Below are 72,089 nucleotides of genomic sequence, written 5' to 3'. Positions count from 1 at the left end.
CTGGCCAGCACTGAATATGGCCGACCAACCATCTATTCCTGCAAAATCCTGTTTTTGTTGCAACAGAGGACAGACAGAGCATGGCAATGCATTTTCAAGGAAATGTTTGCACAACCACCCTCCTTATCATGTTTAAAGCTCAAAGGAGTATGGCCTTCGCCTCTTGGGCCATCAATCACGCATTTCAATGCATGATGGCCCAAAGAGGCCAAGTGTGTAATTAATATCAAATGAAATGCACAAAAACCTACAAGGGCCCTTAACCTCTATTATTGTTGATCAAGAGGCAAAGGATGCACATACAATGCTATGCAACCTAAACATGCAAGCAAGCATACGAGCAAATCAAGCATGATGCGAACCTAATGCAACATAAGCATGTTAATGACAATGCCATACAAGGCTAGTGGTGACAAGCATGCCAAATGCAATGCAACTTAGACAAGCATGCAAAATGCAACATGGACATTCAAGCATGCAAGTTAAACATGTGACAACATGTAAAGGGACAAGATATGCAAACATGCAAAGCTACTTAACAAAAACATGCCAAATGCAATACCACCTGAACATGCGACAACATGTCATGGACTAAGTACGCAGCAAGGCACAATTAAACTAACATGTTATAACATGCAATTTATCAAAGATGCAACGAGCATGCGACAATATGCAAGGCAAGCATGCAACAACATGCGGGGATGGACTTAAACCAAGATGGATAGCCCTCAAATAGGTCCAAATCAGCGGCCGAGATACTAAGAAATGAGGGACAAGAGCATATGCAAACATGCATGCTAATTGGCCTATCACCTAGGCATGAAGACACAACTCTTAAGCACACTTAAAAGAGTGAAAAGCATGCAAGTGTAACAATACTACATGCTCTAAAATGATGTTAGAAATGATGCCAAATCACACATATAACCATAATCATAGCCATAGCATGCATAAGGCTTAAGGCTTAAGACTAGTAAAGGGACTTGAACCAAAGATACACAAAACAAGGAGCATATGGCAAACATAACCCAAAACAATCCTAAATCATGTCAAGATGGTCCTAAAACATGCAAGGAATGAAGCCAAAACATGCTTGAACGAAGGACCAAAAGCATGAAGCAAACAAAGGCCACAAAAGAGGTGTTACACTACACCTACCAAAGCCAAATATGGCATGACTTAAGCAACCAAAAATAGAGTTATTGCATGTCAAAATGAGCCCAAAAACCCATTTAGATGGCATCCCAAATACCTAAGCATAGTGGCATACATGATGACACATTCATGAAGCATAACGTACCGACTCTTTAAAGCATTAAAGAAGTTACAAGTGCAAGCATATGAGCATACTATATGGACTAAAATAGCATAACAAGTGGTGCCAAACCACTGAAATGGTCGAAATAGAGCATGTCAAAGGATTCAAAACTCAAAGCCTACAAGCTAGATTACACGGTGGCTATACAAAGCAAGTCATGGACGACCAAAACAAACAAAATCAGGGCTTTAGCATGTTAAAACAAAGCTAGAAGCTTCATGAAGTTGAGCCAAAATCATGCTAAAAAGACATGTTACAACATGGTGAATGTTAAGGCAAATCATGGGATTACAAGACAAGTATACAAAGCATGCATGGTATGTCACACCCCAAACTTGCCCCTAAAAATTCGGGCATGACCCATTTAGAAACAGACATATAACCTGGTATATATAGCATATGGGGCCCTATCGGAAGCGTAAAATATTAAAAGAATAATAAGCTAAACAAACTCCATTGAGCTATTTCTAATATGCCAGGATCTCATACATCACATGCACCATAATAGACCGATAAAGTCCAAAAATATTCCTTAGCAGTACTTATACACAAACACATATACAGACCCAGCCCTATAATAGGGCATGTAACAAAGAAAACTGTTGAAGTTATATACATTCAACCTTGGAAGGATAGCCAAGAAGTAAGCCAATTATGCTAATAAACTTCACAAAATAAGTGGCCTCGTAAGTGCTTGGATACACGAAGGTTGACAAAAGAAACCGGGCGTCATGGGTTAGGGTTGACCACCTGGTTGGTTGCCTACAGAAACAGACATAACAGAGAGTGAGCCGGGCTCAGTGAATAGTGATACGTAAATGAAACAATGCTCAACTTGAAACATGACATATATCAATACATAGGGAGATGCAGAGGTCACATAGTTAGCTTGATTCTGTGTTCATCCTATAACGGCCTTAGGCCCAATCTTGAACATAACAACTTGACATATCACATCTTAAATCATAATGGCTTGAAGCCCTTGAACATGGTGGCATAATGCCCTTGAACATGGTGGCATGATGCCCTTGAACATGGTGGCACAAGGCCCTTAAACATGGTGGCACAAGGCCCTTAAACAAAGTGGCATTACGCCCTTGGATAATTTGGCACTAAGCCCTTGAATATACTTATACGAACTCAAGAGGTGTCTCACACGGATTCTAGAGGTGGCTCACGTCGTAGCACTTAGTTCCATGTAGTACTTTGTTTCATATCATAACAACTTATATTGAACGGCCGTAGGCCCTAAGTCTTATAGAAGGAAGGAATTTTATCTTTCCCATTTCTTTCTTTACATACTTGGAACATACTTGAACATTAACATACATACTTGAAACATTAACATAGTTGCGTAAATGAAATGCTAATGAAAATCATTAGCCATATGTAAAGTGGATAATGATACTACTACTCACAGTGTTGTGATGATGTGCTTGTTCCTCCCGGAGTGTGCGCTGCACACATTCAACCTTTACGATTTAGTTTCCTTTTCATATCAGATTACTTTCTGTTTCGTTTTACTTCGAAGGAATTTATACATATTAAAAGGCATCAAATACATATTCCGACAACATTAGGGGGTTCTACACGCAAAACGGAGCAATCCACGTTTTTCAGCATAGGTCGCACGTGCGGCTGTAAGCCCCGCACGTGCGGCAAGCTCTCCCGCACTTGCGGCAAAATGTCCCGCACGTGCCTTTTTGACAGTGGCCAAGCCCCTATTTTTCACCATTTCCCGCACGTGCGGCCATGACTTCCGCACGTGCGGCAGCACCTCCCGCACGTGCGGCCATGACCCCCGCACATGCGGTGATTCTGCCCAAAATTGTCCGAAAATTCTTGCAAAATCCCACCTTTTGGAAAACATGAACAAGGCTCAAAATAACTTTCCTAATTGCTAAAACATGACCCAAATTCATATAAATACAATGACAATTACATACATCAAACTAATATACTTTAGTTCAACATACACAAGTCCATAAGAGTTCTTAAATTCTCACCCACAATCCAATTTCCTTTTTGCATCCAAAATCATACAACATCATAACTATATATATATATATATATCTATACTCTTCATGACTTTCATGAGTAAATAAGACATAAAACTAGTTTCTCCACAAACAAACATAAGCAACTCAATTAAACATCAATCAATTGAGGAATTTACTTTCATCTCTGCACACTCTAATTTACTCAATCATTCAAAAAGAGATAATTTGGGAGAGAACTCAACAAGAGAGGGATTCCAGTAACATACATACCTTGAATCTTGAATTTTACAATCCCTCACAAGATTCTAATCTTCTCTTCTTGAGAATTTCCCCTTCCTCTCTAGTTTCTTCTTTCCAACAATATTTGAGATAATCACTAGGGCTAAAACAATTGTCTAAGGAGGAGGCATACATATATAAATATAGGTGAATAAGGACGAAATTCAATCGTTTAAGCATTCCAAATTGAAATTTCACAGAAATACCTAATATTACATAAACATTATGCTGATCACATATATGAAATCATTTTCAGATAATTAAGCCCTTAAGGCCTCCAATTTCTGATTCAAACCTTCTAATGTAACAGATACTTTTCTTGTTGAACAGATAGACATCCTTAAACATATGCTTTAAACATGGAGTTCACTTTCTTATCCCTAATTTCTCATAGAATTTCACAGTAAGCATCCAAAATCACAAAATAGGATCCGAAAATATAACAAAGAACATGTACGAGGGTCGGGTTATTACACTCTCCCCCCCTTAAATAAGTTTGTTCCCTCAAACTTGTTTTACCTTAGGGTAGAAACAAATGCGGATACTGATGTTGCATTTCCTCCTCTCTTTCCCAAGTTGCGTCGGTTCCGTAATGTTCTTGCCATTCCACTTTTACCATTGGAATTTCTCGGTTTCGTAATTGTTTCACTTGCCGATCCAAAATGCAGATTGGTTTTTCCTCATAAGTTAACTTATCATCTAGTTCAATTTGGTGATAATCAATAACATGAGACGGATCCGCAAGATACCCCCGAAGCATAGAGACATGAAACACATTATGTACTTGACTCATATGTGGCGGAAGGGCAACCCGGTAAGCTACCAGACCCACCCTTTCCAAAATTTGAAAGGGACCAACGTAGCGGGGTGTTAGCTTCCCCCTTTTCCCGAATCTTGGATGGCCTTTCATCGGAGTAACTTTTATAAAGACGTGACTGTCCACTTCAAATTCCAAATCTCTCCGTCGGTTATCCGCATAACTTTTTTGTCTTCTTTGAGCCATTTTTAATCTTTCCCGAATAACTTTGACTTTTTCAGTTGTCAACTGAACAATTTCAGGCCCTAGCAAGGATTTGTCTCCAACTTCAGCCCAACATACGGGAGAACGACATGGTCTTCCATACAAAGCTTCATAGGGTGCCATTGCAATACTTGAGTGGTAACTATTGTTGTATGTGAACTCTACCAGCGGTAAATGGGTTTCCCAACTTTCTTGAAACTCTAGCACACACATCCGGAGCATATCTTCCAGAGTTTGTATTGTTCTCTCAGATTGACCGTCAGTTTGAGGATGGAAAACTGTGCTAAACTTTAATTCTGTACCCATGGCTTCTTGTAAACTTTGCCAGAATCTAGAAACAAACTTCGGATCCCTATCCGATATAATCGAGACCGGTACACCATGCAGTCTTACAATTTCATTCACATAAATGACCGCCAGCTTATCTGCATTGTATTGAGTCTTCACTGGTAGAAAGTGGGCGGACTTAGTCAATCGGTCGACAATGACCCATATAGAATTCATACCCCGAGGTGTCCGTGGTAACCCCACAACAAAATCCATGGTTAGATGTTCCCACTTCCATTCCGGGATTGGAAGGGATTGTAATAATCCTGCTGGTCTTTGATGCTCCGCTTTCACTTGCTGACATTGCAAACACTTAGAGACGAATTCTGCAATTTCCTTTTTCATGCTTGGCTACCAAAAATTTTGTTTCAAATCCCGGTACATTTTAGTACTTCCCGGATGCATGGAAAATCTTGAGGCGTGTGCTTCTTCCATCAATTTCCGTTTAAGTTCCAACACGTTGGGGACACATTCGATTTTGAAATTTGAGTACCGAATCCACCAAACTGAATCCCGATTTTGGTTTTGTCTCTAACTCTTCATATACTTTCTTTAGAATGTCATCCTCCATTTGATGTAACTTAATCTCTTCAAGTAAAGTCGGTTGAGCGATTACTGCTGCTAGGACTGTCTCCTGTCCATGTATCTTAAATTCCACACTCATTTTATCCAATTCATTTACCAATTCCCTTTGCTCCGTAAACAGGTTGGCCAAATCTCCCATATTTTTCCGACTAAGAGCATCTACAACCGTGTTGGCCTTACCAGGATGATAATGGATCTGTAAATCGTAGTCTTTAATTAACTCTAACCACCGACGCTGCCGCATGTTCAATTCCTTCTGGGTAAAAAGGTACTTAAGACTTTTGTGGTCGGTGTAAACTTCACAGGTAGTACCATACAAATAGTGCCGCCATATCTTTAAAGCAAAAACTACCGCCGCGAGCTCAAGATCATGCGTGGGATAATTCTTTTCATGGGGTTTAAGCTGTCGTGAAGCATAGGCAATAACCCTTCCACCTTGCATAAGCACATACTCTAATCCTTTATGGGACGCATCATTGTAAATTACAAACCCTTCGGTGTCAGACGGTAAAGCCAGAACTGGAGCTGTGGTTAGCTTCATCTTCAATTCCTGGAAAGCAGACTCCCGCTCTTTTGACCATTCAAATGCAACTCCCTTTCGAGTCAATTGTGTAAGTGGCACAGCAATTTTGGAAAAATCTTGAACAAATCTCCTGTAATAGCCAGCTAACCCCATAAAACTACGTACTTCGGTCACATTGGTAGGAGTCGGCCATTTCACAATCGCCTCAATTTTGTGTGGATCAACAAAAACTCCTTCCTTTGTGATAATATGCCCCAGAAATGCCACCTCGAGTAGCCAGAATTCACATTTCTTTAGCTTTGTATACAATTTCTTTTCCCGGAGGGTTTGAAGAATTAAGCGAAGATGGGTCTCATGAGCTTCCGCATTCTTTGAATAAATGAGGATATCGTCAATAAAGACCACCACAAATTCATCCAATTAGGACTTAAAGACGCGGTTCATTAAATCCATAAAGGCTGCTGGGGCGTTAGTAACTCCAAAGGGCATAACCAAAAATTCATAATGACCGTACCGAGTTCGAAAAGTTGTCTTCTCGACATCATCAGCCTTGACTTTTAATTGATGGTATCCAGACCATAGATCAATCTTAGAAAAGACCTGTGCCCCTTGAAGCTGATCAAATAGATCATCGATTCTTGGTAATGGATACTTATTCTTGATTGTGACTTTGTTAAGTTCTCTATAATCGATACAAAGCCGGAGTGTTCCATCCTTCTTCTTTACAAACAAAACTGGTGCACCCCACGGAGATACACTCGGACGGATAAATCCTTTGTCCAGTAAATCTTGCAACTGCATTTTCAATTCTTTCATCTCGGCTAGCGACATTCTATACGGAGTCTTAGAAATGGGATGAGTTCCCGGTGCTACTTCAATTGTAAACTCAATTTCACGGTCTATTAACTACCCTAGTAATTCTTCTGGAAAGACGTCCGGAAATTCACAGACAACTGGGATCATGTCGGTATTCCCATTCACCACTTGCCCCTCTAGAACACTGCATAAGTACCCCTGACACCGTTTCTAAATTAATTTACAAGCCCTTGCTGCGGAAATTAAATAAGGTGGAGAAGTCACTCCATGTCCCTAAAAGGTAGACCCTGATTGTCCTGGAGGGTGGAAACTGATTTGTTTAGTCAAACAATCTATAGTTGCACCATATTCACCCAACCAGTCCATTCCCAGAATAATATCAAAATAGGCCATATCAAGAGGTAACAGATTGGCATATACCCGGATATCCCCAAGTTGGAGTTCACAAGCAGCATATATAGAAGTACAAATCATAGGGCCTCCCAAAGGTGAATACACACACAACATATAAGACAGTTTTTCTTCAGTTTTATCTAAATTAGGAGCAAATAGTTTCGACACAAAAGAGTGGGTGGAGCCAGAATCAAATAATACATGAGCGAAATGACCGTGAACAATAAATGTACCTGACACCACTGTTGCCGCATTTTGCACATCTCTCGGAACCAATGCGAACACCCTGCCTTGTCTCGCAGTGTCTTTATTATTAGTAGGTTTAGCAGTTGCCTTGGTGTTGGAAGTTGGTGCAGACCCCGCTGAACTTGTAGCGGTCCTATTATTACTCTGTTGATTCCTTTGAGGGCAATCCTTGATCAAATGACCCGTCTTACCACACTGAAAACAGGCTCCAGACTTCCGATAACACGTTCCACGATGCTTCTTCCCACATTCCGGACAAGTCGGCATTGAATGCTGGCTAGGGGTAGTAGTATTTAAACTCCCTAAAGTCTGCTTCTTGTTTGGTGGAGTAGGTGATCCCTTCGACCATTGAGTATTTTGCCTCTTCCCTTTCCATTCCGAAATTCGACTCTGAGTAGCGAGATTCCCTTCCGCTATAACAGCCCTCTCCAACACATCAACGTATGTGGGTAACTTCAACATGTTAACCTTATCCAGGATAGCGCTCCGCAATCCCCCTTCAAATTTACGCGCCTTCTTATAATCCGTGTCCACCATATAAGGTGCAAACCAAGCTAATTCCGCAAATTGGGCTTCGTATTCGGCGACAGTTTTGTTCCCTTGCCTGAAAGTTTCGAATTCTGTTACCTTCTTATCCTGCATGCTTTGAGGGAAGTACTTGTCATAAAACAATTCCAAGAATCTGTCCCATGTCAATCCTTGGTGTACAGTTCTCGTAAGCATCCACCATCTGCGTGCCTCATCCTCAAGAGTAAAGGCAGCTAGTTGCACCTTTTGAGCTTCTGTGCAGGGAAAGACTTCGAATAACTTCTCTATTCCCAACACCCACGCCTCAGCTTTCATTGGTTCTATTCCTCCTTTGAAGGATGGCGGTTTCATCTTTTTAAACTCCTTAGTAAGGGTGATAGTTCGGTCTTCAGCATGGAAATCTTGTACTGCCGGTGGAGGTACCGGTGGTGGTGGTGGTGGTTGTTGTGGCTATTGTTGTTGTTGTCGTAGGGTCTCCGCCATTTCCATAATCATTCTCTCCATTCTATCCAGCCGGGCAGAAGTAGCATCTTCTGTATCTTCTGTCCTTGTTCTCACCATTGCCTACACAATAATCATTTATACACAATAGACATATTTCAAAAGTGTTAGAATTATCAGAGTAGACTTAACGTTGCCATCGCTCTTTCACATATTTTCAGGATGTCATGCAAGATGCCTAAAGCTTTTCTAGACACCCTAAAGCTCAATGGATCCGTGTGTGAGATAGCAACTCGTGCTCTGATACCACTTGTCACACCCCAAACTTGCCCCTAAAAGTTCGGGCATGACCCATTCAGAAACAGACATATAACCTGGTATATATAGCATATTGGGCCCTATTGGAAGCGTAAAACATTAAAAGAATAATAAGCTAAACAAACTCCATTGAGCTATTTCTAATATGCCAGGATCTCATACATCACATGCACCATAATAGACCGATAAAGTCCAAAAATATTCCTTAGCAGTACTTATACACAAACACATATACAGACCCAGCCCTATAATCGGGCATGTAACAAAAAAAACTGTTAAAGTTATATACATTCAACCTTGGAAGGATAGCCAAGAAGTAAGCCAATTATGTTAATAAACTTCACAAAATAAGTGGCCTCGTAAGTGCTTGGATACACGAAGGTTGACAAAAGAAACCGGGCGTCATGGGTTAGGGTTGACCACCTGGTTAGTTGCCTACAGAAACAAACATAACAGAGAGTGAGTCGGGCTCAGTGAATAGTGATACGTAAATGAAACAATGCTCAACTTGAAACATGACATATATCAATACATAGGGAGATGCAGAGGTCACATAGTTAGCTTGATTTCGTGTTCATCCTATAACGGCCTTAGGCCCAATCTTGAACATAACAGCTTGACATATCACATCTTAAATCATAATGGCTTGAAGCCCTTGAACATGGTGGCATAATGCCCTTGAACATGGTGGTATGATGCCCTTAAACATGGTGGCACAAGGCCCTTAAACAGAGTGGCATTACGCCCTTGGATAATTTGGCACTAAGCCCTTGAATATACTTATACGAACTCAAGAGGTGTCTCACACGGATTCTAGAGGTGGCTCACGTCGTAGCACTTAGTTCCGTGTAGCACTTTGTTTCATATCATAACAACTTATATTGAATGGCCGTAGGCCCAGAGTCTTATAGAAGGAAGGTATTTTATCTTTCCCATTTCTTTCTTTAAATACTTGGAACATACTTGAACATTAACATACATACTTGAAACATTAACATAGCTGCGTAAACGAAATGCTAATGAAAATCATTAGCCATATGTAAAGCGGATAATGATACTACTACTCACAGTGTTGTGATGATGTGCTTGTTCCTCCCGGAGTGTGCCCTGCACACATTCAACCTTTACAATTTGGTTTCCTTTTCATATCAGATCACTTTCTGTTTCGTTTTACTTCGAAGGAATTTATACATATTAGAAGGCATCAAATACATATTCCGATAACATTAGGGGGTTCTACACGCAAAACGGAGTGATCCACGTTTTTCAGCATGGGCCGCACGTGCGGCTGTGAGCCCCGCACATGCGGCAAGCTCTCCCGCACGTGCGGCAAAATGTCCCGCACGTGCCTTTTTTACAGTGGCCAAGCCCCTGTTTTTCACCATTTCCCACGCGTGCGGCCATGACCCCCGCACGTGCGGCGATTCTGCCCAAAATTGTCCGAAAATTCTTGCAAAATCCCACCTTTTGGAAAACATGAACAAGGCTCAAAACAACTTTCCTAATTGCTAAAACATGACCCAAATTCATATAAATACAATGACAATTACATACATCAAACTAATATACTTTAGTTCAACATACACAAGTCCATAAGAGTTCTTAAATTCTCACCCACAATCCAATTTCCTTTTTGCATCCAAAATCATACAACATCATAACTATATATATATATATATACTCTTCATGACTTTCATGAGTAAATAAGACATAAAACTAGTTTCTCCACAAACATGCATAAGCAACTCAATTAAACATCAATCAATTGAGGAATTTACTTTCATCTCTACACACTCTAATTTACTCAATCATTCAAAAAGAGATAATTTGGGAGAGAACTCAACAAGAGAGGGATTCCAGCAACATACATACCTTGAATCTTGAATTTTACAATCCCTCACAAGATTCTAATCTTCTCTTCTTGAGGATTTCCCCTTCCTCTCTAGTTTCTTCTTTCCAACAATATTTGAGATGATCACTAGGGCTAAAACAATTGTCTAAGGAGGAGGCATACATATATAAATATAGGTGAATAAGGACGAAATTCAATCGTTTAAGCATTCCAAATTGAAATTTCACAGAAATACCTAATATTACATAAAAATTATGCTGATCACATATATGAAATCATTTTCAGATAATTAAGCCCTTAAGGCCTCCAATTTCTGATTCAAACCTTCTAATGTAATAGATACTTTTCTTGTTGAACAGATAGACATCCTTAAACATATGCTTTAAACATGGAGTTCACTTTCTTATCCCTAATTTCTCATAGAATTTCACAGTAAGCATCCAAAATCACAAAATAGGATCCGAAAATATAACAAAGAACATGCACGAGGGTCGGGTTATTACATGGTATGTCTAAATCAACTTGAAACAGAGATGTATTAGGGCAAAACAAAGCCTAATACACACTAAAATAAGGCTAAAACAAGCTAAGCATGCAAGCCACCAACGTAAGCCATTTATGCAAGCATTCACGACAATAAGGAGAGAGGATGACCCTCTCCTATTTAAGACCTTAAAACACCATCCCCACCACTGAAATCCCTCCCTCTGGATTTCAGTGGTGAGAAGGCCTAAACAAGGTGGTCTCAAAGCTTAAAAATAAAGCACAAGAACAAGGTCAAACAAGGCCTAAGAGGGGGGAAACAACCCCAAATGCAAAAATGACCTTAAACAAAGGTCTTAAGCACTAAAAGATAGAACTTTTATTAGTTATAAACTAAGCTTAAAACAATAAGCAAGATAGGCTAAAAGCTTAAGCAAGAAAGGGGTATCTAAAGCAAGGAACTCACCCTTGTAGAACCTCTTCAAGAACAAAGCTCCAGCAGGTTTCTCTGATTAAAAACATCTCAAGAACCCTAATAACAACCCTCTAATACCTCAGTAACCCAAGGATGGTGTAATGCTAGGTGTTTAAGTGCAAAAGTAAGACAAAAACTCACTTTAGGTCACAAAACAAGACTAAACAAAGAAATATAGATACAAAACTATATCTATCCTCTCTAGGCTATTTTTCTGAACCTCTAAGGAGGGAGGAGGAACTCCCTCTTTATAGAAGTTCAATTCCAAGCTTCCAAGGGAAGCTAAGCAAAGGGTGTAAATCCCACCATACACGTGTATGGAGGGGGTCAATTGTGGATGCCAGCTGTGCCAGCTGGCACAAAATATCTGCATAAAGCAAATGAACCAGCCAGCAAAAATGGCCGATCGACCAACACAATGGCTGGCCAACCAAACATAGTGCCGATCGGCCAACACACTTGGCCAATGGCAAGAAAACAGGGCCGGTGGCCTCAGGCCATGGCCGGTGGGTTGAGGGGATGGCAAACAAGCCACCCTCTTCCCTCAGAAGCAAAACACAAGTGTTTGGTCCGCAACCAAGCACAAAACATGCAAGTTAAGAGATCCTGAGGCACGGCGCGCGGCCGAGGCCTCCGGGAACTCAAGACGAACATGAGCATGGATGATCATCGAGTGTTCCAACGATGACGTCCAAGTCTTGAGGACGGTCAAAAATGGGGTGTCTATAGTTGCCCCTTTTTGACAGAACTCGAAAGTCATAACAATGACGTGAGTGAATGTCAAAGCCCAGAGACGACCCATTTTTGATAAGGCCGAAGACTTAGACAAACATACAAGATACATATAAAGATATGCACCCGTAGGTAGGGGCAAGATGCAAAGACAATGCATAAAGCCGAACACAACTTATGATCATACGAAGAAAGCTGTAACGAAGCATATCATGCAATAGTTTTAAGCAAGTGAATACGAATCTAACTACATTACATGCAGAAAGGGTGTAAGAAAATTAAGCAATTTTCGCTGCGTTTCATGTGGAGAAGACTAAAAGCGACTACCGAGGACACCCAGAGTCCCAAACACAATATCTCTCAGCGTAGCACATGCAAGAGAGGAAAGGAAGCATCTCTCGACGTGGCATACGCATAAGAGGAAAGGGAGGATCTCTCAGCGTGGCACACGCATGAGAGGAAAGGACTGTACAAGAAAGCGCGATGCACATAACAGTGCGGGTACGTCCAAACACGGCACACGAGTGGAGAAAGGGCTACGTCCAAACGTGGCACGTGAGTGAAGAAGGGATACGTCCAAATGCGGCACACGAGTGGAGAAAGGAATACGTCCAAACGCGACACGCGAGTGGAGAAAGGGGTTACATCCAAACGCGGCACGCGAGTGGAGAAAGGATACGTCCAAACGCGGCACGCGAGTGGAGAAAGGAATACGTCCAAACGCAGCACGCGAGTGGAGAAAGGATACGTCCAAACGCGACACGCGAGTGGAGAAAGGGGATACATCCAAACGCGGCACGCGAGTAGAGAAGGGAATACATCCAAACGCGGCACGCGAGTGGAGAAGGGGGATACGTCCAAACGCGACACGCGAGTGGAGAAAGGGTTACGTCCAAACGCGGCACGCTAGTGGAGAAAGGATACGTCCAAACGCGGCACGCGAGTGGAGAAAGGGTTACGTCCAAACGCGGCATGCGAGTGGAGAAAGGGTACGTCCAAACGCGGCACGCGAGTGGAGAAAGGGGTTACGTCCAAACGCGACACGCGAGTGGAGAAGGGGATACGTCCAAACGCGGCACACGAGTGGAGAAGGGGATACGTCCAAATGCGGCACGCGAGTAGAGAAAGGGTTACATCCAAATGCGACACGCGAGTGGAGAAAGGGTACATCCAAGCGCGGCATGCAAGTGGAGAAAGGGGTTACGTCCAAACGCGGCACGCGAGTAGAGAAGGGGATACGTCCAAACGCGGCACGCGAGTGGAGAAAGGGTTACGTCCAAACGCGGCGCACGAGTGGAGAAAGGGGGAATAGTTGAACTGAACTGGGACTACCTTTGAATAAACCGTACATACAATATCGTGCCTGCAAAAGAAAGAAATTCAACAGGTACAATATAGTAGAAACACATGTTCCACGTTAAAGCAAGATATCATTTCAATAGGAGATAAACACATGCACATATGATGTGGATAGAAACACGCATAGCAATGCAAGTGAAAGGTGCATGATAACGCAACTAAATGTGGGTGCATAACAATGCAAGAGAGAGCATGCGTGACAACGCAAGCAAGGGATGCAAAACAATGCAACCTAAGTGTAGGCATAACAATGCGAAAGGGGGTATGCCAATGCGAGGAGGGCATGCGTGACAACGCAAGCCGAGTAGGATGCATAACAATGCAATTTGAAACAAGCATAACAATGCTAGGAAGGTATGCATGACAATGCAAACCGCGGGGTGCATAACAATGCAATTTGAAACAAGCATATCAATGCAAAAAGGGCACAAACACATGTAAGTGAAGCACGCGTGACAACACGTACAATGTGTGAAACAAGAGAAACAATGTACACATGTAAGCAAAGCATACGCGACAACGTATGCAATGTGTATAACAACGTGGAAATGAGTATGAACACATGTAAGTAACGCACACGCGACAACGCAAGCAATGTGTGAAATACGAGGAACTTGAACACATGTAAGTAAAGCACCCGCGACAACGTGTACAATGTGTGAAATTAGAGAAACTTGAACATATGTAAGTGAAGCACACACAACAACGTGTACAATGTGTGAAATATGAGGAACTTGAACACATGTAAGTAAAGCACACGCGACAACGTGTACAATATATGAAATATGAGGAACTTGAACACATGTAAGTAAAGCACACGCGACAACGTGTACAATATGTGAAATACGAGGAACTTGAACACATGTAAGTAAAGCACATGCGACAACGCATACAATGTGTAAAGTAGGGAATAAAATGTACACATGTGAGTAAAGTACACGCGACAACGTGTACAATGTGTAACAAATGTGCGATAAAACGCATGGAGGAATGCATGACAATGCATGTAATGGGCACAATGCTTGGACTGAAATGCATGGCTATGCTCGAACCGAAATGCACGACAATGCATGACCTGGAATGCATGACAATGCATGAACTGAAATACATGACAATGCACGAATTGAAATACATGACAATGCTTGTAAGATATTCATGACAATGCATGTGGGATATGCATGACAATGCATGAACGGAAATGTATGTCAATGCATGAATTGAAATGCACGATAATGCATGAATTGAAATGCATGACAATGCACGAACTGAAATGCATGACAATGTATGTACTGAAATGCATGACAATGCATGAATGGAAATGCACGACAATGCATGAATTGAAATGCATGACAATGCTTGTGAGATATGCATGTCAATGCATATAATATGATAAGGTGTATGATGATGCAAATGGGACATGCGAAACAATGCGGATGAAGGGGTGCAAGACAATGCGACCCACAGGATGTGCATGACATGCGTGGCAACGCATAAGGGATGTTCATGACAATGCAAGTGCGGTGTGTGCTACAACGCATAGAGTTGTGCATAACAATGCAGCGGTGGTTATTATCATAAGCAAGACAAAACATTGTAATGCAAGGTATTTAAAGCAATTTCCGAATCTCGCAAGATACAAAAGGATACAAAGAAAAGGATACACCTCGCGCGTATTCGAGCATCGCACGTAGAAGGCACGGTCTGAGGTCAAAACAAAGGCCGGTTAAGCTTCAAAAATGCATTTTCTTGCACTGTCTTCAGGAATGGAGGTCCCAAACATCATATTTGACCCAAACAAGGATGGAGGAGGTGCACCGGCCACAAGGAGAGGCCACCGGCCATCCATCGGCCATAAAATAAGACAATCGGCCAAATATTTAGCCGACCAGCCAACAATTTGGCCGACTGGCCAAAAATGGCTATATCGAGGCAGTTTTGACATTTTGCTTCGGGTCTTTAAATATAGGGCCTTAAACCCTATATTTTCACTTCCTCTTAGTTCGAAAATCCCTCCTCTCTCTCTCTAAGTGATTTCCCCAACCTTTGATCCTCGTTTTTCCTTGGTTTTCAGGCCCTTTTCGTCGTTTGATTCACGAAACCCTTCCCGTTTGGGGCTTGTTTTCCTTGGTCTCCACCACTTGGGGCTTGTTTTCCCCAAGTTTTCCTCGGTCTTCGTGCCTTTTCCCACACTCTGACCTTTTCTCCCATTTTCCATCCTCTCGGGGTTGACTTTTTAGTTGACTTTTGGCATTTTTGCTCATTTTACACATTTTTGGCCATTTTCGCACTCTTTCTGAGATGGTTGACGACATTCCACAGGGTGGGAGTCCTCCAGAGATGGACGTGGACCCCGAGGTCGAGCTCCTACCTCTTCGCGTCTGACCATTTGATCCGGTGACCTACAGGCCGGCGATACATGTGCTCCCTCCTGACAACCTCCGCCACTTCCGGAGCTATGCACGAGGCGCGCCACTAGAGCTTCTACTGTGCGAGCCAGAGTCACATCTGTCTTATGGCGCCGCTGAGGTATATTCTTCCTCTATTTCATTTTTTGCAATGTAGAACACATAACTGCGATAGTCAATTCTGCTCTTTAACTGCTTAACTCAGACACACTGATATATCACATGCCGTAGTTCACTGTGAGCACACCCATACCCGATATCTGTGTAGACTTGGACACATGCACACACCCTGCATCCTCAACTGAACAATTCAAACGTACTGATACATCATATGCTGTAGTTCACTGTGAGCACACCCACACCCGATATCTATGTAGACTCGAACACATGCACACACACTGCATTTTCAACTGAACAATTCAAACGTACTGATCCATCGTATGCTGTAGTTCACTGTGAGCACACCCACACCCGATATCTATGTAGACTCGGACACATGCACACACACTGCATTTTCAACTGAACAATTCAAACATACTGATACATCATATGTTGTAGTTCACTGTGAGCACACCCTCACCCAATATTTGTGTAGACTCGGACATATGCACACACACTGCATTTTCAACTGAACAATTCAAACATACTGATACATCATATGCTGTAGTTCACTGTGAGCACACCCTCACCCAATATTTGTGTAGACTCGGACACATGCACACACACTGCATTTTCATCAATTCTGAGCACATTCAACACTGCATTTCTAACACTGGTTCGCAACTGTTTGTTTTGAACACAGGGAGATTCCCATGCCTTCCAGGGGTATGGGAACACTGCCGCTCGCAGTTGGTACATGGAGCTACCCGATGCGGTCCGTCATATTGTCGACCGGGCCGGCTTTGAGACCTTTTGCATGGGTCTCTCGTGCCTCACTGCGAGTAGGTTCCTTTTTGCTGCTCTGGTAGAGAGGTGGTGTGACACCACCAACTCCCTCCACCTTTCTACCACTGGGGAGATGACGATGACTCCCTTTGACTTCTTCATGCCCACAGGCATCGGAGTGGGGGGTGATCTGATCCCCTTTTATACAGACATGGACGAGTGGGACCCCACTCAACTATATTTGCTCGGCACTCAGCCACCTCTTGCCCGGGTAAGATTCGTGAGGTACTCATGGTTCGTGGATCACTTCCGGATCCAGATGCCTATTACTCGGAAGGAGGAGGAGCAGTATGCCCGTGGCTTCATTATGTTCCTGCTGGGGACAACTCTCTTCGCCGGTCAGGCGAACACTGTCACCCTCTACCTGTTGAGCACATTAGTGGATGTGACAAGGATCCGCTACTACGACTGGGGCGGTGCGGGCTTGGCCACTCTTTATGGATACATGAGCTCATCCTCCCGCCTCAGCGGGCAGTTGCTTGGAGGCTATTGGTGAGCCTGGAAGGTACATGTTCCTTTTTCTGTCTTTTTAATTCTATTTTTCATTATCTGTACAACACACACACTGCGCGCACGTAACTTGCTTTACACTGGTTATACACTGCACACACTGCACAATACACTACATGTACCGCACTCTGCTTTATCTATATACTGCTTTATCTGATAAGCATATTCATATCTGTTCTGTCACACGATACAATTGTGGGTGTATGCCTACATCCCTAGGCTCGCCCCAGTGCCAGATGAGGAGATTCCTCTCGGTGTTCCATTTTCTCACCGCTTCGATGTGAGATGCGAGCGGAGGCCACGGGAGTCCTTCGTATTCTTCCGCCACTATTTTGACACCATCACCGCAGCCGAGGTATGTCAAACATTTCAATTTATTCAAGCTTTGCTTTATTTTGTACTGTCAATATTAGTAGATGACAAACTGTGTTTTGTTTGCAGATCACCTGGCAGCCTTGGGCTCCGTTGCCTAACGCAGTTCGGGAGCGGTATGCCGGTGCTCGGGAGACTGCCCATTTTAGAGTTCTGCTAGAGGGCCCATTCTGCCGCGCTTGGTACTTGGGTGAGCGCTTCTTGCGGCAGACCCTTGGCTTACTGGAGAAGGTAGTCCCGAGGCTGCCTCCCACCCATATGAGGCATACTGAGAGGTATACCTTTGAGGAGATGATGGATTACACCATCGGCTGGGACTCTGAGGGCTTTAGAGACGAGGGTGACTACGCCGAGTACATCCAGGCTTATATCATGCGGCCTTTGACTGGTGCTCGTCGAGTAGAGCGAGAGAGGCCAGCGGCGCTAGCAGCGGGAGCGGGGGCACCGAGGGCACCTCCGGCCCGAGGTAGGAGTGGGTCTCGGAGAGGGCAGGGAGCTGGATGGCCAGAGCTACCCCCGACGATCACATGCCGAGGACAGGGTGGGGAGACTTATCAGATTCCCTTCGCTCCTCCTCCGGCTGATTATGAGCTTGTCGGAGTCTATGGCTCGACCCCGGTATGTACTGCTAGACTTTGCATTCTGTACAGTTATTTCAATTCATTTGATATCCCGCAGAATACTAATGACTTCAACCCTTTTGCAGGCTTTCGTCGAGTACACTCGCCAGTCCCTGGAGTTGACAGCCTCAACGGTAGGGATGCTGCAGCGATGCATCAACTTGTTGACCATCTACAGTATCCCGGTAAGTTCTTTCAACTGTAGTCTCAAACTTTGCACGATCAGCTTCATACATAATCTGATGCATCACACTATCGACACGGCACTTGATTCACAGCACTCACGGCACTGATACACTATAACCTACATACTGTCCACAGCGTTGCTCACGGCATTCATACACTGTACTTATACACTGCATTCTGTATTGATATACTGCTCACAATATTCATACACTATTTTCATACACTGTATTCGGTATTCATACCCAGCTTTGCGTAGCATAACTGATGCATTTGCCCTTTGTCCTTTTCAGGCCCCATTTCATATTTCGGCCGCAGGAGGTGCTCCAGCTAGACCATCTATTCCTGCTTGAGGAGGAGGGGGAGCCAGGCAGGGGATGACTATCCACAGCCAAGGCAGACATAGGCGCACCCGCGCTGAGAGCAGTTCACGAGAGCCCTTCCCCGATGATTCTGATGAGGAGACGGCGTCGTCCCAGGGTGAGGCCGGAGACGGCTCAGATTTAGACTATGGCGCTGGCAGCGATGATCCTGGACCCTCGTCCAGGAAGAGGACCAGGACGAACTTCCGTGCTCGAGATGACTGATACTGATCCAGACATTTGCTGCTTTTTTTTTTTCTTTGTTCAGACATTTTGTTGTTTTTCCTTTTCCGCTTTTGCTTTACTTTATTTTTTACTGGTAGTTTGAGCACCTTGTACTGCCTCAGGCAGGTTTTACTTTCTCAAAACTATGTACCTTTCGCAGAAGACATGATGGAATGAAACAACTGTTTTGTTCAAAAGGTGTTATATTTGTACATTTTATGCATCGCATCGCATTACATAACAATGTAAATGGGATTTGAACTTTGTTTTGAAAACTAAGCACTTGCATCGTAATAATCAGGTAGTGAACCAAGTAACGACAAAACAACTCGATAAGCAACAATAAGACATTGACAAGTTTACAACTCGATAAGTAAAGAGCAACAACTCGATAAACAAAACCGCGACAACTTGATAAACAAATGGACAACAACTCGATAAACGAATGAGCAACAACTCGATAGACAAATGAGTAACAACTCGATAAACGAATGAGCAACAACTCAACAAGCAAAACATATTCTATGCAAAATTGAAAGCAAGCACATTTTACGCAATAGACAGGTATATCATATGCAATATTGAACGCATATTCTATGTATGAATCATAACGATGCGCGACATGTGTGCAACAGAAGCGTAAATGAAAGTGCACATTCTATGCAGTAGGGGGGAATCAAACATGTACTCTGGTGTCTCCGATTTATCCCTCAGAGGGCTTTGCAACACATTCAGCTCAAAAGGGTACACCCTTTTTATATTGGCAAGAGATAACATTTGCGTGTGAAAACCATAGGTGCTGCTTGGACTGCCATCTTGACTTGAAGCAGGCTAACACTTGGGGTCGAGATACACTCATACTCTAGAGAGAGGCGAGGCCTGACAAGATGTACCCGGAACACAGTCTCGAAATTTGCTGGAGTTGAAACACACTAAGATGTTCCAGATTTTCCCTCTTTGTCTTGCTTCGCAGTCTAGAACCCATATAGCTTCAGATAGGTCCTTGTTCAACTGTTCTTACGTGACCTGGGTTGAACCCTGCAGGTTATGAAGGAAAGAATCTTGTTTTGCACAAACGTTGAGAATGACACAGCACTCTGAGCACAAAACAATTTATTTTTGAAATTGAACTGAGAAAGGGGTCCTCAACCGGGTATTGAGCCTACGAATGAACACAGCGCACCACGACTCAACAAAGGAAAATAAAAGGTACACAACCTAAACGCGAGCATAGACACTCGAAATGACTCAAAACAAGAATTGAGACAAACAAAACAACAGACACGACACTCAGACGTATTTCAAAAGCGAGAGACCTCTCCGTTGACGGGGAGCCCAATTTCTTCGGGTATTGTTTCCCACCTTTTTCTCATTTGTGATTCTCACATCACTCGGCCCTCAGGCTCTGTTTTTCTGGAAAAGCCCTTTTCTCACTTTTTCTCTCAGCGCACATCTCTCTATTTTTCAATCTCTCATCTTTTATCCCTCCCCTGGGGTGGTTGATGAATAAACAAGATGTTGCGGGTTCTCGCCCCTAGCATTCCGCTAGATTCTTCTTTTTCTGCTCACAGCAGTGAACTCCCCCCACAGAGGGGGTACGCTACAACTGGGTGTGTAGCCAATCTGCAGCATACATCAGTTGACGATGCTTTGCTGGGGAGTTTGGACGTGATCAGATGTGTCTAGACGAGGGAGTGGAACATCTCGATCCATTCCAGTTCGTGCTTCGCACTTGGCTTGATACCTCATTGCTTGGAGGTTAAGAGAGCTTTCAGCCCTTTATTGTTAGCTCCAGTTGTGCGTTTTGTGGTGAGTAGAGTGCCTTTTTGGAAAGTATGTTGGCAATGGGGAAAAGACAGAACATCTGACTCAACTGTGCCCCTAGTTCATCATTTTGACCATTTTTTGTTTTGGCTTTCTACTAAAACAATTTTGACCAACGTGAGAATTAGATTAACATGCTTGTTCAACTTTTTGATTTGAAATCATGCAAGTCAGGCTGTGAGCACTGAAAATTTTCCTCTTTTTTGGGTCCAAGAAATGGTCCAATTTTGAAAAAATGGAATAATTTTCGAGAAAATTAGTCAACTTCAGTAAAAATTCTCAAAAACTGTTTTTGCAAACATCCACTGCTCAACGAGCACGAAACCTACTTTTGAGATGTACAACTTTGGATTCATAACAATGGAAAACTGTCCGTTTATCTGAAGGACACTGCATGGCAACGGAAAGTTGCCCCTTGTTTGAATAGCACCACAGCACATTGTAACCAGCTCTCAAGGTGGCAATCACAACCGAACTCTCGGATATAGAGAAGACAAAAGATGATCAGAGCCATTACATGGACATAATCAATTTAGAAGTGTTTGTGGCGGGACTTCAGAATGAAGTTACCTACGTATCCCAAACATGGGAATCAAGCCTTACGTAGTTCCAGGTTTAAGGTACACTCAGGTATTAACCTCTCCTTTTGCGCCCTAACTTTTGCCAAGGCCGCCCTTCCGGGTTTTCAACCTTGCAAGCTTTGTTTTTTTTTCTTTTCATTTCATTTCATTTTCTTTCTTTCTTTTTTCATTTTCTTCATTTTTCTTCTTTTCTTTTTTTTTCAATCTTTGCATTTTTTCTTTCTCTTTTTTTTTTCTTATTCTTTTTCTTTTTTCTTGCTCTAACTTTTGCCTGGGTCACCCTTCCGGGTTTTCGGCCCAGCGAGCCTCTCAAGGGTAAAAGTGTAGCTTTGTCCATGTCGAATGGTTTTGAGATCCTGAAGTCATCTGAATCCAAGAGAATGGCTGATGTTCGCTGACGATGTAGAAGTCCATCCAATGGGGGCTGAATTGCCCCTAGTGTTGTGGATAGGAACTTGGTTGTCCTTTAGCAATACTTTCTTCTTTTCTCCTTTCTGGGATTTGGCATTCTTGCCGATCTTCGTTAGCTTGAGAAATGTCCCAATTCTTGACTCTTCGAGCACATCTGGCATTTTTTTCTGCCCCTAGTTCAAGGGGTGCTTTTGATCTAGCTTTGCAAGCTTCCTTTTGATCATATCTAACATTCTTGCCCCTAGTCCAAGGGTTACTTTTGATTTGGCCATACAAGTCTCACATCGTGGTTGACCGTTGAACATTCTGAATCCGAGTTCAAGGTTTAAAAGCAAGGGGTTGAGTCTCGAGGCTGAGAATGATCCTATGCTGCACAATCTCAAGAGCGATTCTGCACAGTTCTTCGCAGGACTACGCAAAACATTTTTTGAAATCTTTTAAGAAAGCGACAAATCGCTCGCGCTAAAGACAGTGTAGGACCAATCTGGATCAAGCCAGGATCCTTCTCAATACTCACACTAACAAGCATGATTTCATTCATTAAGGGCTTAGCACGCCTTTGTTTTTGTCACAATGTTAGAAAAAAAGTTTTGAAAAACTTAGGTCAGTGCAATGATTTCGAGGCACAGAAGAAGTAGGTGAAAAGCACTGCCGTTTCATTCAAACTTTCTGGCACAACCGGCGCAAGACAGAAGCAAACACAAAAGTACAAGAATTCACTGTTGTTTCATTTAGATCTTCTGGTGTAACTGGCTTCAAGGTTGAAACAGACCCAAAAGAAAGCAAAAAGATAAATACAAAACAAAATAGTGATATCCGAGATAACACCCCTGGAATCACTCGACTCCTGTACAACCAGACTGACTCGATACAATAAGACAGACCCGACTGACAAAGCAAGAAAAGACTGACTAAATACAAGACAACAAAACTGACTGAATAACCAAGTCAGAAAGTATAAAACTAGCATTCGCAAATGCTCAAAATAATGCGTGCCATACGTCACATCCGGAGTAAACTGAGCGACGCCCGCAGGTGGTTCAACCCTTGATCACATACTTGTATTATCCTCGAAGTCTACCAACCCGGTGATGGAAGACTTTGCCGAGCTCGGTGGGAGGATGACCCCGTCGTCGAACAGATCTTGTACTTCGTGGCGAAGTCGGAAGCAGTTGTCGGTGGCGTGACCAATCTGTTGATGGTACGCACAGTACTGGGTAGCATCATGTGAGAGAGGGAGATTACTCGAGAGAGGCCTAGGCTCAAGAGGTTTGAGGTGACCTTTTTCAGTGAGGATTCGAAGAGCCTTGGACAAAGGCATGTAGAGGGCATGAAAGACCCTGCGACCTCAGGGCAGATACTTCGAAGTCTGTGGACCTTTGCTGGACGCACTAGCAAAAGGATCGGCAGGTGCTGCCTTGGCTCTCTAATCTTTTCCAAGTGCAGGGTTAGGATTGGAAGAAACTGTTCTGGCGCGACGGTCCCTATCCCGATTTTTCCTTTGGCTTGAACTGCTCTTGGTCTGAGCAGGGAAAATGTCGTCCACAGTCTTAGCCACAACTGCGAGTACTTGTTGCTTGTCCAACCCTCCGGTTTTCAGCACCTCAACAGCTTGCTGGAGTTGTTCATAGGGTGTCTGCCTTCATCTTGTTCTTTCCACTAGCTTCAACTTGGTGGAAGGTTTGGGTTACTATATCAATGCGAAGCCCCGTTGTCGTTGACATGTCATTGCCGGAGCTTGAGACAACTTAAGGTTGGCTGAGCTCAATTACAATTCACCCCAGTAGCGGGGGCTCCTGCGGCATGAAGTTCCCGGCATACGATATGGTTGGTGGCAGAGCCGACATTCCATAGGCCAGATCAGCCACAGATCTATGGAGGTCGCCAATCATTCCCATTAACTCAAATGTGGTTGGCTCACGACCATGTATGAGGCTTCTGAACCACTCCCTGAGCACAAGCCTCAAGGATGCTTCTGAACCACTCCCTGAGCACTATGGGAGGTCATCGACCAAGAGGCAAGGCCATTGGCCAATGGGAACTGGTCATCGACCATGTATGAGGCTCTCGGCCAACGATGTATAGCCGGCCGGCACTGAAGATGGCCGACCGACCATCTATTCCTGTAGAATCCTGTTTTTGTTGCAACAGAGGACAGACAGAGCATGGCAATGCATTTTCAAGGAAATGTTTGCATAACCACCCTCCTTATCATGTTTAAAGCTCAAAAGAGTATGGCCTTCGGCTTTCAGGCCATAAATCACACATTTCAATGCATGATGGCCCAAAGAGGCCAAGTGTGCAATTAATATCAAATGAAATGCACAAAAACCTACAAGGGCCCTCAACCTCTATCATAGTTGATCAAGAGGCAAGTGATGCGCATACAATGCTATGCAACCTAAACATGCAAGCAAGCATACGAGCAAATCAAGCATGATGCGAACCCAATGCAACATAAGCATGTAAATGACAATGCCATACAAGGCTAGTGCTGACAAGCATGCCAAATGCAATGCAACTTAGACAAGCATGCAAAATGCAACATGAACATTCAAGCATGCAAGGCAAACATGTGACAACATGTAAAGGGACAAGATATGCAAACATGCAATGCTACTTAACAAAAGCATGCCACATGCAATTCCGCCTGAACATGCGCCAACATGTTATGGACTAAGTACGCAACAAGGCACAATTGAACTAACGTGCTATAACATGCAATTTATCAAAGATGCAACGAGCATGCGACAATATGCAAGGCAAGCATGCAACAACATGCGGGGATGGACTTAAACCAAGATGGACAGCCCTCAAATAGGTCCAAATCAGTGGCCGAGATGCTAAGAAATGAGGGACAAGAGCATATGCAAACATGCATGCTAATTGGCTTATCACCTAGGCATGAAGACACAACTCTTAAGCACACTTAAAAGAGTGAAAAACATGCAAGTGTAACAATACTACATGCTTTGAAATGATGTTAGAAATGATGCCAAATCACACATATAATCATAATCATAATATGCATAAGGCTTAAGGCCTAAGACTAGTAAAGGGACTTGAACCAAAACTACACAAAACAAGGAGCATATGGAAAACATAACCCAAAACAGTCCTAAATCATGTCAAGATGGTCCTAAAACATGCAAGGAAGAAAGCCAAAACATTCTTGAACGAAGGACCAAAAGCATGAAGCAAACAAAGGCCACAAAAGAGGTGTTACACTACACCTACCAAAGCCAAATATGGCATGACTTAAGCAACCAAAAACAAAGTTATGGCATGTCAAAATAAGCCCAAAAACTCACTTAGATGGCATCTTGAATACCTAAGCATAGTGGCATACATGATGACACATTCATGAAGCATAACGTACCGACTCTTTGAAGCATTAAAGAAGTTACAAGTGCAAGCATATGAGCATACTATATGGACTGAAATAGCATAACAAGTGGTGCCAAATCACTGAAATGGTCGAAATAGAGCATGTCAAAGGATTCAAAACTCAAAGCCTATAAGCTAGATTACATGGTGGCTATACAAAGAAAGTCATGGATGACCAAAACAACCAAAATCAGGGCTTTAGCATGTTAAAACAAAGCTAGAAGCTTCATGAAGTTGAGCCAAAATCATGCTAAAAGGACATGTTACAACATAGTGAATGTTAAGGCAAATCATGGGATTACAAGACAAGTATACAAAGCATGCATGGTATGTCTAAACCAACTTGAAATAGAGATGTATTAGGGGAAAAAAAAGCCTAATACACACTGAAATAAAGCTAAAACAAGCTAAGCATGCAAGCCAACGTAAGCCATTTATGCAAGCATTCAAGACAACAAGGAGAGAGGATGACCCTCTCCTATTTAAGACCTTAAAACACCATCCCCACCACTGAAATCCACCATAGATTTCAATGGTGAGAAGGCCTAAACAAGGTGGTATCAAAGCTTAAAAATAAAGCACAAGAACAAGGCCAAACAAGGCCTAAAAGGGGGGAAACAACCCCAAACACAAAAATGACCTTAAACAAAGGTCTTAAGCACTAAAAAACAGAACTTTTATCAATTATAAACTAAGCTTAAAACAATAAGCAAGATAGGCTAAAAGCTTAAGCAAGAAAGGGGTATCTATAGCAAGGAACTCACCCTTGTAGAACCTCTTCAAGAACAAAGCTCCAGCAAGTTTCTCTGATCAAAAACAGCTCAAGAACCCTAATAAAAACCCTCTAATACCTCAGTAACCCGAGGGTGGTGTAATGCTAGGTGTTCAAGTGCAAAAGTAAGACAAAAACTCATTTTAGGTCACAAAACAAGACTAAACAAAGAAATATAAATACAAAACTATATCTATCTTCTCTAGGCCATTTTTCTGAACCTCTAAGGAGGGAGGATGAACTCCCTCTTTATAGAAATTCAATTCCAAGCTTCCAAGGGAAGCTAAGCAAAGGGTGTAAATCCCTTCATACACGTGTATGGAAGGGGTTAATTGTGGATGCCAGCTGTGCTAGCTGGCACAAAATATCTGCATAAAGCAGATGAACAGGGTTTGGCCAGCAAAAATGGCCGATCGACCAACACAATGGCCAGCCGACCAAACATAGTGCTGATCGGCCAACACACTTGGTCGATGGCAAGAAAACAGGGCCGGTGGCCTCAGGCCATGGCCGGTGGGTTGAGGGGATGGCAAACAAGCCACCCTCTTCCCTCAGAAGAAAAACACAAGTGTTTGGTCCGCAACCAAGCACAAAACATGCAAGTTGAGAGATCCTAAGGCATGGTGCGCGGCCGAGGCCTCCGGGAACTCAAGACGAACACGAGCATAGATGATCATCGAGTGTTCCAACGATGACGTCCAAGTCTTGAGGACGATCAAAAATGGGATGTCTACAGTGTGTGCGCGCACGCGCGTGAGACAAAATAGAGAAAGGGTTAGAGGTAATTGTTTAGTGGTTGTCCCAATTTATTTATAAACACTTTGAAATGTTACTCCTTTTGTGAAATAATTCTTTTTATAAAATTTATACCTTTTATTGAAACTTATACCTTTTGTGAAAATAAAACTTACACCCTTTGTGAAGTTACTTACATCTTTTGTGAAATAACTTACACTATTTCTGAAAAGTTACACCTTTTGTGCAATAATTTCTTTCATAAAATTTATACCTTTTGGCTAAAACTTACACATTTTCATGAAAATATTTACACCTTTTTTGAAATGTTACTCCTTTTGTGAAATAATTTTTTTCGTAAAATTTACACCTTTTGTGAAAACGAAACTTACACCTTTTGTGAATTCACTTACATCTTTTGTGAAAAAACTTACACTATTTCTGAAAAGTTATATCTTTTGTGAAATAATTTCTTCTATAAAATTTACACTTTTTGCTAAAACTTACACATTTTCTGAAAATTTACACATTTTCTGAAAATTTATACATTTTCATGGAAATACTTACACATTTTCTGAAAAGTTACTCCTTCTGTGAAATAATTTTTTTTATAAAATTTACACTTTTTCTTGGAACTTACACCTTTTGTGAAAACCAAACTTAAACCATTTGTGAAGTCACTTACATCTTTTGTGAAATAACTTACAGTAATTCTGAAAAGTTATGCCTTTTGTGAAAAAAAAAAAAATTCATAAAATTTACACCTTTTGCTAAAACTTACACCTTTTCGTGAAAATACTTACACCGTTTCTGAAAAGTTACTCCTTTTGTATAATAATTTTTTTCATAAAATTTATACATTTTATTGGAACTTACAGTTTTTGTAAAAACGAAACTTACACTTTTTGTGAAGTCACTTACATCGTTTGTGAAATAACTTACACTAATTCTGAAAAGTTACGCCTTTTGTGAAATAATTTCTTTCATAAAATTTACACATTTTGCCAATACTTACACTTTTTTTGAAATGTTACTCCTTTTGTGAAATAATTTTTTTCATAAAATTTATACCTTTTGTTGAAACTTATTTCACAAATGGAGTAATTTTTCAGAAAAGATGTAAGTACTTCCACGAAAAGGTGTAAATTTTAGCAAAAGATGTAAATTTTATGATTTTTTTTTTCCACAAAAGGTGTAACTTTTCAAAATTAGTGTAAGTTATTTCACAAAAGATATAAGTGACTTCAGAAAAGGTTTAAGTTTGGTTTTCACAAAAGGTGTAAGTTTCAAGAAAAAATGTAAATTTTATGAAAAAAAAATTATTTCACAAAATGAGTAACTCTTCAGAAAATGTGTAAGTATTTCCATGAAAAGGTGTAAATTTTCAGAAAATGTAAAAGTTTTAGCAAAAGGTATAAATTTTATGAAAGAAATTATTACACAAAAGATGTAACTTCTTAAAAATAGTGTAAGTTTTTTCACAAAAAGATGTAAGTGACTTCACAAAAGGTTTAAATTTGGTTTTCACAAAAGGAGTAACATTTCAAAAAAAGTGTAAGTATTTTCACGAGAATGTGTAAATTTTCAGAAAATGTGTACATTTCTTACAAAATGTGTAAATTTTATGAAAGAAATTATTTCACAAAAGGTGTAACTTTTCAGAAATAGTGTAAGTTATTTCACAAAAGATGTAATTGACTTCACAAAATGTGTAAGTTTCGTTTTCACAAAAGGTGTAAGTTTCAATAAAATGTGTAAATTTTACGAAAAAAATAATTTCACAAAATGAGTAACATTTCAAAAAAGGTGTAAGTTTTACCATATGAAAATTTTTAACATATGGTGTAACTTCTTCACAAAAGGAGTAAGTGTTCACAAAAGGTGTAAATAATTTCACAAAAGGCGTAAGTTCTCAGAAAAAGGTGTAAGTAATTTCATAAAAAAACGTAACTTTTCATCAACTGGAGCTCCGAGCTTAATGTAGCTCCGAGCTCCTCTTTATTGATGTACTCTTCTTTTATGATTTCATCAATAAAGATTTCTTCTTGCTGATCAAAAAAAAAAAAAAAATAAAAAATAAATAAAAAAATAAAAAAATAAAAAAACGTAACTTTTCAAAAAAAGTGTAAGTTTTCACAAAAGGCGTAAATTTTCATAAAAAAACGTAAATTTTCCCAAAGCGTGTAAGTTTTCAAAAATCACTTACACCTTTTTTTGAAATTACTTACGCCTTTTGTGAAAATTTACGCTTTATGAAATTATTTACAGCTTTTTGTGACAATTTACACCTTTAGTCATATAATATATTATTTGATTAAATTACTTGGAACCAATATGTAAATTTTCAAATATTTTGATGTAGCTCAATACATAAAAAAATATAAATACAAAATAAAAAAAATACAAATACTTTACATACCATATTCAAGGGACACTTAAAAAAGGTCCTATATATATATATATATATATATATTCTCATATCAAAACACATATACCAATGAAAAGGGTCTTTGTGTGTTCCAACTTTTTCTGTCTCCTCACCTCCATCATTTCTGTGCAACGAAAAGAGAATGGATTGGAGAGACTTAAAAAGATTTTTAATCTCTCCTCTCGGTGAGATATTTTTTTTGGATCAGGAAAAATAATTTTTAACCTTTCTTTTTTAAAATTCATAAATTATGAGATCATTAATATTTTTGAAGTTCCTAATTCAATGAGTATTTTAAAAAAGTATTTTTAAATTTAAAAATTCATAAATTCATAAATTTAGTATGATATATTGGTGCTTTCACAGTATTTCTTCACATAATGTCACTTTGTTATAATATATAACTAGTGGTTACTCGTGAGATGCACTGGATTTTAAAAAGTCAATAATCATTAAGCAAAATTTACTATTTGATTGTATTTCTTAATATTTTTATTTAGTTTGTGTATATAAATAATTTATCTAAGAATTACTTGAGACAACCAAAAATAGAATAACAAAGGGATATTATAATTAATCAAAATAACTAATATATTAAATAAAAGTAACATTAATTTTGTTTAAACAATAGTAGATACTGCATTAATCATCCCATATAATATAATAAGTTAAAATAAAATTAGTTTTAATTCCCATTATATTTAGTTAGTGGTTAAATTTTTTTTAGATGCTATTTGTTTTTTGGTTATATTGATTCATTAAACACAAATAGATTTGGAATGATTTAAAAAAAAAAGTTTGGAAATACATTAAACTTGAATTGACAAACAAAAAGAATATAAATATTTAAATTATTCAAAAAAAAAATTAACATTTTTAATATGAGATATCTTCCATTTGTTCAATGTCTGAATCTAAATAAAAAAAATTTAAAAAAAATAGAAGAAATTTGTGATTTAGTTTTTAAAGGAAATGAGTTCTTAAAAATAAATTTAATCATGAATTATTTCAACAGGATAATTAACAATAAAAAATCACAAGTTAATCCGTCGCTAATAAAATGTAAAGAAATAATGATTACATTAGCGATTGTTCATTATTGTCGCAATAAAATTATTTTCATAAAATCAATATATATTTTATTAATTCATTCCCTGTACAAATTATTAATATTTTCTAAAATAAAATAAATCTACATCCACATCCACATTTACATTCACATTCACAAAATCATACGTATATATGTACCCTGTAACAATTGTCAACCAAATATTCTTTACAAAAATATATAAAACATCCTTCAACAATACTAATAATTTTTTTATATTCAAGAACTTAAATTTTTGTATCTAAAGCAAAACAAAAATATCGATATTACAAATATATATATATATATATATATTATAACTTGTTTTAATATCAACAGTAAGTTCTAATATCGATATACGAAGATATCATCACGTACTTAAAAGGGGTTGCATTTGCAAAAAGAAACCCCCCAAAAACTCATCATTTATAATATAATTAATTTCATGCTTACAGAAAATGTAAAACATTTGATATTTATTTCAAAAATTAAATAAATAATAAGATTGTAAGTTGCAATATCAATATGCGAAGATATCATCACGTACTCAAAAGAGTTGCATCTACAAAAAAAATTTAAAATTTTTTATTTACAATATAATTAATTTCAAGCTTACAAAAAATAAATATAAAAATAAGATTATAAGCTCCAATATCAATATGCGAAGATATCATCACGTACTCAAAACAGTTGCATCTGTAAAAAGAAACCAAAAAACAAAAATCATTTACAACATAATTAATTTCAAGCTTACAGAAAATATAAAACATTTGATATTTATTTCAATAAATAAATAAGATTGTATGGTCCAATATCGATATGCGAAGATATCATCACATACTCAAAAGGGTTTCATCGGCAAAAAGGAAATTAAAAAAAATCATTTATAATACAATTAATTTCAAGCTTACAGAAATGTAACACATTTGAAATTTATTTCAATAAATAAATAAATACATAAATAAGATTGTAACATATACATGAATCGAGCGCCACACAATATATCTTCCAACAGCTTCTCCAACTGTTCTTAGACCTTGGGATGTTGTTTCCAAAAGAGCATTTGACTTTTTCACTTTTAAGACAAATACTTTGCAATATTCAGGGACAATTGGAACTCCATCAATTTCACACAACAGATCGTCACTAATTAGAAGACCCTCCGCCAATTGGACTATTGGTATACATGAACTATCCAAAGAAACTTTAATTGCATCCTACAAGTCATTTGTACCTAGTTAGTAAAGTGTGTCAAGTTTGGTTGACATCTGACGCCATTTGAGCATTTTAGTGTGTCAACCTGTTCGAAAAAGAGTTTATAAAGGACAAGTTTTCACAAACGGAAATTAGGCTTCAGATTTAAAACCGAGAAACGGTTTTGAGTCCCGTCTTTTTCTACAAGTCATTTGTGTCTAGTTAGTCGTGTGTGTCAAGTTTCGTTGACATCCGACGCCATTTTGAGCATTTTAGTGAGTCTACTGGTTTGGAAAAAAAGTTTGTAAATAACATGTTTTCATAAACGGAAATTAGGCACTAGATTAAAAAACGGGAATCAGTTTTGAGTTCCGTCTTCTCTTACAAGTCATCTGTGCCTAGTTAGTCATGTGTGTCAAGTTTCGTTGACATTCGATGTTGTTTGAACATTTTAGTGTATCAACCCGTTCGAAAAAGAGTTTGTAAATGATAAGTTTTCACAAATGGAATTTAGGCTCCAAATTCAAAACAAGAACGCAGTTTCGAGTCCCGTCTTTTTTTACGAGTCATTTATGCCTAATTAGCTGTGTGTGTCAAGTTTCATTGACATCCAATGCCGTTTGAGCATTCTAGTGTGTCAAGCGGTTCGAAAAAGAGTTTCTAAAGAACAAGTTTTCATAAACGGAAATTAGGCTCTAGATTCAAAACCGGGACTCAATTTAGAGTTCCATCTTCTCCTACAAGTTATTTGTGCCTAATTAGTCGTGTATGTCAAGTTTCATTGACATCCGACGCTATTTGAGCATTTTAGTGTGTCAACCCGTTCGAAAAAGAGTTTGTAAAGGACAAGTTTTTACAAACGGAAATTAGGCTCCAAATTCAAAACCGGAAAGCGGTTTCAAGCCACGTCTTTTTCTACAAATCATTTGTGCCTACTTAGTCGTGTGTGTCAAGTTTCATTGACATTCGATGCCATTTAAGCATTTTAGTGTCAACCGGTTCAGAAAAGAGTTTTTAAAGAACAAGTTTTCATAAACGGAAATTAGGCTCTAGATTCAAAACTGGGAATCGGTTTCGAGTTCGGTCTTCTCCTACAAGTCATTTGTGCCTAGTTAGTCGTGTGTGTCAAGTTTCGTTGACATCCGACGCCGTTTGAGCATTTTAGTGTATCAACCCGTTTGAAAAAGAGTTTGTAAAGGACAAGTTTTCACAAATGGAAATTAGGCTCCAAATTCAAAACCGAAAAGCAGTTTCGAGTCCCGTCTTTTTCTACAAGTCATTTGTGCCTAGTTAGTCGTGTGTGTCAAGTTTCGTTGACACCTGACGCCGTTTGAGCTTTTTAGTGAGTCAACAAGTTCGGAAAAAGAGTTTGTAAAGAACAAGTTTTCATAAATGAAAATTAGGCTCTAGATTTAAAACCGAGAAATGGTTTCGAGTTCCATCTTCTCCTACAAGTCATTTGTGCCTAGTTAGTCGTGTGTGACAAGTTTCGTTGACATCCGACGCCGTTTGACCATTTTAGTGAGTCAACTGGTTCAGGAAAAAAGAAGAACAGATTAAAATGGAGAGAGACAGCTGAGCAATACACTTTACAAAAGAGGGATACTTAGTGTTTTGTTGACATGTCTAGCATTTTCCAGGAAAAAGAATATCACAGAATCACATTGCTCTCTTAATCAAGATTTAACACGATTTAGAGTCTCTCTAGAGAACAGCCCTTGGGGTTGGGGCCAACGAAATAATTCAAACTCCATAATGTGAAAAATAGAGAAAGGGTAGTTCATATAAAAATGAAGTAGGGTTCAGTTAAGGATGAAACAACACTAACCTAGTGGTTGGCCAATCCCAAAATAATACAAAAGCCTCAACTTCAATATACTAAAATTTCATTGCTTCAGTTGGCAATAACAGATGATTTTGTCCCTAGTTAGTGCTTAAGTGGATTATAAAACTTAACCATTTCCATTAAATAAATAACAAATAGAACAAACACTAAGGTTATTAAAAATCAATACCAATTGAAGTAACTGAGCAGCTAAAAATAAAAACCTTATGCTTGACAATGGGAAAGGGTCATGAACTTTAGAAGATGAAAAGGTGGTTCATTAATCTCAGAACATGGTGCTATGTATGAAGGAATGAATCATACAGGAAGGAATGAATCACAGTGGGGATGAGATTTCAATTCAGTAGTTACTTGTAACTTTGACATAAGACCCAGCTATGTTTGCCATTTTCTGAGTGTTGTGTTACAATTATTACCTCCTCTCTGAAAAGAAATAAAAAATAAAACAAATATACTATGATTAGCGTAAACGATCTCTAAAACATCACGATTAAGCAAAAAGCTGAACAGAGGCACTACATTTAAATCAAAAATGAAAAGGAATCAACATGAAGAAAGAGCACATGAGATCATTCACATAGGAAAATTTATGTGTATATATATTACAGTTACACAAAGTCACAAACATCTAGTAGTAGGCAAGCACTTTGTAAAGGTCTTCTAATAAATTATATTTGCATTCAAAAAGCCACCTAGAATTGGAGACCTAAAAGAAGTGACAACAAAGCAAAATGAATCAAAGGTCAACAAGATTTGAGTCAACTTGCTTGGCTAATAATGCAAAGATATATTATAATTGTAGGCAGCTTCCATGCATGCAGCTAATTGTTGGTGAGTGTGTTTAAGCCATGGGATACCTGGTTTATTAGGTGTGCTAGTGAATGCTCATGTCGAACTGAAGCTTGTAAAAACAAGACTGATGACCATGACAAGACTCAAGCTAATCAATTTCCTTCTTCGAATTTTGTTTCTCCCGCAGAACAAAGAATGATGTCATTAATGAGCACTTGAACAAGTTCATGGATGACAGCAAAGCAAATGACCATAAGAACTTTGCTTGTTTACAGCCCTATAACATGAGCACTAGGCAAGCAAATGAATGAAGCATTCAGAATCTAAAAAAATATTCATCAACAACATCAGGTATCAAAGCTTGAATAAGAATTGGCTAGAACATCTAAAGAATGAGAAACAGATAAAACTATCATACTGAGTATCTAAAGTCGGTTACAAAAGAAGTGGCAATTCCTATCATTGGTAGAGAGATACAGACTGGAATAGCATACCTAGATCTTCCAGAGCTACTGCTTCAACTGATTATTCAGCTCTCCCCTGCTAAGCCACACATGCTCTAAAGTCGTAGAAACACCAAAGATTAAGTGCAGGTCTATGTATCCAACCCAAATGGCCATGTAACAGATAGCAGCTCACAACCCAACAAGCTGCAGAAGTTAGTCGCAAAAACCAGAACACATGACAAACACAAATTACTGAAATCAAAAAGGAAGAGAAAAATGAGAACCACAAATAAGCCTTGGCTAAAGAATCTATAAGTTCAAAGCATCCCCATGAACTATGAAGGGTCATATCACTGCCCAAAATTAAAAAGGCAATGACACTAACCTACATGCATATAAATATAGACACCTAGATTATACACTCGCATAATGAGATTAAATTGTTAGAAAGTTAAAGCACCTAGAACGAATGTAGCATGAATGCTTGACTTTCATAAAATTAAAAGCACATATGACACATTTGAAATATATGTAAATACTCAATTTATGGTGTACATCAGCCTACATTGATACATGTTTATTCACTTACAAGAACTTTATATGAACTAAACATTTCAGAAAATAAAAAAACTCAAATAAAATACCTTACATTGAAATATATGTAAACACTCTAGTCAAACAAATCATAAACCTACCGAATTTAGCATTATCATGAGTTATGGTGTACATCAGCCTACCTTGATACGTAAGAGCTTTACCTTCTTATAAGAACTAAATATATGCACATGTCTCTTGACCTCATTTCTGCCACTAGCACCTAGTTCAGGAGAATAATACCTAAATGGGAGCATAAGCCAAAGCACCTGGTTCAGGAGAACTTCGCTTGCCTAGTGCTCATGTTGATGAAATTTGGTAATGCTTCGCACAATTGAAGAGAAGGCAAGGAAAGAGAAAATTCAATTTTTTTTTCTTCTTTGCATCCCCAAAAAAATGTGGGTCTCACCATAACAATTTCTTTGAAAGAAACTTTTCTCGAATTCTTTCCGTAAAAAGTACAGGTAATAATATATCTAGGGAAGATTTAAATAATTTTTGCATATAAATTGTCTTATAAATTGAACAATTAACAACAAAATAGAAAAGAAAAGAAAAGTAACTTATATTTTTTTTTTCTCAAAAAATATTTTCATGTACACTATTCCAACCAAGCACAAGCCTGACTGGTTAGTTTTTTGATTTGCTTTTAATGAAAGTTATAGTATAGTTAGTGTATACACATATAACCACCCAATGTTTGTCTGGAATGAATTCAAAAAAAAAGAGGTGGAGACACTCTGGATATTACTATAACTACCCAAATTTTGTTTTGGAATGGCTTCACAAAGAAATATTTAAATCCAACTTAGAGAATTCTTCAGATGCAGGGTAACTCACCAAAACCCATGCTATCAACCGGGATAATGATGTCATATTCCGCATTTTGAGTTTTCTTCTTCTGCTCAATCAGTAATTCATTGCAGAAACAAAAACTAATTTTAGTAAACAAAGGCAGTTGAGCAGTGAGTGAGTGAGTCTTGTTCCACTTAAAAGTACACATTCAAATTGAAATTATTGTTATGTAGTAGTATTACTTATAAGACAGGGTATGGAAGAAAGGAAGGAATGATAATCTAAATGTCCCAATAAGAGAAGAAAATTTTCAAAATGAAAATATAAAGTATTGTAAAAGAAAGCTTGTAGCATCCTATAACCCAACAATAGACATGGTTCCCTGACCCAAAGCCCATTTCCTAAGCTTTCAATGTCCATTTACTCAGCTTAGAATCCTTCATATTCCCAAATAGTGCAGGTCATTCCCTTGATTTGGATAGCTGCTGGTTTATTGGTTGTGTTTTACAGCAGAAGTTTTTCTCCACTGCATGGAAGTTAAGGAGAAGCATAAAAAGATTTTGCATTGTAAGTCACTTGAGAAAAATTTGGAGCATAGGAAAAACCTCTGATGCGTTTTGTCTTTGTCACGATCAGCCAATGATTCTTTGTTGTGATTCTCTATTGCAAGTTACAACCATATCAAAGTGGTCAGTGGATCACCCACATGCACTTGCTTAGGCTTTATTTTTCCAGCCAAAAAGTCTTATTCAAACTCCAAAACTAAAGCCATAGGTATGTAAGTATCAATGCACCTTCCTCATTAACTTCCTCCCAACCCTAACTTCATCAAATTAATCTCAGAAACCCTAGCTTCATCAAATTAACAGTTTTCAAAACTCAAAATTATACAAAATTAAAAAAAGCAAAATCAAAACCCTAGAAACTTTTGTGTTCTATACCAAACACTTGAAAAAGCATCCACACAAAATCAATTTACAAAACCTAAAGAAACAGAACAAGAACACTCCATATTTATAGATTACTATAAAATAAGAGTCAATCAACCAAAATATAAATTGAAATTACACTCTTAACAACAATCAAAATGATAAAAATCGAACAAATTTGAATGAATCAACGAGAACTCACCTCACGTGCAGATAATCAGTGTGACCTTGAAAGCATCTTCGATGACATCGAAAATGTACAATATCAGAGATTGGGAACATAGCTTTGTACGTTATTATAGAGAGAGAGAGAGAGAGAGAGAGAGAGAGAGAGAGAGAGATTTGCTGCACTTTCTCCTCGAATGACCGTCTGTGGGAAGATTATAGCGTCGAAGGATGGCGGATTGGGGCAACACCGGTGGGTGGACGGCGGAGTGAGGCGACTCCAATGGGAGGAAGAGAAATAGCGTAAGAATGAAATGTAGGGAGTTAGGGCTTGTATTATTTGTGATGGACAGACAGATGTGCAACATAAAACTAGGTCGTTTTAACTATTTTTTTTTTCCACAGTTTAGTATCTGTCACAATTGATGGACCCTTTTGCGACAGGTAATTTGTTTCCGTCACTAATGATAATGCCTTTTTGCTAATTTATTAGCGACAACCACTTTCTATCTCAACAAATACTATTAGCAACGAATTATTTTATCTGTCTCAAATGTATAGCTTTTGCGATGGAAATCAATCTGTCGCAAAAAGTTTCGCAACGGTTTCATTTGCCGTGGCTAAAACTTGCTTTTTGCGATGATTTTTAAACCGTTGCAAAAAATTCCGTGTCTAAAGCCCTCTTTTCTAGTAGTGACATGAGGACTACTAGCTATATACCACTTGTTTTTTCACCTTTTTAAATCAATGGAGTTTTGGCAAGATATAAACAACTAGTACCCTGTCCTCATTCCAAGCGTTCACGGCTGTGAAGGAGAGTGGTATTGTGTGAAAAATTAGGAATGCATGGTGACAAAGGCCCCTCTGATCTAGTGTTCTTCATTGCAAGAACATGGAAAAATTTGGGATTGGTTAGTGAGGGAATGAAATAGACAAGAGAAAGAGAAAGTGATCTATCAAATCTAGAATTTCAATGTATTAGATAGAATCCCAAATCTTGGGTAAAAAAAAAAAAAAATTTATTATTAGAAATCTAAACGTCTATTTATTGGCATGGGATATACCACACTAAACAAGCTCAGTTGTACACTAGTTCAACTCCATTTGAACTACTTCAGCACTTCCTCTCTTAAAAGAACTTGTCCTCAGGAATCACTCACAAATTAAGGTACAAGGTTTTGCACATTGAAAATATTAGAGATAGTCAATGGGAAGGCAACTAGACTTGGTAAGCATTATCATTGATCTTGCAAAAAAACTATTAGAAGTCTAAACACCTATATATAGGCATGGGGATATACAAAATAAACAAGCATAGTTGTACACTAACTAACTAAACTACAATTTGAGCTACATCAAGAAGAGAGGGAAGTATGGCAGATGCATATTGGGGTGATGGTGGTGGTGAGTTAAAGTGGCAATGGCCATGGAGGTCCTGAGTTTGTTAGAGAAAGATGCAAAGAGGAGCAAGAAGATAAACTGAGCAAAGAAGAGAGAATAATGCTGAGGTTGAAAAACCTTCCAAATACACCCAAAATATTTCTGTCTACATCCGCTTTATGCAATTACGCCGTTATGCCTTATGAAAAAAACACTCTTGTGCTATGGATAATGGGTGTAGAAAGGATTTTTTTGGTGATGGTGAAAAAATTATTTCCCCCTATGCCTTGTGTGAAATGGCCAAACAAGTCAATTTTATATTAGAATGTCTAGCTGCCATTATCGATTGAAGTAATTAAATACAAATATGCAAAAAATTAAACAACAAATTTGTTACACTTACAACTATAGACCAAAATTAACATGAGATACAAAGCATGGAGTATTAATGTGATTGGTCATTTTGATTAACATGCATTGATGGCTATAGCAAAACAAGCTAAATTGTTACTAGGAGGCTTGTCTCAAAGAACGTATAATTATTAGATCGTGTGAAAATTTTGAAATATAGGAATCTCAAGATATAATCAAACTATGAATGTTTTTGAACATGGAGACAACAAGATTTGAGATAGAAAAATCACATACGTACTCAAAAATGAAATGAGCATATTGTTATATACGAAACGTAAATACCAAATATTCATAATTAGTTGATTTACCAAACCCTAACCAAAACATCCTCGATTTGTGCATCAATCATTAACCAGCCAAAAGTCATAATATACCTAGTAAGACCACCCTAATGTCTTTAATTACACAAAAATACTGTACATCCAGAACCAGTTAAGTACTAATAAAACGCCTTCCCACCCAAACAAAAAAAAGTTGTCATGTTCTTCTTCTACTTCTTCTTCTTCTTCTCCTTCAGTCAAGATCAATCCAAAAACCATAAGTTAGCTTACTGAAGTGATTCCAGAACTCGCTTTGTTTGCTGGCAGAGCAATTCTGTCTTCCTCAAGAGTTCAAGTTGGCAGATTTGGACCTTCTTCAATTCTCTTGCAATTTCTGCCATCTTGTTAGAGGCGTCCTCTTTTAGAGTTTGTTTCCCATCCTTGTTAAAACCCCAAATCTTTTGGGACAACTTATAGACTTGTTGGTCATGGGGTTTCGAGGGCAATTGAGCTTTGTTGGCATTGGTCATGTACTTTTTCTTCAGCTTGCGAACTTTATCAGACAACTGTGTTTTCGTAACATGAACATGAATAGAATTCTTGATGGAAAGGTAAAAATCATTTATGTTGGCAGAGGGGTCCAAACCTGTGTCAGCAGTGTGGTGAATAATACCCTCCAGAATCAGAATCTCATCTTCAGGACTCCACAGCCTCTGAAAAAACACCTTCGAAGCACTAGTCTTGTTCAACCTGTCCTCTACAACATCTGCATTCACATTCACTGCCTTGGCCCTCTTCCATTTTCGATTCTCGCTCTCGCTGTCAACAACAGGGCGTTTGGGAGTGGGGTTACATATGGGCTTCTTAGATATGGGCTTCTTATTCTTAGCAGAAGCAGAAGCAGCAGCATTGGATTGCATCATCTTCATATTCGGATCCACTCCGCAATGATCGACGGGGGAAGAATCGGATTCCCCAGAAGAAGAAGAAGAAGAAGAAGAAGAAGATTGGGGATGTTGTGCGGCTGAAGCCGATGAGGGTTTTTTGGGTAGAGGAGCAGGAATCGTATTCTCATCTTCTTTTTCTTCAGATTCTGATTCAGATTCAGATGCTGATCCTTCTTCACCTTCATCTTGATCTACATCTTGCTCTTGCTCTTCGTTTTCTACTTCTTTTTCTTCACATTCTGATTCAGATGCTGATGCTGATTCTGATTCTTCTTCACCTTCATCTTGAGCTGACGACCCGCCTCGCGCTTCTGCTGCGGATTGTTTGTTCTTGGCCATGTTCGAAGAAACAGAGATACAAAATTAGGGCAAAAGATTCTAGTTTATACACTTCCCAAGCGTTGTGCATATATAACCATTCGCATTCCCCATTATATTACAATCAACGCCCCCCATCTAAAAAAAATAAAATTCCCGCGCCCCTTCCCGCGCGCCCAAAACTTAGTAGACATGTTCTGGTGATTTCCCCCCCCCCCCCCCCCCTTCCCGCGCGCCCAAAACTTAGTAGACATGTTCTGGTGATCCCCCCACCAAAAACTTAGTAGACATGTTCTGGTGATCCCCCCACCAAAAACTTAGTAGACATGTTGCTGGTGATTCACCTTCTAAGTCTCTTCCCTAATTTTGTTCTCGTGAGTAGATCACATTAACTATCTGAGGTCCTTTTGTCTGAGGTTGCTATATTGAGAGTCGAGGTCCTCTTGTCTGAGGGTGCTATATTGGGGGTGGAGCTGTTGGCGTCTGAGACAATCTTGACTGTTCTTCTCTTATATTAGCCTCATCAATGAAGTTTCTCAGATGGTCTTGTCTCACCAGATCTTTCAAGTGTGCTTTCAGGGTTCTGCGGTGGAGCTGTTGGCGTCTGAGACAATCTTGACTGTTCTTCTCTTATATTAGCCTCATCGATGAAGTTTCTCAGATGGTCTTGTCTCACCAGATCTTTCAAGTGTGCTTTCAGGGTTCTGCAATCCTGAGTCAATGTGCCCATTTTCATTGTGATAAGTACAATATCTGTCAAGGTTTCTTCTTATGAATTCTCTTGGTGCCTTTGTTGTGATTCTGAAATAAGGTTGATTCTTTAACCTTAGAATGAAATGTAATTTCTAAAAGGTGAAAAAAAAATTAATTGAAAAAAAATTTGTCAGTAAAATGTTTAAATTTCTATTTAAAAACCAACGTAAAATCATTTTTTGAATTTATGTTTATTCCTCAAATTTACAAAATGAGACAACAATTTATAAACCAAAAAAATTATCAAACAAGTTTTTATGACAGTTTTTTAAATTTTTGTAAATATAAATTGAAAACTGAAAATGAAATGGTCAAATATGCCTCAGATGGTAAAAATGTCGTAAAATTAACATATAATTAAATAAGTTACCAATGTAAGAAATGACTTATTAAAAGATTCTTAGATTATGTATGGTTTGATTTTTAGAATTTTTTTTAAAATTAAAAATTAATTTGGTTAAGAAATAAAAAATAATTATTATTTAAGAGTAAAAAGTAATTATCATTTTAACTTTTGGACAGGTTATATACATGCGTATGACCGTTTTAATTTAATTTGAAAAAAATAATTTCTAACCACTCAAAAGATAAAAATTATATAAAAATGATAATTATTTTTTATTTTTTTATTTCTTAACCAAATTAATTTTTAATTTTTTTTTAAAAAAATCTAAAAATCAAACCATACATAGCCTAAGAATATTTTGATAAGTCATTTCTTACGTTGGTAACTTATTTAATTATTTGTTAATTTTACGATATTTTTACCATCTGAAGCTTGTTTGGTAACCATTTCATTTTCAGTTTTCAATTTATATTTACAAAATTTTAAAAAACTGTCATAAAAACTTATTTGATAATTTTTTTGGTTTATAAATTGTTGTCTTAGTTTGTAAATTTGAGGAAAAAAACGTAAATTCAAAAAATGAGTTTACATTGGTTTTTAAATAGAAATTTAAAAATTTTACTAATAAAAAATTTTTTCAATTAATTTTTTTTCAATTAATTTTTTTCCCAATTAAATTTGTTTTCAATGAATTTTTTTTCCAATTAATATTAACCAAGTGGGCAATTGGTAATACTACTTTAAACCTTAGGGAGGGATTGTAATTTCTAAAATATGAGGGGTGTCAATGTAATTTACCTAGTGAGGGCAAAATTGATATTTAAAAAAATTAAATTGTTGAGGGGAGAATCTATAATGAAACTTTAAAACTTGGGGAGGCAGATGTAATTTTTAAAAGTTAAGAGAGAGAACTATAATAAATATAAACCTCAGAGGGTGTCCGTGTAATTTACCCAAAAAGAAATACCAACCTTTCCAATTCTAACAATATAATAATTATATAAAAATAATATTCATTACTAATAAAATATTTAATTTAATAAGAAAAAATCAATATATATATATATATATATATTTTATACAAAAGAAAATCAAATGTTTCTTACCATTCACTTCTCTAAGTCAAAGATTCATTCTCATTCACTATACTTTTTACAAGTTTTTCTATAAAAAGTTAAAAAAATCTTTTCAAACATATATTGCTTTTTTTCTAATTATTTTGAAAACTAACTAATTTAATTAATTTTTTAATAGTGACTTTCTGTCATGTTTTCAAAACAACCCCCATCTCACATTTTAACAAAAAAAAGTGTTCCAAAATAATAATAATAATAATAAAAATAATCTCTACTCTAATGGGGCCTAGTGCTAGTACAAATTTATAAATTTTGTTAACAATATGAGTTTTCTTTAAAACTTTGCACATAATATGTAATTATATTCTCTCTAGTTGGATATTTTAATTAGACGGTCCACTCGGTTCATTGAGGATCCATTTTGGGTCCATTTTAATAATTCAATTCGTTCATTTTTTTGGATCTTTCGAGGAGATCATGCATATCAAAAATTAGATTGATCGAATATTGAAATATACTCAATCAGATCACATGTATTTCAAAAATAACTAATGTACTACTTCTAAAATTATATTGTCCATTAATTTTTTTTGAGACAAATGTGATCCAATCAAATGGCTCCCAATGTCAGATCTATTTGATTTTTGATACGCATGATCTCTTCAGGGACCCTACAAAATAAACGGTATAGATCGTCGGGCCTATAGTGGGTTAAATTGGATGGTCTAATGAAATATTCCAACTAAAAATAATCGAATCCTTACTTTTTTTAAGCACTATCTTATTTACTATAAGTTTATTTTAAGCTAGGGAGAATTACACTAACGGTCCTTTTAGTTTGAAACTTGTGTCACTTTGGTCCCTTAACTTTTCAATTATGATATATTTGATCCTAAATTTTGAATCTCAATCGAAATAAAGATAATTAAAGACATTGTTGCTTTGTTTCAAGGGCAAAGTCGTCAATTTGATCAAACATATATTAATTTGACAAAAATAAATGTCAAAATAAAATTTTAAAAATTATTTCTACCCACCAAAGATAAAATTATATAAAAATGGTAAATCTTTTACATTTTTATTTATTTATTTTATTTTTTTACCAAATTAATTTTTAGTCTATGTTTGGATGATGATCATATAATGAGTGATAGTTTTTGTTGATGTTTTTGGATGGTTATCATGTAATAGATGGTTGTATTTGTTATTAACAGATATTCTTGGATGATTATTATGTAATGGATAGTTGTTACGCTTTAATGTGTAATAGATATGTTTAATATATGAAATATTTTTAGTTTTGAATTTTTTAATTTAATAGATTAGTTTAATAATGATATCAAAATTGTTATCATATTTGACTTTTAAAAAAAATAGAAACTAATTTAATGAAAATTGATATAAAAAATTATTTAAAAAAATTATTTCCATCCTCCCAAAAGATAAAATTATATAAAAATAATGTATTTTTAATTTTTTTCACCAATTTAATTTTTAGTTTTTTAGAAAAAAATTCTTGAAAATAGATTCTAAAAACCAAGCTAAGCAGAACTTTATAACCAAGAAAGTTCTAACATTATTGGTTAAAAAAAAAGGTCACTACATTTCAAATAACATATAAATTAATCAACACAGAATAAGTTGTATGACAACTTTACCTTTGAAATGGACCGTTTGCAAATGAAATATCTTTAATTGTCATTATTTGGAACAAGATTCAAAATTCAGGGTCAAATGTATCACAATTGAAAAGTCAGGAATTAAAGTGACAAAAGCATTAAATTACCGGGACTATTAGTGTAAGTCACCCTTTAAGCTAATAAGTCGAGAGTACCAAAGGAAGACCGCAGTCGGCTCATTTATGTAATTAAGTTAAGTAGATCTCAAATTTATCAAATATTTAACAAGATAGTGTTTGATAAAGCTGAAAACTGAAAACTAAATTCTGAATTTTTAAGTTGAAAAGTAATTTGATAAAAATTAAAGTGCTAAATTAAAAACAAATTTTTTGATATTTATAAGATCAAATTTGAAAATTATTATTTTCAAATTGTGTCTTTCAATTTTTATATTATGATGGTGAGTTGGTAGTGGTGGAGAAGGCAACGATGTTAGCTACGGAACTGATGGCAATGGTAATGGAGATACATGGATAATGGTTGTGATGATGGTGGAAATGTAATGTCGTGCAGACAAAAAAAGAGGTGGTGGCGGCTATGTAATGATGGTGGTGATTATGGAAATGGTGGCAGTAGTTATGGAGATAAAGGGTTATAGCAATTGTTATAGTGGTAGTAGTAATGGCAATAGAGATTGTGGTAGTGGTATTCTAACGGTTCCGGTTTAGACCTCACCTTTATCATGTTCTTAGATTTGGAATTCCATATCTTTAATTGTAGTTATAACCTTTTCACCTTTTTTCTTAGTTGAGTTTTGTTGTTTGGGAGTTGTTGGTTTTGTTTGAAATAGGTTGGGGGTTAGTTTTTCAAAAGAGTTGTTGTCTAGTTCATTTCTTGTTCGCTCAAGCTGTGTTTTGGTCGTTCAAGCGGCCTTTGAGATCTCCTAGTATTTTTGCATGTCTATAAAACTTCTAGGAGTAGGGCAATTTTCGCTCAAGCGATCTTTCCTGTGCTCGAGCGATCATCTGCAGTCTACAAAACTTCTGGGAGGTCAACCAAGATGGTTCCAAGATGATCCTAGGTGTTAACGCTCAACGCCCTAGGTGTAAGAGGCTCAAAATGTGACCTAGGTATGAGGTAACAAAGGTAGATAGCCTAGATTCAACACACAAAGTAAGAAACAAAGCATGGATCTTACACTTAGACAAAAACACAATAGCACAAAATACGACATGATCCCATACTTAGACAAATTTTCAAAGTTCACAAAATGCAAGCTTGCAGCATCTCCACTTGTAGGCTTGCATATGGAGATGCTGGGAGCTAACAAACCAAAAACCATGCAAATTCTCAAGAATATGACTAAGGCAAAATGAGGGCTGTTATAAAATGTTAGAATGTTTTTGGTCTTGTAAACTAGAATGGTTTTTTTTTTTTTTTTTTTTTGCAAATGTTTGAAACTCATTCATCTACCTCTTTACTTTGGTATTATTTGTGAGGCCCCTAACCTTTGTAAAACCTATGAAGTCCTTGACTTTTGAATTCTTTCAATCAAGACCCTCAAATCCTTATTTGTCTTCAATTCTAGTTATAGATTCGAACATGCGTGTAGACCGCCCGAACTTCCTCCGCACGCCCCCCTTTCGGAGAGGGTGCGGATTTGGGTTCATAGCTACTACAGTTCGGACTCCTATCACGGTTCTGTATCTAGTCTCACAAAGTGCAATGTAAGACTGATAAATCACCAAAGAGTCCAAATCCGGCAAATTGTTTTTGGAAAATCGATTTTAATTAAGAAGTGCCAAACATGGACTACTTTGCCAGATTATAGAGTCGCCACCTACATGTTTTGTTTTTTGAGAAATTTAGGAAACCCTGACTCGTGCCTAAGGCCACGTGTCCGTCATCACCAAAGTTGCCTCGGCTCGGGAACTTGGGTACGAGGAGGGAAGGTCATGAAATGAGCACCCCTGCTCTCCCGATCAAAGGATCAGCCTTTACTAATCATGATATGTTGTTTTGAAAACACATGTGTTCTTATTCCGGTTATTTAGCTAGCTTACTATGTGATGCGCACAGCATACAAGTATAGACTCAATCACGACAATTGGAACAAAATAACTCATGTTTGTTTTCGAAAATGGTTTGAAAGTGCTACTCGCAAGTAGGCTAAAGCGCGGATTTGCCACCCTCAAGTGGGCTTAAAACATAATTTTGCCACTTTGCACAGTGGGCTTAAAACTCGCATTTATCGAATTGTCCCAATTCAGGCAACGAAGCCATCATTCAAAGGCATTCATGCAGTTAAGCACTTAAGCAAGTAGCCTCATGGAAAGCATGCTATCATCGCAACACTCACACACATGCAAGTATGCTAAAGCGTAAACACTTACAGCGTACTCCAAGCCAAAACAGAGAACTAGTTAGAAATCATGTATGACCCTAGCTATGTTAAAATACCTAATGCAACACATGCAAAAATGCAACTAAATAGGCTCGGCTATCTAAGATGGCATATGAAATGCAACAATTTGATAACATGCTTTGAAATAGGTATTCAAATAAGTATTGAAAGACAATGCAGTTTGTATGATACGCCGAGCCCGGTGCATGCATGACAAATGAATGATGCATGCATGCAAGCATAAGGTATGCTAATCGAAATATGCCCTAATCTAACCACTGAAAGCAGAAAAGTAAAAGGGAGAAAGACGTGGGGTTGGAAGACATTCACACACACACGCATACTTATTACAACATTGTGCCCTCTCGGAGGAGGGTCCGAATAAATAAGCTAAGCTAAGCTACGTACTACAAATCAACTAATTAATTACTCTAGCTAATTAATTATTACAGGATCGAATTGAATAACTAGCTACACTAAACTAATTAATTATGAATCGAATTAATCAATTAGCTAATCTAAGCTAATTAGAATATTACAAAATAAACTAAGCTAAATTAATTACAGCACATGTAATTAACTACAACTAGCTAATGAAGCGATGAAAATGGCCTCGCAGACGAGAGAGGCATGCATGCTTGGTCGCGTCCTCCCGAAAATCCACTACCTTGCCTCTAAATGCCTCTGTTTGCAATCTTTTAACTTCTGAAAATTGTGCCAACCTCCAGATTGCTTTTGTTTGATCCCAAGAACACACTGGTGGTTGATTGGCTATGATTGGTGGACATCGGCCAACACTGGTGGCCGGTCGGCCACTGATTCCTGCAATTTCTCCTTTTGCTGCAACAGAGCACAAACAGAGGCATGGCAGTGTATTTGCAAGGAAATGTGTGTGCAACTACCCTCCTTATCATATCTCAAGCTCAAAGGAGCGTAGTACTCGGCTCTCAAGCCACCAACCACGCATCACAATGCATGGTGGCCAAAGAGTCAAGCTTGCACAATGTTAGTGAATTGTCACGACCCAAACCCGCCCCTATAGGTTTAGCATCGTAACTAGCCAGTAATCCTTGGATTACCGAAGGCCTCTGAACAGATTAACAAGATTAAGGGGCTAGCGGAAGCTAATACATAAATATAGTTGTCCAATGAGTTGTGCTGACTTATATGAAACAGAATATTTAAAACTTTATATACATAATCGGTAGTCAAACATTATACCCACACACATTATAGTATTTTAAGTACAGCCAACAACATCAAATCAAGGGTTGGTTTGGGGTGTCCTAAAAAAGTACACTTTTTGTCTTTTTACGAAAAGATGTGCAGAAAAGTAGAGAGGTGATGTGATGGAAAAAAGATAAAAAGATAAAAAGATGGATTATATTGGTTATGCCAAACGAGGCCCAAGTCTTAAATAAACAGAAACCACAGAACTTAAACACAGGACACTTCGGGAACCTCCACGTGAGGCACAATGGTTGGCTGACAACAGAACACGGATCCAGACAAATGCCTTCAGGCTCGGGCTCCAGAATGCTCACCTATACATATATATACACACAGTGAGTTAAAGCCCAATGAATAACATTAAGGTAAAGGGTTTAGTGAACGATATCCGAATATATCATAAGCAGAAAACAGATCAGAGCATAATCATTCTCATATCAGAACATAATAATGGTACATCCCATAGAACACATCACAAAACGTCTTCTGACTAGAGTAATCGGTTTTGGATACTGATTAAACACATATTACCACAATGAAGTGGCTAACGAGATCTCGTAATTACTTGTATGTCATGGACCCGCATTTTCATGCCATCCCCCATGACTTGGGACTATCTATGGATACCATAATAGATTTCAAACTTGGGATGTTCGTTCACGTAAACATATATCATTTCAGAAATCATAGCTTATTACATTTCATTTGGAACATAATTTATATCAATATATCTTTACAGAAATGTTACTCACAGTGGTTCCAGTAAGTGGTCAATCAATCCTCGAGTCTTGACCTACAATCACAAAATACATAACACAAGCATGTCTTATCATTACACATTCATGTGGCCAACACGGCTTAGCTTACATCATATTGATTCTTGTTATTCCATAACACATTGCCTAAAACACACACACTTGCAGTCTCGGAACTTAGTACATTCTTTCCTTAGTGTGTTTCTAATCCATAACCTCATTACTATGGCTTAATTAAGGCTTAGGAATGCCTAAGATGTAATGAGGATGCCAAAACATGCCTTGGAACACTTAGTCAAATTTTCTGAAAATAAGGTCCGCGCTCGAGCGTAGCTTTCCTCGCTCGAGCGGATATGCAAAATGTGAATGGTTGCTCGAGCGCACATTCCTTCGCTCGAGCGATCTGTAAAAGACATGAAACTTTTGGGAGCTTGCAATTCACGTTCGAGCGGACTTTTGGTCACTCGAGTGTGAACTCCCACGCTCGAGCGTGGATGCAAATTCTAGAATTTCCAAATTGCACCTTCAAGCTCAAAACTCGAATTCCAACCTTCAAAACACATCTCTTGGGCCCTAAAACTTGAGATAACATAGTAAACTTGTAAAACATGATGAATTAAGAATTATTTCATAAAATCATGGCCCAAGAGTTTGTTAAAAACTCACAATTTCAACTTAAAACATGATGAATGTTCATGAACACAACATGCATGAATTTTTCTTGTATTAAACTTCTCAAAACATGATCAAACACCCCAAAACAACTTGAAACTTGATGATTTCCCTAAATGAAGATGAATTTCAAACATGCAAGAGAGGATTCATGGAAATCATGCTCAATTGGTAAGAAAATGCACATGCATGCATGAATTGCCACTCAAAACTTTATTCTAAGCTCAATATACACCTCAAACTCATAATCTTGAAGAAATTTCATGTTAAATGACTTAGTTACAGAATCTAGAGGTTGTAATTGTTGGAAATGGTAGAAAAATTCTGGGTAAAACCAGAATTTTTTCTCAAGTTTGGTCTATTTTTCAGGTGGGCCCCGAGCGTCGATTTACTCGGGTCAAAGTGGTAACGCGTTCTATGCCACGTTGTGATTCACGTGGTATATTTGGTTTGCTCAAAACCATTACCGAGTGAATGGGAAATTGAAGCCAAAGTGTGCTCCATGGAAATGGAGTTTAGGTGGAAATTCCTTAAGGTTGTAAATTGGCTTGTGCCACATTGATTTGGTGGGAAGTTTTGAAAGGGTTTATAAGGCTTGGGTTAGATACTTAGGGTGTGCCCCAAGGGGTACCTAAGTGTTTTAGAGGGAGAGGTTATGGGCAAAATGGGCTAGACCCATTGGACCCAAAAATCACCACACGCGCGCGCGCCGCCACCGCCGTCCGTCCGGTCGGGCGGGCTGGGCTGGGCCTGGGCTTGGGCGCGGGTATGTGGTTGGTTTTATTTTTATTAAAATAAAATCCAGAATTCAAATTAAACTGGTTTGGATTTACTGTTCATCCAAACAGGGCCCTTCCCGTTTTCAAACAGAATTAAACTGGTTTGGATTTACTGTTCATCCAAACAGAGCCCTTCCCGTTTTTTTTTTGAATTATTAACCCAACAGATTCAAATCTGTTTAAATTTGAAACTAACAGGTTTCATACCCGTTCAATTCAAAACCAAGAGCCACCTTTACATCTATAAATAGACTAGCCTCCCATTTGGAAATATACTCCAATTTTCGTACTCCTTCTTCTGCTATAAATTTATTCTTCATTTTGCATTAAGTTCTTGTTACAGAGAGTATAAACACTTAGTGTGTTCGACGAACGAATAAATTGTAGTGCTGCTTTTATTCGTTGATAGATCATTTTATCCTGGGAGATAGACGTCCAGATTCTGAAAGCACCGTGGAGATGACGAATCTGTCTTAAGGACACAGTGTCAAACACTAGACTTGATCAGATTATAATTCGAAGAAATTAAATCAAGTAAGTTATTTAATTAATTTTTGTGTTATTGTTATTTATTTAAATCAGATTTTAATTTTGTTTTTGTAACAAAATAAAATCTGTTTTTATTTATTTATTTTTTATTTCGAGTTTGATTTTTGTAATCAAACAAATTCTCTCATTTTCTTTATTTCTTTAAATTCTAGTTGTTGTTTTGTACACAATAGAATTAAATCTTTTAAATACAGTGAAGATTGTCCAATAGTAATCTTACCTAGAGTCTTGAATTACTCTTGTTCTAGCACAATCTTTGATCAATTCAAGCTATAGCCTTCAATTCTTCTTCAATCTCTTCCTTTCTCTCTCTAGAATTGTGCTCCCTCTCTCTCTAAAATGTTTCACCAGAATTTTCCACTCAAGGGATAAAAGAAAATGAGCTTAAGGGTTACATATAAAGCTAGGGTGCTAAAATACAGTAATTAGAATATTAGGCTAACCAAACATAACTTAATTAATCGTTCTGAATCAATTTTTAATAAAACATGCCATATGGTTCTAAAAATTCCAAATAACATATTGACGTAATCAATTTCGATTTCGGATGCCGATAATGCTTTCAATTTACAAATTAAAGTGGAATTCCAAACAGATATTCCTATAAGTAACAGATAGAAAGCCAAATATCATGCAAATCACATAATAAACCCATAATTTATTTTAATCCTCTCATTAACATCATTAATTACGGATTAGTGGCTAATTACGGATAAGGGTTGTTACATGAATGCACACATAAGACTCTAAGTGTCGTCACCCTATCATGCATGATCAAGGGTGACAACAACCAAGAAACGCAACACTATTCATCACTTTGAGTATGAAACGTGCCACATTTCTAACATTTGGATTAACGTCTGATCCAAACACATGCAATGCAACACACATATGTTATCTTGGCATGTTTTACTTTGCTCGATTCTTGTTTACACATTTTACATTACCAATCCATTCTTTAATTGGTTAAGTCTAACATGCAAGTCCTCTAAGGAGAGGAGGTCAACCAAAAGAATGGATTAAGGCATAGGAGAGACCATGCCTTTGACTAGGAGAAACCCTCAATAGAGGGTTAAAGCCATTTAAGCATAAATCTTAATCCCAAGCTCAAACACAATCTCAAGGCCAAACAACCCTCAAATGAAATAGAAGAATGAAGAAATGAGGGAGGTGGGAGATGTTTAGTGCTGAAATGGCATGCTAAAGACCTTAAAGCATGCAAGCAATGCAAACATGGCATGTTGAGGACCAAAAACATCAAAGCTAGTAAAGAGCAATACACAAGAGGCATGCACTACATAGCACAAATGTCCAAACCAGCCCTGGACAGAGCTCAATCATGCCAAAATAATGTCCTAAACATGCTGAAATGGAAGCTCAAAATGCTAGAAGAACATGCACACATGTTAGCCTATAAGCAAGGCATAATACACAACCCTCAAAAGCTATAAAGAAGTGAAATATATGAGAGTGTGACTACACTATATGCATTGAAATTACATGCTAAATGGTGCCATACCATGCAAACATTACAAGCATAACATGTTAAAGGCCTCAAAATTCAAAGCTAGTCAAGGCCCTTTACACTACAATCATACTAAGAAATGCTCAAATGACCTTGACCATTCAAAATAGAGTTAAAGCATGCTAAAACATGAGTAAAAGCATGCTGGAGTGTAGCCAAAATAAGCTAGAATAATGGGCTAAAGTAGCAAGCATGCAAAGTTAGTGAGCAAGGTTACACTACAAGTGTAAGAAGCAAGCAACCAATGATCAAACAAGCCAAAAACAAAGTCATGGCAGGTCTAAAAAGTCACAAAAGCATGCTTGAACAAAGCCACAAAGAAGTAGAAACACATGCTCATTTAGTAGGCCATCAACACATGCAAGCAAGAGAAGATGAGAGGGGACAACCCCCTCCTATTTTGGACTTCAAAACCACCTTTCCACCACTAAAATTCCTCTGGAATTCAGTAGTTAAAAGGCCAAAAAGAGATAGTTTGAATAGCCGTAAAAGGTGGTACAAAAGCTTAGCAAATAAGCAACCAAAGAGGGTAGACCACCCCTAACCCCAACAAGGACTCAAACCAACATTTTTAACACTTAAAAATAGAGCTTTTTGTAGTTAACAACCAAGCCTAAAACAGCACGCAAAGGTGGCTAAGATGGTATACAAAAATAAGCTTAAAAAGGGAATATGCTCACCTTTGAAGCATAGTAGCAAGAGGACAACTTCTGAACCAAAAACCAGCTTTAGGAGGCCCAAACAAGCCTTAAGGAATCTCAGCTCCAAGGTCAAGATGTTTCGCTAAGAGGGTTGTGTGCAAAAATGTGAAGAAAACACACTTTCAAGCTCAATATAGCACAATATATATATATATATATAGAGAGAGAGAGAGAGAGAATTCTACAGAGAGAGGGAAATTTCAGCTCTGAAATTTTGTAACCCTCAAATAGGGAGAGGGAGCTCCCCTTATATAGGAAATGCAAGCAAAAAGCTTGCTTCATCCCTCCATACACGTGTATAGAGGATGAGTTCAGTGTTCAACAGCTGGAACAGCTGGCACCAAAAATATCTGCAAAAGCAGAAAAAAGGGCTTCAGCCAAAATCAGCAAGGCCGACCGGCCACCACTGATGGCCGATGGAAGCAAGGCCTAGCCGATGGGTTGTAGGGCTGGCCAACAGGCCACCCTCTTCCCCCAGAAACAAAGATGCAAGTCCTTGGTGCACAACCAAGCACAAAATAGACAAGTCAAGAGGTCTGAAGGCAAGGGACTTTGCCAAGAACTTCAGGCGCTCTAAACGAACACGAGCATCGATGATCATCGAGTGTTCAAACAATGACGTCAAGTCTTAAGGACGGTCGAAAATGGGATGTCTACAATGTGCGCCAACCGAAAACTCGAAAACCCTAATTGAACCTGGAACTCAGTAATCATTTCCAAAACCCTAATAATAATTAAATTAATTTTCTAATTATCTTTTACACACAAAAATCCTAGGTTTTCGGTTCTCAATATGATTCACCATTTAATCTGAAATAAAGAAATTTTAACCGAATTGAAAACCCTAAATGAAAATTTGCTTGAATACATGATCTAAGGGTGGTGAATATACTAGGAACATAACTTTTCGCAAGGAGCTTCCACTAGGAAAGCGCAAGCAACTTGTAGGAATCCCACGGATGATGAAGAGGAATGGACCAATGGAGTTCGTTGTATAGGCAAGTATCCATCCAACTCACACAAACCAATCACAACTCACGCGCCACAATGTACACTATGCACCAGCCCCCCAAAACTAATCACACCCCGAAGGACTAAGAAGCTTGACGAATGTAATAAAAACATTTAGAGAAGCTAAGCAAGCACCGGTTAGCGCGACTACAAATAACAAAGGCAACAGGCAACTTCCGAGGGACATACTTTTCGTAACAAGCTTCCACTAGGAAAGCACAGGCAACTCGTTTCTTAAGTCAAAGCCAACCAAATGGAAATTACTCGAGGGACATGCTTTTCGCAAGGCAGCTTCCAACGTAGACAACTTGTAGGCAAGTCAAAGCCAACCTAATGGCAATTACCTGAGGGACATAACTTTTTGTAAGGAGCTTCCATTAGGAAAGAGCAGGCAACTTGTAGACAAGTCAAAGCCAATCTAATGGCAATTAACTAAGGGACATATCTTTTCACAAGGAGCTTCCACTAGGAGAGCGTAGGGAACTTGTAGGAATCCCACGGATGATGAAGAAAAATGCACTAGTGGAGTTTGCCACACATGCAGGAATCCATCCAACTCACACAAACCAATCATAACTCACACGCCACAACGTACACTATGCACCAACCCCCCAAAATGAATAACACCTCGACGGACTGAGAAACCTGATGAACGTGTGAAAACATTTAGGGAAGCCGAGCAAGCACCGGTTAGCACGACTGCAAATAACAAAGGCAACAGGCAACTTCCATGGGACATACTTTTCGCAACAAGCTTCCACTAGGAAAGCACAACCAACTCGTAAATCAAAGCCAACCAAATGGCAATTACCCGACGGACATGCTTTTCGCAAGGCAACTTGTACATAAGTCAAAGCTAACCTAATGGCAATTACCTGAGGGACATTTTTTTCGCAAGGCAACTTTCGTAAGGGAAGGGCAGCCAACTTGGAGGCAAAAGTCAAAGCCAACCCAATGGCAATTACCCGAGGGACATACTTTTCGAAAGGAGCAGAGCAAGCAAGGCTGCGAAGGCCGCCCGTAGGCTGGGCTGGCATGCTGACAAGGCCATAAGCAGGCCAGGCTGCCAAGGCCGTGTGCAGGCTAGGCTACCATGTAGCCAAGGCCGCGCACATGTGATGCTACCATGCCACCTTAGATAGGCGCATGCCAAATAGCCATGCTGCCTAGGCCGTGGGCATGCCATGCTACCTAGGCCTAAGGCTTGACATGCTACCAAGGCCACACGCATGCCAAGATGCTAAGGCCGTACACAAGCCAAGCAACCATGCTGGCTAGGCCGCAGGCATGCCACGTTGCCTAGGCGTCTCGTAAGCCAGGCTGCCATGCTGTGGGCTTAACATGCTGCTAAGGTTGCGTGCAAGCTAGGCAGACATGCTGGCTAGGCCGCAGGCATTCCATGCTACCTAAGCCGCACACAGGCCAGGCTACCGAGGATGTGCGCAGGCTAGGCTGGCATGCTGCCAAAGCTGTGAGTTTGACATCCTGCCAAGGCCGCGCCAGGCTAGGATGACATGTTGCCTAGGTCGCGAGTAGGCCATGTTGCCAAGGCCACGCACAGGCCAGGCCGCCAGGTTGGCTAGGCTGCGGGCATGCCATGCTGGTATGCTGCATAGGCTGCGGGCATGCTGCATAGGCTGCGGGCAGGCCTTGTTGCCAAGTTGGCTAGGCCACAAGCATGTCATATTGCAACATCAAGGGTGCGGACCTGCATGTGTACATGCCAAGCTGGTATGCCGACTAGGTTGCGGCCAATGCCGTGCACAAGCCATACAACGCTACCAGCCAAGGCTGCCATGCCACCGCCACTATCGTGGGCCGCCACTCAATACATTCCATGCTTGGCTATGGAGTTTCAATGCCACAAGCCAAGCAATGGCATATGCCAAGCACGCACCCTAGCATAGGCATGGCCTGTGGCCTGGCCATGTTGGCTAGCCTTAAGGGAGGTGCCCCCTTTATAGTGTCTTGTTAAGCCTTTTTCCATCTGGCAGGAAGAAACATCACCTATGCTCGAGGAGTCATAATGAGATTTTTTTTTAAAAAGTAACTTTTTTTTTTCACGAATTTTCAATCATAACTCAAAGAAAATAAATCAAGACACCATAAAATATATATATATATATATATTTGGCCACCAGAATATTTTATTTTAATATTTAAAAAATAATGAAAATTAGTAAAAATAGCGAAAAAATTGTAGAAATGAATCCAATAATTAAAGGATGAGGCACTTGTAATTATATTAATTTTTAAATATTTTTTAAAATTTTTATTTATTTTATTTTAATTTTTACAAATAAATAAATATTTAAAAAAATTCAAAAAATTAAAGAAAAATAGCAAAAAAAAAAAAAAGAAAAAAAGAAAAGGAAATGACATTAAAAAAAATACTAGTCTATTATATATGGCATGGTTTAGGTAAGAATATAAAACAATCATGTTCAAAACAAACGTTAAAAATGTACGAAGTACGACACATTGTCGGACAAAGCGCTAAAAGACACAATAAGTGATACAAAATAACCAGTGCAATGTGACATGAAATAATTTGCAATTGGATAACGTGATGATGCCTCGAAAAGTATTCGCGGCTCGATGTGCAAAGCCGAGGATGTTGCTTTTGCCGCTATCTTGGCTGCTGCCTTGGCTGCGGATTGTGTTGCGGCTAGTGCTGCTGCCTTGGCTGCGACCTAGGGTGCAGCATGCACTGCTGCTTTGGTTGCGACCTTGGCTGTGCTGCAGCATGTGCTATTGCCTTGATTGCTGACTTGGCTGCGGCCTTGGCTGTGCGACCTTGGCTGCTGTCTTGAGTGCTGCCTTGGCTATGGCTTGTGCTGCGGCCTTGGCTGCTGTCTTGACTGCTACCTTGGCTGTGGCCTATGCTGCGACATGTGCTTCTGCATAGGTTGCGGCCTTGGCTATGGCCTGCGCTACTGCTTGGGTTGTGCTACCTTAGCTGTGGCCTAGGCTGCTGCCTTAGCTGCGGCCTTGGCTGTGGCCTATGTTGCGGCACGTGCTGCTGCCTTGGCTACGGCCTGGTTGCAGCATGTGCCGCTGTCTTGACTGCTACCTGGGCTTCGACCTTGGTTGCGGCCTATGCTGCTGCTAGGGCAGGCGCCAGAGCCATGGATTGCGTTGTTATTGTTATCATTAGAAGTGCGTGGTATGCGAAGGCGTGCTAAGGCGTGCACGAATGTGCGCACAACTCGCTCACTACAGTCAAAAGATAACCGTGCGGGTGGCGCACAAGCCACACTACACAGGTCGTGCGCAGGACAGGTTACCCAGGACATGCGCATGCTAGGCCAGGCTGCCAAGGCCGTAAGCGGGCCAAGCCACGTAGGCCTCTTAACAGAATGCCATGCTACCCAGGCCGCATGCAGGCCAGGCAGCCAAGGCCGTGGGCATGCTAGGCCATGCTGCCTAGGTCGTGCGTATGCTAGGCGGCCCAAACCGCGCGCATGCCAGGCTGCCAAAGCCGCGTGCATACCATGCCGCCCAGGCCTCGCTCATGCTAGGCCGCCTAGGCTGTGTGCAGAAGAGGCCATGCTGCCACGCTACCTAGGCTGCGCGCAGGCTAGGTTGCCATGCCACCCAGGCCGTGGGCATGCGAAGCTGCCCAGGCCACAGGCCAGCCAGGCTACTACGTTGCTGAGGTTGCGAGAGTGCCATCCTGCCTAGGTCGCGCGCATGCCATGCGGGCAAGTCGGCAAGGCCGCGGGCAAGGCCGCAGCCCAAGCCGCGGGCATTCTGGGCTGCTAGGCTATGGCTTGGATGCATGCTCGCCAAATAGGCATGTCGGCCAGGCCGCGCATGGGCCTTGCCATGCCGTCGGTGAAGGCGGGCGTGCCACTACTACCACCACGAGGTGCCATTCGACACATCCCATGCTTGCCATAAGCCAATCAACGGCATGTGCCAAGGGCGCGGCGTGGCCTGAACGTGGCTTGTGGCCTAGCCTACGGCCTAGCCTTGCCTTGCTGGGAGGTGCCCTCTCCTTATAGTAGCTTGTTAATCCTTTTTGGCCCTGGCAGAAGGAAACATCACCTATGCTCGAGGAGTCATAATGAGATTTTTTTAAAAAGTAACGTTTTTTTCCATGAATTTTAAGAAAATAATTAAAGACACCATAAAAAAAAATTGAAAAAAATATTTGGCTACCAGAATATTTTATTTTAATTTATTTCTATTTTAATACTTAAAAATAATAAAAATTACTAAAAATAGTGAAAAAATTGTAGAAATGATTCCAAATTAATTAAAGGATGAGACACAAGTAATTATAGTAATTTTTAAATTATTTTTTTAATTTTTATTGAAAATTTTTATAAGTAAATAAATATTTAAAAAATTGGAAAAACTAAAGAAAAATAGCAAAAAAAGAAAAAAGAAATTACATTTAAAATTAATACTAGTGCATTATTAATTTTATGGCTTGGTTTTGGTAAGAATATAAAATAATCATGTTCAAAACAAGCGGTAAAAATGTACGAAATACGACACATTTGTCAGGCAAAACGATAAAATACACAATAAGTGATAGAAAACAACTGGTGCAATGCGACATTAAACAATTTCCATTTGGATAAGATGATGATACCACAAAAAGTAATTACGGCTCGATATGTGGCGGCCTGGGCTGTGGCCTGGGCTGCGGCCAAGGCTGAGGTCTCACAATGGATTATTAGCCAAGGCAGAGACCTGTGCTGTTGGCCAAGGCTGTGGCCTATGTTATTGGCCAAGGTTGCAGCCTGTGTTGCTGGCCAAGGCTGTGGCCTATGTTATTGGCCAAGGTTGCAGCCTGTGTTGCTGGCCAAGGCTGTGGCCTGTGCTGCTGGCCAAGGCTGTGGCATGGCATGCTGGCCAGGCTGCGGCGTGTGCGGCAGCATACGGGCCAAGGCTATGGCATGGCATGCTGGCTAAGGCTGTGGCATGGCATGTTGGCCAAAATTGTGGCATGTGCTGCAGCATGCAGGCCCAGGCTGTGGCATGGCATGTTGGCCAAGGCTTCGGCCTATGCTGCAGCATGTGGGCTAAGGCTGTGGCCTGTGTTGCAGCATGTTGGCTAAGGTCGTGGCATGGCTTGCTGGCCAAGGCTTTGGCCTGGCATGCTGGCCAAGGCTATGGCATGCCATGTTGCTGTCCAAGGCTGTGGCATGGCATGTTGGCCAAGGTTATGGCATGGGATACTGGCCATGGCTGTGGCATACAACGCTGGCCAAGGCTGTGGCATGGCATGCTGGCCAAGGTTTTGGCTTGGCATGCTGGCTAATGCTGCGGCCTGTGCTGTAGAATGTTAGCCAAGGCTATGGTATGCTCTACAGCATGTTGGCCAAGGCTATAGCTTGCTGGCCAAGGCGGCCATTGCACAACTCGTCGCAAAGTGTTTGCAATCCCCTTAGGCCTTAGGACCTTTGTTTCGGCATGCATGCGAATCGTTTTCTTGTCTCGAGGCACACACTTGGGCTATATTATGTGTTCTCGGACCTGGCATGTTGGCCAATGATGCAGCCTGTGTTGCAGCATGCTGGCTAAGGCTGCCGTCGCACAACTTGTCATAAAGTGTTAGCAATCCCCTTAGGCCTTAGGAATTTCATATCGGTACGCATCACAATGCTTGAGCACTGGGTATAAATCACATTGCGTGAGCATCTGCAGGGACCATCACAATACTTTATTTTAATTAAACAACCGGATTCCCCCTGTCCGTAACAGTTCTGAGTTAACTATTCGCTGCCCGAGGAAAGGCCCTACGAGGAGCTGTTCCCAGTCCGCCCCCCAGCCGGCATGCAGCGACCTGCTTTCACCGCGGGAGTAGCTCGAGCAGTCCGCTGACAGCCGACGGGTTCGGGACTAGGACCCTTGTGCCCAGTCCTCAAAGCCAATCCTTTTCCCGAAGTTACGGATCCATTTTGCCGACTTTCCTTACCTACATTGTTCCATCGACTAGAGGCTGTTCACCTTGGAGACTTGATGCGATTATAAGTGCGACCGGGCATAGGAGGCACTCGGTCCTCCGAATTTTCAAGGGTCGCCGGGGGGCGCACCGGACACCACGCGACATGCAGTGCTCTTCTAGCTGCTGGACCCTACCTTCGGCTAAGCCGTTTCCAGGGTGGGCAGGCTGTTAAACAGAAAAGATAACTCTTCCCGAGGCCTCCACCGATGTCTCTGGACTCCCTAACGTTGTCATCAGCCACCACGTCTTGGTTCAAGAATTTTTACTCAATTCCCTTTCGAAGCTTGCGCTGAACGCGCTCTCTGTCAGGCTTCCCCCGACTCTTAGGATCGACTAACCCATGTGCAAGTGCCATTCACATGGAACCTTTCCCCTCTTCGGCCTTCATAGTTCTCATTTGAATATTTGCTACTACCACCAAGATCTGCACCAACGGCTGCTCCACCCGGGTTCGCGCCTAAGGTTTTGTAGCAACCATTGTGCCCTGCTACTCATCGGGGCCTGGCACTTGCCCCGACAGCCTGGTATAGGTCCCGTGCTTAAGTGCCATCCATTTTCAGGGCTAGTTGATTTGGCAAGTGAGTTGTTACACACTCCTTAGCGGATTTTGACTTTCATGACCACCGTCCTGCTGTCTTAATTGACCAACACCCTTTGTGGGTTCTAGGTTAGCGTGCAGTTGGGCACCGTAACCCGACTTCTAGTTCGTCCCCTATCGCCAGTTCTGTCTACCAAAAATGGCCCACTTGGAGCTCTCAATTTCGTGGCGTGGCTCAATGGAGCAGCCGCACTGTCCTACCTATTTAAAGTTTGAGAATAGGTCGAGGGCGTGCGCTCCCAATACCTCTAATCATTGGCTTTACTTGATAGAACTCGGGTGGGTCCGAGCTCTAGCTATCCTATGGGAAACTTCAGAGGGAACCAGCTACTAGACGGTTCGATTAGTCTTTTGCCCCTATACCTAAGTTAGATGAACGATTTACACATCAGTATCGTTGCGGGCCTCCACCAAAGTTTCCTCTGGCTTCGCCCCGCTTAGGCATAGTTCACCATCTTTCAGGTCCCGACAGGCATGCTCACACTAGAACCCTTCTCAAAAGATCAAGGTCGGTCGATGGTGCAACCCATGAGGAGATCCCGTCAATCAGTTTTCTTGCGCCTTACGAGTTTACTCACCCATTGACTCGGACACATGTAAGACTCCTTGGTCCGTGTTTCAAGACGGGCCGAATGGGGAGCTCGCAAGCCGGTGCCAGGAGCTTGGGCTTTGGCCTCCGCACCAATCCGCACCGGTCCACGCCCTAAGTCGATCGGCGAACTAGCTAGTCGTCGTTCCATAGCCGACTAGGGCGCATTGCCGGTCCTCATCCACTTCCCTCTTGACAATTTCAAGCACTCTTTGACTCTTTTTTCAAAGTCCTTTTCATTTTTCCCCCGCGGTACTTGTTTGCTATCGGTCTCTCGCCCGTATTTAGTTTTGGAAGGAATTTGCCGCCTGATTAGGGCTACTTTCCCAAGCAACCTGACTCACAGACAGTGCCTCGTGATGCGACAGGGTTCGGGCACAACGGGGCTCTCACCCTATCCGACGCCTCTTTCCAAGGGACTTGGCCCGGTTCGCCGCTGATGATGCTTTTCCAGACTACAATTCGAACAATGGGGTTGCTCGATTTTCAAGCCGGGCAATTCCTGGTTTGCTTGCTGTTACTAGGGGAATCCTTATAAGTTTCTTTTCCTCCGCTTATTGATATGCTTAAACTCAGTGGGTAATCTTGCCTGACCTGGGGTCGCGATATGAGTGCCTTGGCAGCTGCGCGATAAGGTCACAACAAACCTCCCGCGACGACTCGGACGTGCGCGAGGCGACGCAACGGTTTGTCAACCACCACTCGTCGCGAAGTGTCGTCTATCGCGGGGGACTCGTTTTTAGGCCAACCTCGCGCAGGTGGCGAACATCTACTCGCAACCCTTCCCTTCGAGGAGAGGGGGTACGGGCGACGCAACGTGAGACGCCCAGGCAGACGTGCCCTCAACCTAATGGCTTTGGGTGCAAATTTCGTTCAAAGACTCGATAGGTCACGGGATTATGCAATTCACACCAAGTGTCGCATTTCGCTACGTTCTTCATTGATGCGAGAGCCGAGATATCCATTGCCGAGAGTCGTTTAGTTTTTTTCGTGTGATGCAGCACATGAGCGCGCTCTCTTTGTTCAAGTTCCTTGGCGCAATTCACACCGGGGTTTGTTATTTTGTTGAGGAATGGCACCTGCTGCCCCCGGAGGGGCCTTGGGCGCACTCCGGATGAAGGGCCACAGAAAGGAACTCATGGCCCGTCTCCTGCTTCCCTAGCAGTAATATGACAAGTTTGCAGGTCGTTCTTCTACGCAGGGGCATCGACAATGATCATTTCACAGGTAATATGACAACTTCTTCTTCCTCTAAATTATGAGGTTCAGTGGACTTCTTACGACGTTGCCAGCAACGAACCACCCACGTCGCCGTGATCCGAACACTTCATCGGACCATTCATCAGTATGAGTGACGGGCGGTGTGTACAAAGGGCAAGGACGTAGTCAATGCGAGCTGATGACTCGTACTTACGAGGAATTCCTTGTTGAAGACCAACAATTACAATGATCTATCCCCGTCATGACGAAATTTCAAAGGTTACGCGGGCCTATCGGCCAAGGCCATAGACTCGTTAAATACATCAGTGTAGCACGCGTGCGGCCCAGAACATCTAAGGGCATCATAGACTTGTTATTGCCTTAAACTTCTGTGGCCTGAAGGGCCATAGTCCCTCTAAGAAGCTAGCTGGGGAGGGTCACCTCCACATATCTAGTTAGCAGGCTGAGGTCTCGTTTGTTAACGGAATGAACCAGACAAATCACTCCACCAACTAAGAACGACCATGCACCACCTCCCATAGAATCAAGAAAGAGCTCTCAGTCTGCCAATCCTTACTATGTCTGGACCTAATAAGTTTTCCCGTGTTGAGTCAAATTAAGCCGTAGGCTCCACTCCTAGTGGTGCCCTTCTGTCAATTCCTTTAAGTTTTAGCCTTACGACCATACTCCTCCCGGAACCCAAAAACTTTGATTTCTCATAAGGTGCCAGCAGAGTCCTATAAGTAACATCTGCAGATCCCTGGTCGGTATCGTTTATGGTTGAGACTAGGACGGTATTGGATCGTCTTCGAGCTCCCAACTTTCATTCTTGATTAATGAAAACATCCTTGGCAAATACTTTCACAGTTGTTCGTCTTTCATAAATCCAAGAAATTCACCTCTGACTATGAAATATGAATGTCCCCGACTGTCCCTATTAATCTTTACTCCGATCCCAAAGACCAGCGTAATAGGATCGAAATCGTATGATGTTATCCCATGCTAATGTATCCAGAGCATAGGCTTGCTATGAGCACTCTAATTTCTTCAAAGTAACAGTGCCAGAGGCACGAACCGGCCAATTAAGACCAGAAGCGCATTGCCGGCAGAAGGGACAAAACGACCAGTGCACACCTGAGGCAGACCAGTCGACCCAACCCAAAATCCAACTACGAGCTTTTTAACTGCAACAACATAAATATACGTTATTGGGGCTGGAATTACCATGGCTGTTGGTACCAGACTTACCCTCCAATGGATCCTCGTTAAGGGATTTAGATTGTACTCATTCCAATTAACAGACTCAAAGAGCGCGGTATTGTTATTTATTGTCACTACCTCCTCGTGTTAGGGTTGGGTAATTTGCGCGCTTGATGCCTTCCTTGGATGTGGTAACCATTTCTCAGGCTTCCTCTCCGGAATCGAACCCTAATTCTCTGTCACCGTCACCACCATAGTAGGCCACTATCCTACCATCGAAAGTTGATAGACAGAAATTTGAATCATGTGTCGCCGACTCAAAGGTCGTGCATCCGTCGAGTTATCATGAATCATCAAAGCAACGGGCATAGCCCACGTCGGCCTTTTATCTAATAAATGCATCCCTTTCAGAAGTCGGGGTTTGTTGTACGTATTAGCTCTAGAATTACTATAGTTATTCAAGTAGCAAATACCATCAAACAAACTATAACTGATTTAATGAGCCATTCACAGTATCACAGTCTGAATTAGTTCATATTTACACGTGCATGGCTTAATCTTTGAGACAAGCATATGACTACTGGTAAGATTAACCAGGTAGCATTCGTTTTTTACGACGCCGACACTGCATAAGCCCAACCAACAGAGTTGGCAAGGTCAGAGGCAGGCACGGCCGTAGCCCGCAATGAGCAATGAACGCTTGGCAGGGAAACGAAGGTCGAAGACTACGTGTACCCGCACAAGGCTATGAATCCGAGAGCACGAGTATAACTGCCCGCGGGCCATGCTACCAACACAACAACATGAAGACAGCATGGAACACATGAGATACTTTGGGGTTCACCCAATGCCACGAGGTGCCAAGACGAATATAGGCACATGATTCAGACCGAATTCCTTTTCGTTAGGTAGGCAACACAGGAACCCATATGAGGCAGAAGGCAAAATTTTTCCTTCAAGCACGAATGAAGAAGAATGCACCAGAGGAGTTCGCTACACAGGTAGGGATCCATCTCACTCCCACAAACCAATCACAACTCACGTGCCACGACATACACTATGCACCAGCCCCCCAAAACGAATCACACCCCAAAGGACTAAGAAGCCAGACGAACGTGCGAAAACATTTAGAGAAGCCGAGCAAGCACCGGTTAGCACAACTATAAATAACAAAGGCAATAGGAAACTTCTGAGAGACATAATTTTTGCAACAAGCATCCACTAGGAAAGCACAAGCAACTCGTTCGTAAGTCAAAAGCCAACCAAATGGAAATTACCAAAGGGACGTGCTTTTCAGCAGGCAGCTCCCACTAGGGATCTGCACGAAATTTGTAGGCAAATCAAAGCTAACATAATGGCAATTACCCGAGGGACATAACTTTTCGCAAGGAGCTTTCACTAGGAAAGTGCAGGCAACTTGTAGGCAAGTCAAAGCCAACCTAATGGCAATTAACCGAGGGACATAACTCTTCGCAAGGAGTTTCCACTAGGAAAGCGATGGCAACTTGTAGAAATCCCACAGATGATGAAGAGGAATGCACTAGTGGAGTTCGCTGCACAAGCAGGGATCCATCCAACTTGCACAAACCAATCACAACTCACGTGCCATGATGTACACTATGCATCAGCCCCCCAAAACGAATCATACCCCGAAGGACTAAGAAGCTTGATGAACGTGCAAAAACATTTAGAGAAGCTGAGCAAGCACCGATTAAAGCGATTGCAAATGACAAAGACAATAAGCGACTTCTGAGGGACATAATTTTGGTAACAAGCTTCCACTAGGAAAGCACATCCGACTTTTAGGCAAGTCAAAGCCAACCCAATGGCAACTAACTAAGGGAGATAACTTTTCGCAAGGAGCTTCCACTAGGAATGCGCAGATGATGAAGGGGAATGCCACGGATGATGAAGAGGAATGCACCAATGGAGTTCGCTGCACAGGCAGGGATCCATCCAACTCGCACAAACCAGTCACAACTTACACGCTACGACGTACATTATGCACCAACCCCCCAAAATGAATCACAACCCGAAGCACTAAGAAGCCCGACGAACTTGTGAAAACATTTAGAGAAGCCGAGCAAGCATTGATTAGCGCGACTGCAAATAACAAAGGCAACAGGAAACCACTGAGGGACATACTTTTTGCAACAAACTTCCACTAGGAAAGCACAGGCAACTCGATCGTAAGTCAAAGCCAACCAAATGGCAATTACTCGAGAGACATGCTTTTCGCAAGGCAGCTTCCACTAGGGAAGCGCACGCAACTTGTAGGCAAGTCAAAGCCAGTCTAATGGCAATTACCTGAGGGACATAACTTTTCGCAAGGAGCTTCCACTAGGAAAGTGTAGGCAACTTGTAGGCAAGTCAAAGCCAACCAAATGGCAATTAACCGAGGGACATAACTCTTCGCAAGGAGCTTCCACTAGGAAAGCACTGGCAACTTGTTAGAATCCCACGGATGATGAAAAGGAATGCACCAGTGGAGTTCGTTGCATAGGCAGGGATCCATCTAACTCACACAAACCAATCACAACTCACGCGCCACGACGTACACTATGCACCAGCTCCCCAAAACGAATCACACCCGGAGGACTAAGAAGCCCGACGAACATGCGAAAATATTTAGAGAAGCCGAGCAAGCACCAGTTAGCGCGATTACAAATAACAAAGACAACAAGCGACGTTTAATTGACATAATTTTCGTAACAAGTTTCCACTAGGAAAGTACATGCATCTTGAACGTAAGTAAAAGCCAACCTAATGGCAATTACCCAAGGGACATGCTTTTCGCAAGGCAACTTGTACGTAAGTCAAAGCCAACCAAATGGCAATTACCCGAGGGACATGCTTTTTGTAAGGCAACTTTCGCAAGGGAAAGGTAGGCAACTTGTAGGCAAAAGTCAAAGCCAACCCAATGGCAATTACCCGAGGGACATACTTTTCGAAAGGAACAGGGCAAGCTCTGCTGCCAAGGCCGCCCGTAGACTAGGCTGGCATGTTAACAAAGCCGCAAGCAGGCCAGGTTGACAAGGCCGCCCATGGGATAGGTTGCCAAGGCCGTGTGCATGACATAAAGCCAAGGCCACGCGCATACGATGCTGCCATACCACCCTGGACAGGTGCATGCCACGCTGCCATGGCTACGCGCATGCCAAACAGCTATGCTACTTTGGTTGCAGGCATGCCATGCTACCTAGGCCGCGGGCACGCCTTGCTGCCAAGTCAGCTAGGCCGCGAGCATGCCAAGATGCAACGTCAAGGGTGTGGACCTGGATGCGTGCACGCCAAGCTGGCATGCCGACCAGGCCGTTGCCAATGCCGCGCACAAGCCATATAGCGTTGCCGACCAAGGCCGCCAAGCCACCGCCACCACCGCGGGCCACCACTCAACACATCCCATGCTTGGCTATGGAGTTTCAATGCCACAAGCCAAGCAATGACATATGCCAAACCCCTACGCTGGCATTGGCGTGGCCTGTGGCCTGGCTATGCTGGCCAGCCTTAAGGAAGGTGCCCCCTTTTATAGTAGCTTGCTATGCCCTTTTCCATCTGGCACGAGGAAACATCACCTATGCTCGAGGGGTCATAATAGGGTTTTTTTAAAAAGTAACATTTTTTTTCACGAATTTTCTATCATAACTCAAGGAAAATAAATCAAGACAGCATAAAAAAATTTTTTAAAAAATTTGGCCACTGGAATATTTTATTTTAATTTATTTCTATTTTAATATTTAAAAAATAAAGAAAATTAGAAAAAATAGTGAAACAAATTGTAGAAATAAATCCAATAATTAAAGGATGAGGCACTTGCAATTATAGTAATTTTTAAATATTTTTTTAATTTTTATTTATTTTATTTTAATTTTTACAAATAAATAAATATTTAAAAATTCAAAAAATTCAAGAAAATAGCAAAAAAATATGATACAAAACAACCAGCGCAATGTGACAAGAAATAATTTGCAGTTGGATAACATGATGATGCCTTGAAAAGTATTCGCGGCTCGATGTGCAAAGTCAGGGATTGGGCCAGTGTCGTAGCCTTGGCGACGACATGGGTTGCGGACTATGCTGTGGCTAGTGCTGCTGCCTTGGCTGTGCTGCATTGGTTGCTGCTTGGGCTCGGGCCATGGTTGTGCTGCCTTGGCTGCTGCCTTCACTATTGCCATGGCTGCGGCTTGCGCTGCTGCTCTGGCTGCTTCCTGGTCTACGACCTTGGTTGCAGCCTGGGTTGCTACCTTAACTGTTGCCTTCGCTGCAGCTTGTGCTACAGCATGTGCAGCTGCTTAGGCTGCTGCCTGGGCTGCGGTCTTGGCTACGGCTTGGGCTACGGATGAGGTGGCTGCCTTGGCTGTAACCAAGCTGGGCGTCGGAGCCACGACCTGTGTTGTTATTGTTATCATTAGACATACGAGACATGCGAAGGTGTGCTAAGGCCTGCTGAGGCGTGTGCGCAACTCGCTACCGTGGTCAAAAGATTGACGCGCTGGAGGTGCACAAGCCATGATGCACAGGCCACACGCATGCCAGGATAGGCCACGTAGGCTGCACGTAGGAATGCCATGCCGCCCAGGCTGTGTGCAAGCCAGGACATGTTGCCTTGGCCATGCGCATTCTGGGCCACGCCACCCAAGCAGCACGCATGCCAAGACGCACAAACCATGCGCATGCCAGGCCACCCAGGTCACGCAGGTGAGACTAGGCTGCCCAGGCCACGCGCATACCAAGCCATCGAAGCCGTGCTCATGCTAGGCCGCCCCGACCATAGGCGTGCAAAATTGCCTAGGCCACAAGCAGGCCAGGCTGCCACGCCACCAGGCCGCGGGCATGCCATGCTGCTTATGCTGCGTGCAGGCCAGGTGTGCCATGCTGCCCAGGCTGCGAGCATGCCAAGCAGGCAAGTTGACAAGGCCGCGGGCAAGGCCGTAACCCAAGCCGTGCGGATGCTGGACCTAGATGGGTGCACGCCAAGCTAGTATGCATGGCCACCGCCACCACCATGGGTCGCCACTCAACACATCCCATGTTTGCCATAAGCCAAGCAACGACATGTGCCAAGCGCGAACCGTGGCCTGGGCGTGGTGTGTGGCCTAGCCTATGGCCTGGCCTTGCCTTGTTGGGAGGTGCCCCCCTTATAGTAGCTTGTTAAGCCCTTTTCTATTTGGCAGGAGGAAATATCACTTGTGCTCGAGGAGTTATAATGGGTTTTTTTTAAAAGTAACATTTTTTCCATGAATTTTCAACCACAACTTGAAGAAAATAATTAAAGACAACATAAAAAAAATTGAAAAAAAATATTTGGCCGCTGAAATATTTTATTTTAACTTATTTCTATTTTAATACTTAAAAAATAATAAAAATTACTAAAAATAGTAAAAAAAAAAAATTGTAGAAATAATCCCAATAATTAAATGATGAGGCACTAGTAATTATAGTAATTTTTAGATTATTTTTATTTATTTATTTATTTTATTTTAATTTTTATAAGTAAATAAATATTTAATAAATTTGAAAAAATTGCTAAAAATAGTCAAAAATTGTAGAAATGATTCCAATAATTAAAGGATGAGGCACTAGTAATTATAGTAAATTTTAAATTATTTTTTCAATTTTTATGTATTTTAGTTTAATTTTTATAAGTAAATAAATATTTAAAAATTTTAAAAAACTCAAGAAAAATAGCAAAAAAATAAGAAATGACATTTAAAATTAATACTAGTGCATTGTTAATTATATGGCATGGTTTAGATAAGAATATAAAAGAATCATGTTCAAAACAAGCGGTAAAAATGTACGAAATACGACACATTTGTCGGACAAAGAGATAAATACACAATAAGTGATAGAAAACAACCAGTGCAATACGACATGCAACAATTTCCACTTGGATAAGATGTACGGCGGCCTGGGCTGCGGCCTATGTTGTGGCCAAGGTTGCAGCATGCTGGCCAAGGCTACGGGCCATACGACGGACTGCTGGCTAAGGGTGCGGCCTGTGCTGCTGGCTAAGGCTGTGGCATGGTATGCTGGCCAAGGTTGTGGCATGGCTTGCTATAGACCCAACTTTCTTCGCGCGCCCACCTTTCGGAGAGGCGCGAATTGGTCTTCTACAGTTCGGACTCCTGTCACGGTTCTGAATCTAACCTCACAAAGTGCAATGTGAGACTGATAAACACCAAAGAGTCCAAATCTGGCAAATTGTTTTGAAAAATCGATTTTGAATAAAAAAAACGCCAAACATGGACTGCTTTGCCAAATTACAGAGTCGCCTCCTAAATATTTTATTTTGAAAAATTTATGAAACCCTGACTCGTGCCAAAGACCACGCGTCCGTCATCACCAAAGTTGCCTCGGCTCGGGAACTTGGGTACGAGAGGGGAGGGTCATGCAATGAGCACCCCCACTCGCCCGATCAAAGGATCGGCCTCTACTAAGCATGATATGTTGTTTTATAAACACATGTGTTCTTATTCCGATTATTAGCTATCTTTACTATGTGATGTGCACAACATACAAGTATAGACTTAATCACGAGAATTTGAACAAAACAACTCATGTTTGTTTTTGAAAATAGTTTGGAAGTACTACTCGCAAGTAGGCTAAAGTGCGGATTTGCCACCCTCAAGTGGGCTTTAAAACATGATTTTGCCACTTCGCAAAGTGGGCTTAAAACTCACAATCGTCAAGTTGTTCCAATTCAGGCAATCAAGCCTCCACCCATGGGCATTCAAGCAGTTAATCATTTAAGCAAATAACCTCATGGCAAGCATGCTATCATGGCAACACTCACACTCATGCAAGGATGCTAAAGCGTAACACTTACAGTATACTCCGAGCCAAAACAAAAGCTAGTTAGAAACAATGCATGATTCTAGCTATGTTAACAATGCCTAATGCAACACATGCAATAATGCAACTAAATAGGCTCGGCTATCTAAGATGGCATATGAATGCAACAATTTGATAACATGCTTTGAAACACGTATTCAAATAAGTATTGAAATACGATGCAGTTTGAATGATGCGCCGAGCCCGGTGCATGCAAGACAAATGAATGATGCAAACATGCAAAACATAAGGTATACTAATTGAAATATGCCCTAAAACTAACCATCGAAAGCGGTTAAGTAAAAGGGAGAAAGAAGTGGGGTTAGAAGACATGTACACACACACGCACGCTTATTACAACATTGCGCCCTCTCGAAGGAGGGTCCGAATAAACAAGCTAACTAGCTACGCTAAGCTAAGCTAACTATTACAAACCAACTAATTAACTAACTTAGCTAATTAATTATTACAAACTAAATGAAATTGAATAACTAGCTAATCTAAGCTAATTAGAATATTACAAAGATGAATTAAATTAGCTAAACACATTAACTAATTAATTATAAAATCGGTAAATTAACTAGCTAAGTAAAGCAGTAAAATGGCCTTTGGGGGGGGGGGAGAGAGACATGCATGCTTGGTTTGCTTCACCCGAAAATGCATTGCCTTGCCATGAGTTGCCTCTGTTTGCACTCGCGGTGATCTCAGAACATCATGTGAACTTTTAGATTGCATCTGCCCCAACACAGGAACACTTTGGACACTTTTCCCTGCAGGTGGTAGGACGGCCACCTCAACTGGTCGGTAGGCTACCTCAACTAGCCGGCCGGCCAGTGCAAGTGGTCGGTAGGCACTAAGCAAGTGGCCGGCCGGCCACCTCTCTTTCTAGAATTCTGCCTTTGCTGTAACACAGTGCAATAGAGCCAAGATAATGTATTTGGCAAGAAATGTGTGTACTACCACCCTCCTCATCATGTCTCAAGCTCAAAGAAGTGTGGTACTTGGCTCTCAAGCCACCAATCAAGCATCTCAATGCATGATGGTTGAAGAACCAAGCTTGTACAAGCTTAGTGAATGCGCACATAAGACTCAAAATGTCGTCACCCTATCATGCATGATCAAGGGTGACAACGACCAAGAAACACGACACGTTTCATCACTTTGAGTATGAAACGCGCCACATTTCTTGTGTTTGGATTAACGTCCGATCCAAACACATGCAATGCAACACACATGCTTATCTTGCACATGTTTTACTTTTCTCATTTTGTTTACACATTTTAGATTACCGATTAGTCCATTAACCGATTAAGTCCAATGTGAAAAAGTCCACTAATTGGAAAGGTGGTCTAAGCCACAAGTGCCTTGAGCATGAAAGAGGTTTGTGCTGTTGCTTAGTAGAAATCCTCAAGGGAGGATTAAAACCATTAGGCATGCGAACCTCAATTCCACATTCAAGCCATCAAGGGGCTCAAGACTACTTTCAAAGCGAATGAAAGATTGAAATAATGGAGTGCAATGACATATATTTCAGCATTGAAATAATATGCTACGTGGCTCAAAATCATACAAACAAACCATCCACAACATGTTAAGAGTCAAAAGCATTGAAACTAGTGAAGGACACAACACTAGAGGAATGCAATACAAAGCTCAAATGACC

General features: G+C 40.4%; 2 protein-coding genes, 1 long non-coding RNA gene, 1 other non-coding gene and 2 pseudogenes across 7 annotated transcripts; all 6 read right to left on the bottom strand.

Annotated features, from left to right (window-relative positions):
- Window positions 1-7,142: 7,142 nt before the first annotated feature.
- On the bottom strand, window positions 7,143-8,351 carry LOC145805777 (uncharacterized). The gene has a single exon (XM_082900984.1). It carries the CDS (start codon window positions 8,349-8,351, stop codon window positions 7,143-7,145), a length of 1,209 nt encoding a protein of 402 aa, XP_082757110.1.
- Window positions 8,352-31,031: 22,680 nt separating this feature from the next.
- On the bottom strand, window positions 31,032-37,701 carry LOC145806491 (uncharacterized). Of its 3 annotated transcripts, none has more exons than XR_014349760.1 (3): window positions 34,870-37,664; window positions 34,441-34,666; window positions 31,032-31,239 (listed from the first exon to the last, which is right to left on the bottom strand). It is a non-coding gene; the product is annotated as an uncharacterized LOC145806491 (long non-coding RNA). The 3 variants fall into 3 exon arrangements; XR_014349759.1 differs by lacking the exon at window positions 31,032-31,239 and having other exon boundaries at window positions 34,162-34,666; window positions 34,870-36,316; window positions 37,342-37,677; XR_014349758.1 differs by lacking the exon at window positions 31,032-31,239 and having other exon boundaries at window positions 34,162-34,666; window positions 34,870-37,701.
- A 1,632-nt stretch (window positions 37,702-39,333) lies between these two features.
- LOC114317113 (uncharacterized) lies at window positions 39,334-41,128 on the bottom strand. 2 transcript variants are annotated; one of them, XM_028263811.2, is made up of 2 exons: window positions 40,005-40,847; window positions 39,334-39,924 (listed from the first exon to the last, which is right to left on the bottom strand). In XM_028263811.2, the coding sequence occupies exons 1-2, from the start codon at window positions 40,642-40,644 to the stop codon at window positions 39,917-39,919; spliced, it is 648 nt and encodes a 215-aa protein (XP_028119612.2). In that variant the 5' UTR covers window positions 40,645-40,847; the 3' UTR covers window positions 39,334-39,916. The 2 variants fall into 2 exon arrangements, with proteins under 2 accessions (XP_028119612.2, XP_028119610.2); XM_028263809.2 differs by having other exon boundaries at window positions 39,334-41,128.
- Window positions 41,129-59,990: 18,862 nt separating this feature from the next.
- Window positions 59,991-61,772, bottom strand: LOC145806610 (25S ribosomal RNA; annotated as a pseudogene).
- Window positions 61,773-62,012: 240 nt separating this feature from the next.
- Window positions 62,013-62,168, bottom strand: LOC114317132 (5.8S ribosomal RNA). Its single transcript, XR_003648408.1, has one exon. It is a non-coding gene; the product is annotated as a 5.8S ribosomal RNA (ribosomal RNA).
- A 234-nt stretch (window positions 62,169-62,402) lies between these two features.
- On the bottom strand, window positions 62,403-64,192 carry LOC145806588 (18S ribosomal RNA; annotated as a pseudogene).
- Between the last annotated feature and the right edge of the window lie 7,897 nt (window positions 64,193-72,089).

Source organism: Camellia sinensis, chromosome 13, assembly GCF_055761805.1.
Source record: "Camellia sinensis isolate YWXY chromosome 13, ASM5576180v1, whole genome shotgun sequence".
In the NCBI taxonomy this organism is placed as follows: Eukaryota; Viridiplantae; Streptophyta; class Magnoliopsida; order Ericales; family Theaceae; genus Camellia; species Camellia sinensis.
Note: the sequence above shows the minus strand (reverse complement) of the source record. Positions and strands in the feature narration are given on the sequence as shown.

Bases quoted from the DNA above. Each gene is read 5' to 3' on its own strand.
- LOC114317113 (XM_028263809.2), bottom strand. From the start codon at position 40,644: ATGGCCAAGAACAAACAATCCGCAGCAGAAGCGCGAGGCGGGTCGTCA.
- LOC145805777 (XM_082900984.1), bottom strand. From the start codon at position 8,351: ATGAAAGCTGAGGCGTGGGTGTTGGGAATAGAGAAGTTATTCGAAGTC.